This window comes from Bacillus rossius, assembly GCF_032445375.1.
Source record: "Bacillus rossius redtenbacheri isolate Brsri chromosome 4 unlocalized genomic scaffold, Brsri_v3 Brsri_v3_scf4_2, whole genome shotgun sequence".
Classification (NCBI taxonomy): domain Eukaryota; kingdom Metazoa; phylum Arthropoda; class Insecta; order Phasmatodea; family Bacillidae; genus Bacillus; species Bacillus rossius.
The window spans coordinates 10383786-10436181 of record NW_026962011.1 but is presented as its reverse complement, the minus strand read 5'-3'; the positions used below and the strand labels follow the sequence as shown (position 1 = coordinate 10436181).

The 52396-nt window shown below is 35.6% G+C and overlaps 3 protein-coding genes across 3 annotated transcripts in view; 2 read left to right on the top strand and 1 right to left on the bottom strand.

The window, feature by feature from the left end:
* The window catches only part of LOC134541909 (trafficking protein particle complex subunit 5), a 12932-nt gene extending 12253 nt beyond the window's left edge, over window positions 1–679 (top strand). Inside the window, exon 4 of the mRNA XM_063385652.1 lies at window positions 361–679. Coding sequence (XP_063241722.1) covers window positions 361–459 — 99 coding nt within the window. The 3' untranslated portion in view covers window positions 460–679. The remainder of the gene's footprint in view (window positions 1–360) is intronic.
* A 5685-nt stretch (window positions 680–6364) lies between these two features.
* On the bottom strand, window positions 6365–30703 carry LOC134541908 (cathepsin L-like). The gene is made up of 7 exons (XM_063385651.1): window positions 30416–30703; window positions 29902–30025; window positions 23456–23608; window positions 20359–20577; window positions 13163–13354; window positions 10814–10979; window positions 6365–8480 (listed from the first exon to the last, which is right to left on the bottom strand). The coding sequence occupies exons 2-7, from the start codon at window positions 29995–29997 to the stop codon at window positions 8272–8274; spliced, it is 1035 nt and encodes a 344-aa protein (XP_063241721.1). The 5' UTR covers window positions 29998–30025; window positions 30416–30703; the 3' UTR covers window positions 6365–8271.
* LOC134541910 (uncharacterized) lies at window positions 30588–51847 on the top strand. The gene is made up of 3 exons (XM_063385653.1): window positions 30588–31090; window positions 47417–47557; window positions 51678–51847. Exons 1-3 carry the CDS (start codon window positions 30947–30949, stop codon window positions 51744–51746), a joined length of 354 nt encoding a protein of 117 aa, XP_063241723.1. The 5' UTR covers window positions 30588–30946; the 3' UTR covers window positions 51747–51847.
* The last annotated feature ends 549 nt before the right edge of the window (window positions 51848–52396 follow it).

The window sequence follows — 52396 nt, the reverse complement described above, 5'->3', positions numbered from 1 at the left end:
ACCTTGAATGTATGTCTAATAAAAATTTAGTTTTGCATGTATTTGGGTTAAAATTTTTATCGTTATTTTATACTTAATAACATTTGCTGCCAAACACCATCTTACAGATGTATTTACTTTACAACTTAGCATTTACTTTACAACTTAGCATTTAGCGATTGTATTGGCGGTAATACGGCACCTGAAAAGTCCTGAATGTGCTGGACATCATTGTAAATTTGGCTATACCTACATTAGTTTTAATCTGGGTGCATGTGGCCTGTGTATTCTTTCAGTTTTTACATGATGTTTACGGATGCAGTTCTTCAGTTATAATGGATTTGTCCTATTAAAAAAACAAAGATTTTTTTTTTGTTGCAGTCAGCGAAGGTTACAGCACATTGGCATAAAGGAACAACATACATGGTCAAGTTTGAAGATTCTGTTATCGCAAGAGACAAGCAATTGGAAGATAGATAATCATGGTAAACTACTTACTAATTTTGGGGACAGTATTTTCATTGTAAATGTATGATCTCTGTACATACCTACAGTCTTCATTTATGTGCTTAATGTTTTTCTTGTTAAAGTTCCCTGATTATTTTGGCTAGATGTTGAGTTAAAAAAAAAGCCACTGTTGAAGGGAAAAGAAAAAAGTGTTGTATGTATATGTTTGAGATTAAATTCATTTGACATTAAATTTTTAGGTTCAATTCCATAAAATCTGCATATCCATACATGTACCAATACTACTTATAAAGTATCTCTGTAATGGTCCAATAGAAATGGAATAGCTTTAGTTAAAGATATAAGTACATAATGACCTGAATGGCAGATTGCTGCATAACATACGAGAAGTTCAAAACTTGGTAGGGAAAGGGATTCAGCTAGAAGGCTGGTAACTGTGAAATGTTGCTCTTCTCTAGAACTTCCTTCCTTGGGGAATGGGGCTACAAGGGGTCGAGATGCTCATCGGGGCCCAGTGACTGCCTTGATACAAGGCAGTCGATTTGCAGGAGGCAAGGCCAAGTCACGAGAAGCATGGTCGAGTCACGTGTGTCTTGACCTAGTCTCTTCCAGGGGTATTAACATGATGGGCTGCCAGCCAGAGCATGCACAAGGCTTCAGTTGATAAATGACTCGTTGAGACAATTGCCAGTGCAAGGCTGTTTATTGTGCTCATGTTCAACACTAATGACTGGATCTGGCCTCTGTGACACACAGATAGCTGCCCGTATAGTGCACGATTCTGACAGGAGGCGGAACTGCCTGTGACAATCTGTAGTCTTACTGCCACAGCCGCCACCCAATGCAGCAGAGGGGATGGACATGTCCGAAAACGGATGGTTGGCAGCAGTTACTTTTTCAATGACAGGCGTGACATATCCGCCTAAGGCAGGCACCCGTAATCGGACAAATGTGTGACAGACAAGTCTCGTAGTTAAAGGTCACAAACTTCTAAGGTTCTGACATGTTGAGGAAAGATTAGCAGAGGCATCAGTTTAGAGGCAATAAGGTGCGTCGGTGGTTAAGCGACAACTGATGAACACATTTTTTTCCCCCCTAATCCAATTAAAATTGGGATGGACATTTTTGTGGGTCAAGCTGAAGCCTATATGCCTAATCCAGCTGGGATTAGCCATGCAGGGAAGGGTCACATGCATTGTGTGTTACTTGTTTACTGTACGATGTTCACCACTGCCTTTGCAATATGCCTAATACTACCATGGAAATAAAAAGTTTTCCATCTTTAAAGAAATAGTACACCAATCCCTCACTTAGCACGTCTTCAAATGGTGCAAATTCATTAACCACAATGTTGTATTTACTGCCCCAGTTGTGAATAGCATGTCTGTAACTTTATTTCGCACGAAATCGCCATAGGCAAAAAAAATAAGTCGGGCATTATGCCATGAAGTCTGCTTCAACTCCGTAAACAATATATGTACCTTGGCATACAGTTAGCTATACGAGGGGGGAAGAGATGCACGCACAGGTCTGACTATGCTATCGGTTGTTGTACAAACATCAGCTATGGCAAGTTCAGTTGCAGCTATTGAGTGTAAAGGACTAAATGTTTTTACTTCTGCGTGCATGCCGTCAGGTCGCACTCTTATCACCCGGCCACAGACTCGGCCGTGCTGAACTTCAGTCTAGCAAGTGACAGGGTACTCGAACACACTAACACAAAACAACCTCTGCCAATTTGTATGTCAGCAACTGTATGAGCGCAAGCACTTGCAGTTGTAATCATACTGGAATCTTTGCTTCCAAGTGAGAGCGTAATGCATCATGTTCAAGTATTTGAGACAAAAACAGAAGTATTACAGCATGCAGAAAGTCATGAAGTCCACCCTATTAAAATGTAAATATCAGGACAGTAATATCTGTTTCACTGCCAGTAAAGGATGATTTGGAATGTTCATGGAAAGGAACACAGTGTGAGTTGATGGTTATGCCTGGACAGGCAAGCCAACCAGCCAACTGACGATAAGTACATAAACTATCTCCCGTTACATGGTGTCATATTTTTCATAAAAAGGATTCAATGGTAGGGTTATAAAGATAATGGTGTGACATATTTATCATCTAGTGTTATTCTACAGTTATATTTCCCTGCACATTTTGTAACACATTAAGTAATTAGCCTTGCTATTTATGGAGACTTAGTGCTTCAGAATACGTTTTGAATAATACAAACATTTTTAGAAACACATTAGTCATGCTAAGTGAAGGGTTGGTGTATTGGTACTCCTTATGACAAATTTTTAAAAGTAAATGAGTTAGAAAAGCATACCATAGTTTGCAATCTACATTCACATTCCTGTAAAAAGAAAAGTTTTTCCTGAAAATTTTCTTGAACCAAAAATACACTACTTACTACATCAAAAGCCCTACAAATTTTTCTGAAACACAAAACAGCCTGACAGTAAGTATGGAAATTGTTAAAAAATAACACAAAGTAAAAAAAAAAAAAATCTTAAGCATATGTACTCACATACTGGTGTTCACTTTTAGAAAGATCCACTCAGAAAAACAACAGTCGTGTGTGGCTACAAGACACTAAATTTTGCAGCTGTATTAAAATCATCCAATCAGCACTATGTCTTCTCAAATTCAGTAATTTTTTTTTTTTTACTGAGATTAGTTATCCAATGGCCTGTTTTCTTGGTAGTAAAAATAATGTACCTGTTTATAAAACTTGGAAATAAAAACTTCCATTTCTCATGAGAATGAAGAATTGAAAGGGGTCCATAAAATTTATTGGGTAGAAGGGTGTTTTTTTTTGGGGTAGGAGGAAGTTTAGGTTTTAGAAAATGAAAAATTAATTTTGGTACAAATTAGACAAGTGAAGCATAAGTGAATACAAGTTAATGAACAACCAAAATTTAATGGAAAAAAAATTCCAATGAGTAATAAAATAGTACTGAATAAAAAAGACTAAGTAATAAAAAGGTGTAAAGAATAAGCAATGAAATAAGGTTTGAATTTATGAAATCACTTGAAAATATATTACAAAAAAAAAGTGTATTGTTGCGGACACATAAAGCTTTTATCAATTTGCTGACAGTTTTAATATATTTTTACTCTCCTCAATAAAATGAAGCAGATAACGTGATTGTTGACAAGTACAAGCAGCATCCGAGATCGGCCGCAGCGCACGGTACGGGGAGAGGGTGAGCAAGGGTGAGCGAGCGGCCGACTACCATGTTCACACGCTGCGGCCGGACGGTTTTTGCTGCGTTGTATCAATAGTAATTAATATTTAATGATATTTTATTAAGTCATAATACACAAAATCGGGAGGAAAAAACCTGAATAAGTCATCAAATATAGTTCACAAATTCAAGCCAGAAAATATACCAAATTGGACTTCAAAAACTAAGCAAACATTGTCAACCAATAGTAATCAAAATCAAGAGAAATCCAGCAGGTAGCTTTGCCTTAACTGCGTACCACACTAGACACTAAAAATCTAAACGTAAACACTTTGCCACAAAAACCTTTATCTGCACCCTGCCGGCAAAGGGACGTGGAATGCACTGGTCGACAGGAAGTGGTATCTATTTATAGACATGCGCTGCCTACGGCAGTACCGCACTCGGCAAGAGAAACGCAGTAATACGCTACTCGCCACAAGAAACCTATTTTTCGGCAATTTTTTCACGGTTCCTCGAAATCGGGCTGTATTAGAGAGGTGGTCGCAATAAATGGGGTCGCAACAAAAAGTTTTTACTGTAGTCAAAAAACACACAATTACACCTCACACCAAAATAAACAATTTTTCAGAGATTGAGTAACCTTAAACCAAATTTGAAAATTAAGATAAAAAAGATTAAAAAAAATCACAATAAATAGACACTTAACTCTTTACCCATATTCCAATACAATGGGCAGTCTTAAAATAATTTGATGAACTATCACAATTTTTTTTTTACTACATTTTCTGCTGCATAGGTCACACATAGTATCCCCCCCCTCCAATTATAGCTTTATTTTATATTTTATTTAGAATGGTTTTTCAATAATGGTAGGGTTATTCAGGATTACAAAAACTTAAATGTTTATTGGGTGTTGTATACTTATACATTTAACCGAAAAAAAAAAATCTGACTGTTGAAGAAATTGTGAACAACTGGTTTTCAAGATAATTTAAAAACAAATGTGCACAATTGTAATGTGTTCACATTTTAAATGTACTATATAAGTCAAACTTGCTATTATGTAAGTAATGTTTGGTTTTAAAATGTTTGATTGATAATTGTTTACTACATTGTTCTTATTCACTGTATCAAGTTGTATTTATAATTTTTTTTTTAAATTTAAGTTTTTATTACATGTCTACCAAGTCGTGGGACTTTAGTGGTCCATGTATAGCAAATTGTTCAATTTATCTTAAGACTTAGAATTGAATTGAATTGAAAAAAAAAATGGTCGTCACACACCCCTACAGCATTAAAGATTGACTTCCTCGGCATTAACATACAGTAGAATCTCGTTATAGCGAGCACGGTAATAGCGAGAACACGGCTATAACGAGGTATTTTTAAGGAATTTACGGCGTGGTCGCTTGAAGCGCGCTTTTGTTATTTGTCTGCTTTATCTCCACCCCTCTCGCTCGCCACTAGACATCTTGCCGTTGACGCCTGTCACATTCTTCAGCCGTGCAGTCGCCACCTAAGTGCGTGGCTTTAAAAATAGAATCCCATCCTTTCTTTCTTTTATCAAACTTCCGTTAGTTATCTGTGCCGTGTGTAGACAAAGTTTGAGATTGGAACAGAAACAACGTAAGAAAGTATTATTTACAAATTAGAAATATGTATGTTTTTGTTTTTATAATCGCGTATTTTCACGTTTTTTTGGTTATTTTAAAAGAGATAATATTACAAAGCCGCTCTAATGAGATTTAATTGTTTCTTGGTTAACAAAAACTATTAATTATCAAATATTGTTAATTGTTTATATTCTATTTATTATTATTTACGCGACGTCATACTGTACGTGTACGCAATACGACTGATTCGTTGCTGCAACATAACATAGCATGTTATGCGGTATCAGAAGTAACGAGTAACGTAACGATACTAACGAGTACTAATTGTTATAGTAACGAATACATACGGGTACACATTTTTTCGTTACTTTTACACCTCTAGTAGGCACTACCGTATTTATTTCCGAATCGCTAGGGCAGTTTTCTTGTAACTTTTGTTTCGGTCAGTTGTTGTGGTATCTGTCCGGGAAAGGGGTGGTGATGGTTTGAGTTTAATCCCAAATTTATTTTCTAAAAAAGTTGACAGGTTTCTTTAAATGAAAAAAGTATAGTTTTCCAGCAACTATTACGTTTGAGGCGTACGTGCGTTGCCGCAGCCGCACTCCTGCTTTTTTGTAAGGAATTAAATCGTCGCGCTACACTAGCACCACCTGTTTACAACATCCCGAACCAACATGGCCGCTAGCAGACAGCCCGCGTCAATAGATAGCAGGACAATGCTGTGTCGGCCGCGGGCCAAGATGCTATACTTACGTGGCGTGGCAGGGTGTTCTGGTTATTTTGACGCAATCGGTGATCGCATCCGTACTTATGGGGTATCGTTTTAAAGAGAATTCACACATCTGCTCACAGAAAATAATATTTCGTTAATATTACCTGTTATTTTCCAATTATACAGGTTTAAACACAATTTTTATGCTATTTTCGGTTAATTTTTATTTTTTGGGGGCCAAAATTTGTCCAATTCGGTTATAGCGAGGACACGGTTATAGCGAGGATCAAACCCGGAACCGTGACACCTCGCTATAACGGGACTCTAGTGTATTTTCTGACACTTTTTTTGGTTTTTCCTGACCACTTTAAAAAAATACCAAACTAAAACATCAACAGTAAATTTTAAAATATTTATTCACAAATACAAAAACAAGTATTGGATATTTTATACTCTCACACAAGACACCTTTTATGTAACAATAATATTAATGGTATACTCTTCAAAAATAATATGCAATATATTTATTAACACCTAATACAAAAGACTCCAGATTATTCAGCCGCGGGTTATCCAGATTTGTGGGTTAATCGTACCATATTTCACTTCCAAAAACCATAACCACAAAAATTACTTTTTACTATCTATTGATATGCCAAGAGCATTTTATGCTGTGACTCGAGATAAAAAATGCTGCCAAATGTAGTGTATACATAGTTTAACTTTGAAACTGCAGCTGTATGTGCTTGTGTTCCACGTTTCCTTGTGGAACGCACTCGGGTTGGCACCGGCACGTGAGCGATAACTGGCCTGCTAGTTTCAAGGCAGAAGTTTTACTCTTTAGGCAGTTAAGGTCTAATAATAAAAGAAAACTAGTAGTACTTGACATTCAACAAAAATTTTAAATCATGAATAATTATCAACAGTAAAATACTACAACATAAAAAACAGCAATTTTTAGTGATGTGTACTGCAACTTTTTTTGTAAATTACATCTAATAATTTAGTACATATTACGTACAACATTATACGATGTGCCAAGATAGCCTGGTTAAAATTAACTAAACATTTTTTTTTACATTACTTGCAACTTTTTTTTGTTATCCGTGGACCTCTTGCAGTTGTTACCCCAGATAATCAGGAGTCTACTGTAGTTATGATAGACATTAGCAGTGTGGGAATCATTTTGTGTACACAACATACCATAAATCAAATATGTTATCACAGTTATTCACATTCTTAGGAATACTAAGTATTTCAATAGTTACAACAATGTGATGCATCAATCACAGTCAGGACAAGTATGAATAATATATCAAAAGGACATAAACAACTAATAACATGAAAAAAAAAACACAAAAAAAGGTTGCTCTTTAAGGACTTAATGTGCTACATCAACACTTTCTTTGAAATTAAACATCACTATGCTGATAATTCACAATACTTAGCTTAACAGCTCTGTTTTCACACTTATTACCAAGTATGTCGGCATAGAAAGCTGAACATTAGTGTAAGCATTTCACGATTGGCAAGTTTAATGATTTCAAAACATAATTCTATGTATATATATGCTTTTTTATAAATTACTTTCACTGATTCTCAATGTTGACTTCTGAGTAAATTTAAAATAATTCATAAGAAATGTAAGCTTGGACGTATGTTTATTTATCAGAGTTAAAATAGTTTTTTTTATTATATGCTAATGCCTAGGCCTGTGCGAATGCTAGATTTTTTTAAACCGAAGTGAACATCAAATCAAATTGCTAACATTGTTCTCGGCTACCTGTATTACATTTATCTTGTAAAATAAAAGGTTAAAGTTTAATTTTTTTTTTTTTTTTAATGTTTGAACTGATTAAGTAGTTAAACAATTAGGCCCTATAAAATAAAAGCTAACTGACTGCCACCTTTTATTTTTTTAAGTAACCAACTTTATTCAAGCAAAACATACAAAAAAACAAAAAAAAATTAATTGACTTACAGTATTTCAATGTTTTAAAGCTTTGCAACAAATGCGAAGCTTCACATCAGACGTGAAGCTTTGCATCACAACTAAAGCTTCAAATGAAATGAATAGCGAATTTTCTGAGAAAGTCAAATTGAATATTAAAAAGAGCTTCAATTGACTCAGTCTAAGCTTCGCACAGGCCTACTAATGTCAACCATGCCTCAATAAATAAATTTAACATGAGTTAGAATTTGTTTGCAGGACAAGAAACAAATATCAATATTAACAGAGCCCCTTACAAAGTTTGGAACGATGATGCGACTTGGGAAACTTTCATCGCCTGCAGATATTCCCTCATCACACCAGAGGGTAACTGGCAGATGTGGCCACTCCGCAGCTGTTGTTGCGGTTGCGGGCCATGTAGATGTAGCCTTGGTCGCCCCAGGTCGGACCCCACGAGTTCTTCACGATCCAGTAGTCCTGGCCTTCCTCGTCCGTCCCGTAACCGACGACCAGCACCCCGTGGTCCAACTCCTCGCTGCTGCACTCCGGGTCGTAGTACACGCCTGCGCACACAGGTGCGACCCTAACTTTAGCATACACTCATCAGTTTAGAAAGTCGCTTTGGTACTCAACATCACAACTAACCCTGTCCAATTTGGAGTTGTGCGGTCAAAGATTCATCCAAATGAATTGTTATTTCCATGCATGCAAATGGCAACGGCACAATCCAATGAATTAATAATACCAAGAATAAAAAAATGATAGCTTACCCTTTCCCAATCCCAGTCCAATTAACGCAAAACACATCAACATAGTTCAGTAGTTTACTCTTAAGACTTACGCCATCTTGCAAGGTGGCAGCAGTTCCGGAAAGAAAGGTCAGAAGCTGTCAGGGCTAGTTTACCTCACGCCTATTAGTATGTGCTAGTCGCCAGTCATGTGGTTAAGGATTCATGACAGATATTGCAATGACCCAGGTTACAGGCCTCCGCACTTGTTAAACAGCTTGATTAACAATTTATTATGTTGTCTGATCATACAAAATACTTAGTTAGGTTTTCTGGTATGATTTTAGTATCAACTGTTCATTATTTTTCTTTTGAGAGGTATTAGTGTATTTGAAGCAATTTTTTATGATCATAACTTACATTGTTTCCTATTTTTCCTATGATTTTTTGCTTTATGGTGCATAAGCCACTTAAAAGTTATTTTTACCTGTTTACTTATAGTTACATTTTTATGTGCTTTCACGTATTATTAATTTTTAAATATTGCTTGTTTTAATCATAAATGCATCTTCATGTAATTATGTTTTGTATTTTTGCCAGTCATGTAAAAATTAGAGAGAGACAGAGTTCTGTAAGCATAAAACACTGGATTTAGTCTAAGTGCTGTTACCATACGACATGATTGGCTTATAGTTTTCTGCGATTTTTTTGCCATTAGTCGGAGATTACATCACATCAACGCTCTTTTTTTCTTTAGGAGTAAAATAGGTGGCCATGGCATCAGTCAGTGTCTTATGAGGTATCAATACTTGAATAATGAGATTATACATCAAATATATTTCTAAGTTCAAAGATCAAAGCTAGTCTGTGTGAAACAGTGAGGATAACAGGTTGTTTACTTTAATTTGATAGAATAATTTCAATAAATGGTTAGTTTCACTTCAAATTTCACTGTCTCTCTCACTCAAGTCAAATGCCCTCACTGTCAGTATCACAAACTAATTGAATTCAAGCTTTGAATAGTTTTCATTGTATTAATTATCACAATACAAAAAATTATTTTGAAATTTTTGCAATCTAGCTTTTAAGATAATATATTGTAATACAACTGTTCCTCACTACCAGAAAAACTGCTATTGTGTATCCTTCTCTCTTTCTCTCTCTACCCTCCCCTCCCCAACCCTATGCCACTAAAACAAAGAAAAACTTTGCACTACAACGATATTACTAAGGGTTTGTTAAAATTAGGCTGTGATTGCACTATATACTTATACTTATTGCATTAAATGTTAAAACTGTTTATAGTCATTTGAACTGTACATACATAGAGAGAGCAATATTCTGCATACAAAATTTTAAGAATAGTATTGTTTATTGGGTGCTGTATACAATACATTTGTAAGAAAATAAGCAAAATTCCTAACAGTGTTTTGGAATCCACACAATATAAATTTTTCAAGATATTGTAAAAGGGCTTAGTTATATGCAAAAATCAATGTGTTCATGTTTCAAATGTACTTTAATAATTAAGCTTACAATTTTAATAGTAATTTTTCTTACAATTTTTTTCTGTTTATTTACAAGCTATGGCAGTTGGTAAACTTGCAAAATTATTCAGTGTATAGTATGCAGGATGTGCTGAATAAACACCTAGTTTAAGCACCAAAGTATCTATGGAATTTTCTTAATATAGCAAAATATTTAAATTTTAGTCTTTGGATCAGATCTGATTTAAAATTTGCTCTTTGTACACCCCTAACAAACAATAAAAATAAATGTACACTAAAATTTTTATGTAACTTTTTAAATCAATGTTAGTAAAAGCCAAGTTTTTTTTATTATTATCATATTGACATACATTGTTTGATTTGCAGCTTAATAAAATGGTATAAGTTAAATATGTAACACCAAATTTTTTTGATGAAGACAAGTAGTGGTTATTCACTACTTTAGAAAATAATAAAATGTACATTTTTTCCCGGGGAAAATACTAAATACAAAAAATTCATACCAATTGTCATTATCAATTGTAAAATGTTCACAGAATGGAAGGAAATTACATAATGCTACCTACTCAAGGGAAAAAGTTAACTGTTTTGTTGTGTTTGCACACCTGTCCAGTATCTCAAAATTACAATGAATGACAAGAAGTACGTAATTGTGCATACCTGTCCTGTAGAGCTGGAAAGTGTCGCGACTAGCATCAATGGCGATTGAGATGGGACCAACTGTCGCTACTGCTTCCTTCAACTTGTCTTCATCACCTGTTGGAATGTCTACATAACCAACATCCTCGGCACCAATTGCCCTGGGGTTGAAATGGCACTTGTCATCCTGAAACACACAACCTGTTCATAGTCCTTGCCAGTGGTGACAAACTCACAAATTAATTGGTTTCACTTTATTGTTTTTCAACTGCTATCTACAACTTTTTTAAGCTCAACTGCATGTGTGGCATAAAAAGCAGAACACTCACAAATAAAATAAATAATAATCATTGTGAAACATGAAAGTTATTAGAAACAAATTGCTCTACTGATATTTTTATGTTACAGGCTTACTCAACAAGTATGTATCTTTTTGTTGGTGTTGATGATCTGTAAGCAATTTACACCAGGACTAAGCAGCTTGAAAAAATATAAAGTTACATCCTTTTTGTTCTAAGTATATTTTTTTAAATTTAATACATGTCATCAGAAAACAAAATTTAGGTGTAATACTGGCAGCTGCAATCATGAGTGCATACCATCTTTCGGTTGAGTTAGAGAGGGATGGGTGGTGTTCAATGCTATGTAAGGAATGCATTTGAGTACAAAGTAAACAATACAGCAGTGTTCCACCTGTTTAAAATTGTTCAACATTTCTAAATGTTTAATTAATTAATTTAATGTCTATTTGTCATCAAGTACTTCAGACTAGTGGTATTCAGCCCTTTTTTGAATCAAAAGTCAATTGTTTCTCAGCTATGGTGTTGCGGGTCTCATCATAAACAATACTTTCCTATGGTGCAATTTAGGATGTACCACTAAGGCAAACTCAAGAGTGCAGGTAAATCTAACGTGTGTAATGCAGGTCGCAGCTTTGAGCGGTTTTCGAACCACTCTGGTGTGCATGCAAAACTGCATGTATTGACTGTCAGGACTGCCTAGGAACCCATTAGCCTAATGTGCCTGGCTTGGAGGTGAAAAATAATTTGCTCGGAAAACATTTCCCCCGCCAATAAAAAATAATTGATTAATTCACTTTTTGGTCTTCTGTGTTTCTGAAACACCTCCCAAACACCATTAATATAACAGAGCAGCACTGATAACATTGATAAAAAAAGTTACTTCCAATGCAAGTACTGAAAACAATCTTCTAAATGATGGGAAAAGAGACGCAAACCAATCCATGTTTTGAAATAGGTCCAAGCCAGTTTAACCACTCAAGTTTTGAGACACACAACGGAGACTCACGTCTAGTCTACAAATATTTAAAAAAAAAAAAAAAAACTCAAGACAACATTAATTAAAATTACAAGTTTTTCAAATACCAGTGTGTAAAGTACATAAGACACAAAAACACGTGTGCACAGGCCAACTTTCAACTTTTTGCATTTCAGCTTGCGTTTCTGCCTTCTAATTTGAGGTAAAATGTTACCAAAACTTTGAAATATGCAGACATAATATGTACAAAAAAGTAATAGGTACAAAAAGTAATATTACATTTTCATGTGTTCACCTTTTTCACAGTAAAATTTAATAAATGAAAAATTTCAAATCAAATAAATATTTCATAATGAAAATCAATTATCAAAAGAAGCCAGGGAAAGAAATTTATTGTCTAACATTTTTTTTAGCATCGTCTTGCTACTTTCGTGCTTTATAACAACTGCATATCTGCCCACTTTGGCAAGTCCAAAAGACAAAGGAATTTTTACCAGGAGAGTAAATACTTTAATGCCAACAATAAATTTTGGTTTCAGCTCTGATGCAACCAACAAAGTTAGCTAAATTATATATATTTTTATGAACATAGTAACATTCTGTAAATTTCTTTTAGAAAACCTTAAATATTCTGGTAAAAACCCGGAATTTGGTTTTGCCAATAGAGGGGTCATCCTGTTAGGCTCATTCATACTTTTTAGGTAATTATTATAAAAAAGGAACCAATAGTTTTCTCTGTGAAATCATTCCCGAAAAATGCAAATAAATAGAATTTTTAATAAAAATGGGCATGAGTTTGCTTAAAAAATTCTTTATCACTGTTTTGTACACGTTCTATGAAATCTTCGACAAGATAATTAACAGAAATCAGAAGAAATAAAATTTATTTCATAACCATCTCTCACACTTAAATAAACGTTTAAATCTGCTGCCACAAAAAAATTACAAGTTGATAATATTTTGCATAATATGTTATCAATGCTTTAAAATATATGTATTATGGCTTAAGATTATCATAAAAAGTGCAAAAATATTCAATGCTAACATTAGTGCCTAATTGTGCAATAATTAGAAGTTCACATGATGACTTACATGGGCCTTGTAGGGGTAGTACCTCTCGGTATCAATGCCACGGTTGTCACGAATGTACTGGAAGGCAAAATCCATCATGCCTCCGTTGCAGCCCTCGTTGCCATACTTGGTAGAACAGTCTATGAGATTCTGCTCGCTGAGCGACACCAAGTATCCTTCTTGTCTGAAGTGCTGGCCTTCAAGTGAACCAGTCTGTCAAACGTAATTGCATACATGAGCGTGAGTACAAATATTAACAAATAGTAAATTCCACAAAATATTTTTTTTTAACAGTAAAGCTTTATAAAATTTATAGACCCTAAAAATTATGTATTTTTTCCTATGACTTCATACAATTAGTTATTAGAAGTTTCAGTTTTACAATGAAAAATAAAAATTACACATCCCTAAAAACACCTAATATGTCTCAACATGGGTTCTTCCAAAACAAACCAACAAGGTGTTGTAACATTCCAGACCTCCCCCTGACTAGCTATAATCTGGATTGCACAAGCATAACACTTGAAATTTTGATTGAATATTGAAATACTGTATGTCCATAAACAAATGTCCCAGTTATAAATTTTAATAATATATACTGTAAGGATTGTAGTGCGTTGGTTTCTTGGTCACAAAGAGGAACTCAAACAGTTTTAGAGAAGCACACGCATGAGTACTGCTTTGTTTTCTCACCACCTACACAAAATGGCAACTCCGAGTGTAATTTTTCCAATTCGTAGAGGGTGAACTTGTAAACTTAATTGGCAACAGAATAGTGCCCCTCCCCATTGGAATCTCTATGTATGAGAGAGGTTAAACGTCCAAGTCCCTGACCATTAGTTTGGTTTTAAGGGCGCAGTTGCCCGAATACCGCTAGGTAGCAGAGGCTGGCGATTGTGGTTACCGTATCTCAGCATATGGCCTACCACAGTTAAAATCAACAAATTGTAGGGTAATTTTTTTTTTCCACGTATATTCCTAAACTTATATACGTACATAGAACTGATAATGTATTTTGTGTTCCGTTGTTTTGTATGCTGTTAGTATAAATTAAATTGGAAATCTAAAATCGACTATATAGAAAACAACGATTTAGGTAGTGGATTTTTAAAATAATCACTAATACAAACATAGTGTTCAATCCAAATTATATTCTAAATACATGATGTCGCTTAGATGTCACTCTCATGCGACATGGGTCGTGAATTCTATCCCAAACCTATTTTTGACTCAATTTATGAGCACTGAGTTGTTACAATAACACTTATGTACAATCAATTCAAACGCGTGATTTTAAGTGATATCGCAAACTGTTCTTTTTGAGATTATACATTATCTAAATTGCACTCGTAACAGTTTACTTACTAAATAAGAAATGGAGCATGGCTTGAACGTTGTATCTTGTTACCTTTAGTACGAAATGCATGCTAATTTTTAATGTATCTTTAACATTAAAATACTTTGTGAAAGAGAACACACAGTTAATTATCATATGTATGCTGTTCAAAACGCATATAAAAAATAAGCATATCTTCGAATAAAAAAATTCCATCAAGAAATATGCTGTTGATCAACAACTTGTTTAGAATCCCAGTTTTGCTGTGGAATTTCCAAACATTTGTTTATTTTTTAATAGACATTTTTAGTGTTTATTTACCTTGCCTATTGCTACAAAGTAGTTATATCATATGTATTTTTTTTGTGGAAATTGCCAAACATATCTAAATGCAAATCTGAATTATTTCAATTAGGCCATCATACATTCTTATAATATACATATGTCAACTGGCATTTTGGTATTGAATCCCTAATATTGATAATACAGTATATGGATGTCTTCAAACAGATTTTAATTTTTTTATACTGTATATTTTGCCAGATGCTTTTGTTCAGAAATCCCTGACATTATCTCAATTGAAAATTTATTACAAATGGCGATCACCAACAGCAAGGCTCATCCTCAATTAAATATAAATGTAACAAGGAATTTGTAAAACTGTTTGTCCACTCCTGCACATAAAGTATTGGGAGATATTAATTTTTTTTTAGGTATAAATTTTAAACAGCCACTATACTAAGAGGCACAATGTAAATTACCAAATCTGGTCAACTGTTTGATTATTTTTTTAAGATTTTTATGCACAACAGAAAACACACAGTATAATATATCATTTTAAACAACTATTTAGGCAAATACCATTAGAATACTTTAACTGTAAGTTTCTTTGTACCATTTAAACTTTAACCCACCCTATGATGAACACCGTCTGTCCTTTGCTTTGGATAGTACTGGGTAAACACGAGACTAGTTGCGAGGTCAGATGCAATAAAAAATTTGTATTTTAAACGGCCTTTCATGTAATTTGGCTGCTATGGCTTGGTTTTACATACGTTTGTTATTCTATCTCAATATTTGTCTTGCTTATATTTTAATTATCGACTATACCGTGCCCTTAGCAGATAAAATTTCCTGGGACTGGCGTTTATGCTTCAGGCCCCAGAACTCTTAAATATTGAACTGTGCTGGAACCCTTCGAAGCTCGGACACGTTAATCTGCCTGCGAGGCTAGATCAAGACTACCGTTTTTCTCTCTTTGCATATTGTTCGGTGCCCCCCGGAGCTCTCGCGGTCCACCAACCAGCGCTCCTCAAACCCAGCAGCCAAATTACGTGTTTGTGGCCAGAGTTTTATTGCGCTATGTTTGAATTTTTGTATAATTTATATTGGTGCGCTGTAACATATTTTATCTGATCCGATTAAAAATTGGTCAATTATTCAGAAAAAGTTTTAAAATTAATATTAGTTTGGCCTCGAATACTGGTGAAGATTGTAAATAGACACCGTTAGCCAACATGACGCAAACGCACTTGAGTTGAGAGTAATAATTTTCCGCGTGCGTGTTTTATAACGTAATTTAAAAGCCAGGAAAAAATTTATTGTTTTCTGACTAAATAAGTGTACCGCAGCACCCAAAACTTTAAAATCTTTATGTAGTGCAGCATGTCTTAAGAAAAAAGAATATTGTTTCGTGTATTGGCATGATTGCATCAAACAACATTATTTTTGTAAACATAAAAAAAATGCATTTTACAGCATCCATGACGTATTTACTTTGCTTCGACATAAAATGAGTTATATTTTCATTACATTTTAAAACTTTTACGTTCGTTAAGTTTCTGTGGATTTTTTTTTATGCGTTGCTGTCTTAGGAAAAGGTTAGCGACATTGTGTAACAAACCAAAAAATGCCTAAAAATAAACCAACAGTGGCTGCATGTGCAGCAGAATTTTCAATAGAAGGGTTTTATGTGAGTGGTAGCAAAATATTGATGTGTAAATTTTGTGACTGTCGTTTAGAGTTTGAAAGGAATGATACGTTAAACACAGTCAGAGACACAAAAATGGGAAGCAAAGGCAACAAACTTCAAAACGGCAGCTTTCAATTGATGAGGCAGGGCCAGTGCTAAAACGAGCCAAGGAACAAAAATATGAATTTGTACTGAAACAGTTGAAACATTTATTGCAGCTGGAATTCCTGTTGAGAAACTGGACAACTGCAAACTTGGGGAATGGCTAGCAAAATATGTCAGTGGTTCTGGTGATATACCTAGTGCAGACTGGGTAAGAAAAAAATATATTCCTCTTTTAAGGGAAAAGAAAGAGGCAAAGATCAGAGTAAAAGTGGCAGACCAGAAAGTCGTAATTATGGCAGATGAAACCACAGATAAAGCTAATAACTGTGTGTTCAATATTCTTTTCCAGATATTGCAACCAGGGACAGAACATAGCATTTTACTTGGAGCATCATGTGTACTTGAAGCTGCTAATGCTGTGCTCGAAAGCTGTGAATGACATATGCACCAAGTATGAAATCAAAGAAGAAAACGTAGTTGCATATATGTAACTGACAGTGCTAGATATATGACCCGATCTGCAAGCACTTTGAAAGGTATATTTGGTGAACATGTGTACCACGTGCAGTGCTGGGAACATAAAATCAATCTGGTAGGGCAGATCTGGCATAACAGTTTGGACGATTGAAACCTCTTTGTGATCAAGGTAAAAAATGCTTTTTTGAACACATGAACTTTTTGAGGGACAAGAATGGAAAAGATAACGTGAAGATGTTTCCAATGCCCATTGTGACACGATGAAACACGTGGTTTCATGCTGTTTTCTACCTGGCTTATCACCTGCATAACATTGTTAGCTTCTTCGAACAATTGAGTGAAGAAAATAATGCTGGTGTGAAATTCATAGAGGGACAGCAAAATACTGAGATACAAACCCTCGAAGCTCAGTGTGTTTGTCACTGAAAATTGTGCCTGCTTTGTTGACTTTTTGGAGGGATCCTCGTACCCAACTGCCCACCTCCTCTATTCAAAGCTTCAGAATCTTCAAATTTCATTGGAAGTTCTAACAAAAGGAATTTTTCCAGAGGCTGTTGAAGTTACTGAGAAAAATGAAAATGTTCAGTCTGCAGCCTTGAAAGAACAGTTCAAACAGACATCACAGCTTAGCTAACTAAAGCTACATGAGTTTGTCTCAAGTGATCCTTCTCATGTACTTTTTCGTGATACTGATGCCCTGCTGAATCCCAAAAATATTGGGAATGTCAGCATAGAAGACAAAAAGTTCTCAAAAATGGTTGATACTCTACCTTTCCTACAAAATGTGCCAAGAACTGCAAGAGCAGCAGGTTATATGGCCCTTCAAAAGCTTGTAAACAGTGAACTACAAAAACCACACACAGCCAGTGTAGACATGGTGAATCTCTTGTGTCAACTGAAATATGACTTTCCTGAGTTTGCTGCAGCTGCACTCAAATTAATGTGGATACCAACATCAAATGTTGACACTGAAAGGTCATTTTCAAAGTATTCTGTAATTGTCAGTGACCGGAGAAGATCTCTATTGTCTGAGAATGCTGAACTTCTAACTATGGTTGCTTTCTCATGAATCATGAATAATGTTCACCAAAATAAAATACTGGCACCTGTATATAAATGCACCTTCACCAAATATGGGAAGAATAATGTCAAATTATGAGGTCTTAAGTTATGTTCATAATGTTTTTATACTTTCCTCTAATACACACTACGCTGTTAATATTTATTTACTTTGAACAATGTTTTAATTTACTTTGAGCAAAAATTGTAAATATTAATAAAAGGGGTTACAATTACATTTACTATTATTGATCTTAAACCTCCTAAATAAATCATAAAGGCGATACCAAAAAAATCTGAATTTTTATGACGATAAAAGACGAAATCTCAAAATCTATAGGACGAAATTTCCCAAAAAATAAAACCGTAAAATCTTGGCTTTACGTATAACTAAAGGTGCACATATTGAACATCTGTAATACAAACTAGGTTAGTTTACCTTCAGTTTGAAGTATGATTTGTTGTAAATAGTCAAGCTTAAACTGTCATAATATAATATTGAAAATGGGACATTATTTTATGGACACCATGAGTTTTTTGTAGCAGGGAAGTAATATTGAGAATATTTAATTATTTTATCAGACATTTAGTTGGTAGTTGAAAAGAGAATTGTTTGGGGAATCAGTAAAGTTTTGTGATGTTATTGTGAGAGGTCAGGAAGATTGCAGCCAGTGGGACTTGTGAATTTTTCATGAATGATGATAAAAAGCAGTAAAAACCTGAAATCGTTATCCAAAAGACTATTTCTGTCATCAATAATCAACAGCAAAATTTTTTTTCCTTGAGCTTAAAACTTAACCAACCAACAAAATAAGTAATAACTTTTACCAAATTTTTAAGTTTAAATGAAGTAAATTAACACCTGCCTCTCAAGGTAATGCTCTAATTCATTCCAGGAAAATAGAGCACTAATCAAAACAGAGATAATCAAATATGTTTTCCTAAGAGTGTATGTTAATCAAAATAATTTGTTTTCTAATCAAGTAATTGTGCCTTCTGACTTTCTGACTACCCTTTTAATCAAGACTCTGCTCCCATTAAACTTAATTATTTATAGTATAAATATATGTCTAAATACACTTGAAGTATATTTAAATAAATGTTGAATAACATCTTGACATTAAACTACATCATTCCTGAGTTACAAAATAATAATGTTATTAGTATAGGAGATATATTTCAGTCCTAATATGATTTTAAAACACATAAAATTAATGTTTTCTAGTATAAGAAAGATTATTCAACCAATTAACCTAATTCCTGGCACTGTTGTTTACTAAATGCACGTCTGCCATGATTTGCCACGAGTGTGTTCTAGAAGCCGCAAGGTAAACTATCTCTGAAAGCTTCTAGCTTTACTCTCTTTACTCTCCAGTGCTGCTGCTATGCGGGATAAACGTTGGTGTCGTCAAAGATAAATACGCAAATGAAGGAAGTGAATGAAAAGAAAAGGAAAGAAAAAATATTGTTTGTTGATTCGTTACATTGTGAATTCATCGCATAGTATTTAATGCTAGACAAGTGCCATTGCCATTGTCCACGGATGGAAATAAAAAATTCACACAAGAGAAAAAAAGAGGTTCTTCGAATCTATAACCATGCAACTTCAAATCATGCCGTAATATATAAAATATAAACCGTGCTAATTGAACAGCATTACTTTGATAGGTGGGTGTACTTCAAAACATGAACAAATGAGAAATATGAGCGTAACACATTGCTAACATGCTACTACCTCTTATAATCAGCAATTATTTACATTGAACAAGAAAACCTAATGAAATACTGAGGAAAAAAAATTTAAAATATTAGGTAATGCTAATGTATACATGCTGAGAGGGTAAGGAGGACTGCAATGCTACAGTGTAATTCAGGCCTTCACATGATGAGAAAAGTAATGAAGTACAAGGCCACTGTCCCTTTTTGCAAGCATTTGCATATATAAATTTACCTAAGAGATAAAATATTTGAAGAGGCAGTAGAGTTCATAGTAAGTTACTTTTCTAGATGATACCTACAGAGAATGTTTAGTCTGTACCTGCTTCTAACATAAACAATGAAAAAAAAAAAAAAATGTTAATACTAATATAAGTTTTTCAAAGTTTACATATTTGTTGAGGGGAGGGGGGGAAAAAACATGCTAACTTTTTCGGGTACAGCTGCACTGAACAGCCATCACCAGTAGTCGGAATGATCAAGTACCGATTCTTCCAGTACAACCCACATGTGGGAGGTTAAGATTGATACTCTACTCTAGAAAGTACTCACGGTACTGAACGACCAGCACGAGCCGCAGTGGCCCTGGTCCTTGACGGGCGTCACTGCCCCCTGCTCCCGCCAGTCGACGCTGTCCGCCAGCTTCACGTTGGCGGGACTGACGAACTTTGCACCGCGAGGACGCACGGCCCCCAAGCCCACGGCGCCGGATGGGGATGTTCTAGCAGTTCGGTTGAAGCCATTCAGAGTGGCCACAAACTCATGTGGCAGCTGTAACAAACACACATCTCTTGGACAAATTCATACACCACATTGTTAGAAGCAACTGTCTATTTGAATTATAATTCTACAAGTGGTAAATTTTACAATTTTGCAAACTATACAGAGAATGAATATTTTAAGATCCCAAATATTTAAGCTGTGATTGTAGTTTTTTTTTGTTAAAAATAATTTGGGGTCTATTCATGCAACAAGTTTAAAACTACAAAATATTTCATTTACTTTTAAATAGTCAGCATTTTATAAGAAAAACAGCTGTTTCTTACAAAAAAAACTACTTTTTAGTCAGGTCTTTATGGTTAACTACACTTGTTTTCTAATCCAATAATGTTTACTTTATAAAGCTTTTCCTTAATAAATTTACATGAAAGTGATGCCCATATAAAAAAATATGATATCACTACAAACTGAAACTCAAGAATTATAACAGACAAAACAAAATTATTCAGAAATAACACATTTGAAGTTTTTTTTTTAACATAGTTACAGTTAAGTAAAGAAACTATAACAATGAGAAATTTTTAAGTCTGATCAACATAGGTAATATATGTTATATAAAATTATTTTAGTTTCAGTGTTGTTTTTGTAAGTTAAAGTTTGATTTCTTTTCCTGTGGTTAAGTTTAAGACATGATAGTCAGCACCATAAACATCACATGTTTCAATATGATAAATAAAAATGTATATTTATTTATCCACATTAGAAAGTAAAGTTATTTGATATTATTAAATAAAGTACAGTGTAAACTCTATAGGTATAACGACACTTAACGAACTGAGCAATTTTTCGGCGTTATAGAGAGTGGTCGTTAAATGGAGAGAAATAAAAGATATTATTTTACTATTCTATAATATGTATTTAATAATATAGTACACATTTCATACCAATAACACTTATTGCGTACAGTCTGTTATTTTTTCTTTGTTTTTCCATATTGTAGACACGGTAGAGCGACTAAATCCAAAGTGTCTTCCAACATCACTGATCTTTTCTCCCTCCTCTATTGAGCGTATTAATAAAACTTTTTCGTCAATACACAAAGATTTTCGTTTACTCGCCATGTTTACAGTTCGAAAGTCTGTAAGCAACTGCGATAATGATAACGTGTAACAATTTGACAAAAGTCTAGTGACCAAGGTAAACATGTGCACGTTCATCATACAAAAACAAAAGACAAAATTTCTTAGAATCCCGGTACATCAGTTCAAGTAAACACGTGCTACTAATATAACAAACCAGAAAACAAAAGAACGTACACAGCTGCAGTTTTTATCAACTTCGGCAACTTAGAACGTACTGCTTAATGATTTATAATGCAGTATTGTTGATGTTAAATAGAGTGAGTGTGATGCTATATAGAGTGTATTATTGTATAGAAAACACGGTAAACCAACCAAAGTCAAGCAATCTCGACGTTTTAAGGAGTTTGTCGTTAAATCGAGTGACGTTATAAAGAGTTTACACTGTATGTAGTAAACAGCATTCATCATATTAAAGGAAAACAAATGAAGTGTTAAATATCATTGTTACCATGAATTACAATTTTCTAAGTTAATACTATTATAAGTAAACCTGAAAAAGACCAAATTAAACATTAAACATTTATTATGTTATCTGATCATGTTCAATACTATGGTTAGGGTTTCTGGTAAGTAATAAATAACAGCTATTTATTGTTTTTGAGAAGTATTTGTGTGTTTGCAACGTGTTTTATGATCATAATTTATACTGTTCCATGCTTTTCTGATGATCTGTTTGCCTTAGTGTTCATAAGCCACTGAAGTTATTTTTACCTGCTTATTTGTGTAGTTATTTTTATATTGCTTATTGTATTTTTTTATTAGTAAATTCATGTTTACGTAATTTTTTCTAATACATTTTTTTGGGAATTTTTTTTTTTGTTTTGTTTGAAAACTGGCAGATGAATGTGATATTTTTGTGTGAATGTTTGTCATTGATCAGAGATTACATCACATACCTTTTTCTCTTGGAGGACAAAGGGTGGCCATGATATCAGTTAGCATTTGTACGAGGTACTGATAAGTTGCGTGTCTGGGCTCGGATTAACACAATGTAGAGGCAGAGAATTTTGCAGCTGTGGTCCAGGCTATGCCAAACTTAAAACCTTTTTGAACTTGTTAGTTAGAATTTGTTAGACCAAATCTTAATTAATAGCCCAAAACAAAGATCAAGTAACTTTGTCATTGTTCAGAGGAACGAATCCTTCAGCTTGTACCGTGAAATGCAAGCAACCACAGGATTTACTTGTGAACAGTATTTAATATTCATTTTTCAGTACCTACAAACAGAAAATATATGTTTTTTAGTGAGTGAAGATTTTATGTGCGACCTGTATTTGTTCTCGTGGTCAGAATATGGCGGCCATGGTGACTGAATTTTGTTAAAGTATTAATAAAAACCCAGTAATATCAGTTTGTGTCCAGGAGACATTTCAGTTATCAATCATCTACATTTTTTGTTATTTTGGAACTGAAATATTTCTTTTTCAGCACACAACTAATTTCTTCAGGTATTCATGAATGTGCACTCTAAAACAAATGCTGAGCAATCTGGAAGGTCTGGAGTGTTACAATATGAGCACATGTTTTCCAATCAACTATTTTCCATTGTTTGAAAATAAACCATGTGCTGTGTTGTATATCTTGCATTTGAGCACACTGGGAAAACATGCACGTGCAATGGACTGTTTGTTCTGTGCACACATTTCATTGCATACTAATATTTTTCCCTCAACTTGCATGAAGACATTAACGTAAATATATGGAAATACAACAAAACTATTATAGGTCATAACAAAGGCATTATTGCAGCGAGTTTCAAATACCAATAAACTGCCAGAATTTCTTACCAGATCCGAGTATTTATTCATCCCCAATTTGTATTTAACTTCACCCTTTTCAAAGTGGCTATTGTGTTTGGCAATTTTCTTCCTATTTTCCATAAAAATCTTCATGCGAAACTTTTCTTCTACAGCATTCTCATACTCTTTTTGATGTTCCAGCTAACAAAAAAAAAAAGCCAAAAGGATTAGAAAATTTTTTTCAAGTCATCAATAAATATTAACATTTTACTCAACTGATAAAATACAGTATCATTCAGTGACACACATCCAATCTACACTGGAATGAATAAATATTACAAATAATAATAATACACAAGGTATTTGAGCACATGCAGCAAGTCATACACTAAAGTAAATTTAAGAGGGAAAAGTTATTTTTAAAGTTTCTTGAACTGAGTAGTGAAATTTATTAATCTGTACTTATCACGCTGAGATAAAATAATACCTGAAAATTGGCATAATGCAACTGGGATTACAATTACTTAAAAGCTATATACTATACATATTTCTCATTAAAATTATAGAAATAAATTATATCACATGTAGTAGTATTGATACCACAACTTCTTGCCTTTTATTAACCCAATTCAACCCCCCCCCCCCCCCCAAATGAACCTCTACGGATGATACGGGGGGAGGGGGGGGAGATGTATGCAGGGTCTGGTTCCCTTCCTTCCAGGATTTAAAAGATAAAAAAAGTAAATACAACATTTGAAAATTACAAAATTAGCTACACAAAGCTACTTAGATTTTGGAAGGATTATTGTAATCCTTAGTGGACAACAAATTTTTATTTCCTTCCCATTATAGCCACACATGCCTCACAGATGCGGCAGAAATACTATTCCCAGTCATATTTAACGCTGGTTTGACAGATGTCACTCACTATAAGCACGTTTTTCATACAAACTTGATAGGTATGTGTTTCATGAATTTAATAACATAAAGCTACATCAATTTATGAATTGTTTTCAAAAAATCATGAAACAGTTTCGGACTTAAGAATACAGCATTAAAAAAATTTATAGAAAAATTAAAAAAATATTCAATTTTATTTCTTCCAGCAAAATCATTACTTAAATTTGTACGTGTAAACGTTGGAGTTCTAAAAGTATATTATTCCCTGATATTTTAACTGTGAAAACCAATTTTCTTTTAAAATTAATTTATAAAGAAAATTTACCCATTAGAAAAAATTATATAACTGTCATACTGGACCTTCTCCTTCACAAAATCCTGGCTATGCGCCCCCCCCCCCCCCCAAGAATACACCACTGGCTGTTGCTTTGCAATGGACAGTGAGAAATAGAGAGTACTCCTTGACACAGGATTAAAGTCCAATTGCGAGTGTAACGTAAAATCAATAAAATCAATTCTATGAGTTTGCAAGACATATATATCACTTACTTATAACAATTATGAAGTTAAAGTAACGCTCACAGCTCATTTAAAAATTGCCATCTCAATTGTCTTAACTTATACATCTTCGTTAGAACCAATCATAAATTAGTAAAAGAACTAATCTCTAACAAGTGTTTGACAAGTTTTCAGGTATTTGATAGCAAATGTGGCTACTAAATAGTGCATCAAAACAATTACATTTTTGTTAAGTATTTTATTCTCGTCCTTACTCAGCCCTCATTGACTAGTTTTACTTGTAGATATAGGTCACAAGTGTTCGTAAGAGTTAGATTTCATTCAAGTCCTACAACTAGCATTCTATCAAAATGTTAAATTAGGAATCCTGCAAATACCTATGACTTCTTTTGCAGCTGTTAGTGTAGACTGAGTTTAAATGTCTTAACCTATGACACCACATACATAAAAGGAAACAAAATGTTCTGAATATTCAAATGTATTTTACGATTCAGTGTTAAATGATGGCTTCTTTTTATAAAGTTATACTTCTTTAGGAATGTTATGAAAAAATGATGAGTGGATTTTTGTGTGACTGAAAAATTTACACAAAAATGTAATTTCTGTCCAAACTATGGGTTTTATGCACTTTTCACGACATATTTCACCAGAGAATCACCATGTAACAAAATATTCAAAGGATGGAAAAGAAAAAAAAGCTACATACAAATAAATTATATATGTGCTTTTGAATTTTATACTTTAGTGATTGACATTAAATACTAGTCCATATCATTAAAAACATTTATTTATTGTGAATAATTAGTGATAGAAATTGTGTTTATAAACTTTATCAAATGTATTTATATACGTGTGGTTATGCTCCTATGTCTTAACAATGTCAGGTTGCTCGTAAGTATCCACTGCCACTGGCAGGGAGTGTCTGTGGAAGGTTTAGTAGTTTCCTGGCCATTTTCATGGGAGTGTTTGTGAGGTTATGTTTCAGTATGTATCAATGCATTATAAATTAAAATTTATCTAGATTATTTTACTAAGTCCAATAACTAATTTTATACATGTGTTTATATTAATATTGAATACTGATTTATTTAAATAATTTAATATCATTTAATAAATTCGTTACCTATTAGATTTATAATATCACTAGTCCTTTTTATTATTTTATTTATATTAATTATTTGTATGCAAAATTAGGTAGGTTTTTGCCAAGTAAGTATTACTTCTAATGCACATAAGAGTAGTGGATCCAGGATTTTGGTTTGGGAGGGGCTTGACCCAGCTGGGGGCAATCTTATAGTAATTTAAAAATTGAAAACATATACCTACTTCATATGAAAATTTTACTGGTAGGTAGTGTTGTACTGAGAAAGTAGGATAATATCAATTTAATTAGAGATTTGTCAGGGGTGAACCCAGATACATTAGAGAATTGGGGGGGGGGGGGGGGGGGGGAGAGGGGTTGTTTGAGCCCCTTATCCTCCCCCCCCCCCCCCTGGATTCGTTAATGCACTCATACCTAAGTACTCGTACACACACATATATTAGATATTTCCATTGATAATTAGAAATAAAAAAAATAAGAACCTACTTCATTTATGATCTTATTTTGTATACTTAACATAGTTGAAAATTGCATACATTAAAAAAAATATATAGCCAACTAGGTGCAACTGGTAGATTAAATGTATTAAGAGCTTAATAGTTTTTCAACACCAAGGTCATTAGAGACAATGAGGGGTGTTGAATTGTGAATGAAGCATTAACAGAATGAATAGGTACAGGAAATGGTAGTACTGTCCGCGCCAGGAAAGGTGGCACTTCTCTCCGCGGGGGTGAGGGGTCATGTTGGAGAGAGGGGAAGTGACTCCCCGCGTATACCTGCGTCTGTAGCCTGCAACCTACAAACATTGTTCCCTCACAGCAGTTGAACAGTGGTAGTCGGTTACGATGGATGCGTCTGGGGGCCCTCCCCCGGAAAAAAAAACTATTTCAAGGATCAAAATGGTGATATAGTTGTATTGGGTGCCTGGCTATTTATATTGTAAACACCAAATATAATTAAATATTAAATATGACGTTTGTTTTAGTGAAGATGTGAAAAATAAATAAACTATATTTTAATTAATCCAAAAATCCTCTCCACCTATTTGAACGGGGTTTTTCGGCATATAAAGGCCGCCTACTTAAGCCCAATATATACGTTCATTAAACACAAAGAACCGATGGAAAATCAGGTTTATGTTCGTATGTGTCCGAATTGTAGTTTGTGCTGAAATTGATTCGTGAAAACTGTCCAGTTTCTATTTAAGTATGTTTGTTTTATTAAGGGGGTAGTTTCCTAGATTTAATAACTTTATAATTATTACTCAGTAATTAATATTTATTGCTTAATCTTGAAATTTGGTGGTAATCATGACACAGTAAAGTACTTATCAGACCTTTTGAAGTTGAAATGAGTTGCCTGTCATCCATATTATTTGTTGAGGAACTGAAATTATTGACTTATTAGAATATACCTAATTAGGATCATTCAGGTCATAAAATGATTTAATATTAACAAAATAGTACTTAAAATTACTGTTAAAACGTGATTTATGTAATACTTAACCTATTTTGAAAATATCGGATATAAAAATATAGTAATGGAGAAATCTCAACAAATTCATGAAAGTAACGAAACTACCCCCTTATAGCTAACTTGTTGATTCTAATTTAAATTAACATGTTTTTGCAGGCAAAGAAAGACTGTAAAAATTGACGTTGACAGTTTTGATAGAAGAGTTATTCGAGATACAATTCACGAATTCTGTATTGTGAAAAAGGTTGTGCCAACAGTCAACAAGCTATTACCAATTCTTAAAGAAAAGATCGGCTGGATTTGGAACAAAACGTCATTGCGCCGACTTCTGCAGGAAATGGGTTTCGTATGGAGGAAAACCCAAGACAAACGTGTACGAGCTTGGACGAGCTGATATCGTCCGTTGGCGGTCAAAATACCTTACTGTAATGAAGCAAATCAGAAAAGATGGAAAAGAAATATTTTTCCTTAATGAAACTTGGGTTGACACAAATTTAACATTCATGAAATGTTGGCAGAAAAAGGACGATGTAAACGGTGTTATGAGTACAGGAAACGCAGCTCACAGACTAATAGTTTTGAATATTGGTTCGAGAAATGGTTTCCTTCCAAGAGCATGTGTTGTTTACAAAGCTAGTGCTACAGTGAGGGATTACTACGGAAAAATGAACTCTGTAAATTTCGAAAAATGGCTTTAAGAAAAGGTACTGCCAAATCTGCCACCTGCATCGATCGTAGTTATGGACAACGCACCATACCACTCCAAACAAGTGGACAAGCCACCATCAGAATACGATGTTAAACGAGAAATAGTGGGATAGCTTAATAGAAATGGGGTCGAATGTAATGTGACTATGAGTAAAACAGAGCTACTAGATCTGCTGGACAGACATCCACCACAAACAAAAAGGTTTAGAGTTGATCACCTATTAGCAACTCATGGTCATCGGGCTATCAGATTGCCACCCTACATGTGTGAATTGAATTTTATAGAGCTCGCTTGGGCAAAACTTAAACGTCTAGTGCGAGAAAATAACACCACCGGTGAATTGTCTCTCCAATCATTGCAAATTCAAACCACACACGCTATGAATTATATTACCTGCAGTGACTGGGAGGGCTACTGCCAACACGTACAGAACACGGAAGACAACTATTGCAAGAAAGACCACTTAATGGACGATATTCAAGACGAATTTTTCATCATCATTGGGAAAGACAGTGAATATAGTGATACCGGTGAGGGTAGTGAAAACAGTGCCGAAAACAGTGATGGTTACTGTTCTACATCCTGTGAAAGTAACTACAGTGTTTTGGTAAGTCCATTGTGAGTTTCCTGACATGTGCAACACATTTTGTACGTTTGAAACAGCATTATATTTGAAATATATCTCTATCAGCGTAACTGAATCGTATTTAATTCGTTGGTATTGTTTATTTATAGCATTTGTAATGCTACACTTTCAGCCTTATTATTATTATTATTATTATTATTTTACCATTCATGTTATTACATTTTTAATTGCACTACCATATTTTCGATAACAATTAAATTGGGTTTTAAGAACATTATTATATAGTATTGACAAAATGTTAGTGCGTTGTAATATATGTTATTAGGATATTTGATTGTTAACAGCATATATATATATATATATATATATATATATATATATATATATATATATATATATATATATAATTTGAAGCATAAGAGACAGCAATGCCTAAGACACTTTGTATTGCATAGCTATACAAAGACTGTAGGAACATTTCAGCTGCGCAGTAATGCAGTACCGTGATGGATGTTTTGTTTACATTTCGATGTGACATAAATGTTTAGTATTTTAAATTATGTTTAATTTTCGATGTGTTGTTTTTTTTACTGAAACAAATTAGTACCTTGTCTTGAAAGTTGTTGGAAAGTCAATGATTATGGTCACATGGTACAGGTGTATATCAACATTTACTGTGAAACATTTATAAATATATTCATGTAACGGAATATATGACCACGCCGTTACTACTATCGTCCTCGCTACAGATGATCGTACCCTCTGATCCGAGGACTAGAGTGACCGAGTGCCACCATTCCTGGCGCGGACAAATGTTTTCATGTAAGAGAATATACGGCCACGCCGCTACTGCTGTCGCCCGTCGCTGCGGGTGGTCGTGCCCTCCCATTAGCCCGAGGACTAGGGAGCTCGAGTGCCACAATTCCTGGCGCGGACAGTAAGCTACATTTTCCACTTGCGAAAAATTCCAGGACTGATCCCACAAGGAACTGAATCCAGATCACCTTGACCCAAGGAAGCAACTCGAGTATCTGTTTAGCCAATGGCATTCTGTTGATAGATCCCTTGAACACTGATAGCTATCACATTTAATAAATTGTCTAGGTTTACACAAAGTAAAACCATGTTAGTTTAATTTATCCTTTACCCCATTGAAGAAAGGTTACCAAAATAAAACCGATTATTAAATTATCATATCATACCTTGAAAGTATTCCATTCTTCCATGATGAGGTCCATAAAGGAAACTGCCTCACAAGCAATCGCAAGGCATGACAAAATTAATATAAATATTTTCATACTGAAGATTCTTGGATATTTTCAGCTCCTGCACACGTACCAACACAACATGCAAAGTAATTGAAGAGATTATGAAATTACCGTAATTATAAAAAGATATAACCTACTACGCAGTAAGCTGACGCAAGAGTTTAGGGTAGTTTCAAAGTCAAGTCCGAACAACTACACGTTATTGAACCTAAAAACAATACATTGCAATAGTGTTTGAAGTTATATTATGTCTATTTGTAACAGTCTTTGTACAAAGACACAGTGATGTTATTAATTACTGACACAAATAAATGATCTAAATGTAGTCACTTTCTATACAAAAAATATATAATTCACCCCTATAAAAAACTATAAAGCGTTTTATTTCTATCAGTATTTATGGGAATAATACAACAATACACCAACTACGTTAAGAAGCCCAACTTACACTGTCCTTGGTCAAGCACAACGTGATGAATAGAGCACAACTGACACAAAGGAAATAAAAACCAAACCTGCTGTTGCGCTACTATCCGGTCGTTTGATAAGGTCGTATATTAGGAGGAGGGGGGGGGGAGGTTGGAAGGGTGGGGGATCCCGGAAACATTAGTCACTTGTACAGTCATGAGATGATAAGAAAATTTACGACACACCTATTGTCAAATGAAGAATGCGTGCATATAATAGTAGTGTAGTATGAAAAATAAGTTCGAAGCATATTTTTCAAGCTCAATGTAAACATAGTTTTCAAAAAGCAGTTTAAGTGTAATTACTAAACTTATAGTTTCTAATACTTCACTTCAATAAAAAAAAACATAGGATATTTTACTAAATTAACGCATGGTTGCGGCCGTACTTATTCACATATGCCTCTTATTCATAGTTCGGAATTAGAGAATTCGTAAAGAGACTGTTGGTAACATTGATGTATGAGTATCGTTCTGCCTGTGGTTCTGCTTTGTTTTGCTGAGGAGGAAAAATGGCAGATGAGCAATTTGGTATTTCTAGAAATGAAAGGCGCGTAATAGAAGCAGCTGCTCAACGTAGAGCTGCGTTGCGTCAAGAATATTGGAAATTAATTTCCGATCCTCACAGGCATGCTACGGGACAAGGTGGCACTGTGGTAAGAAACTATCTTTAAATTGCGGTACTCGGTTACCTTCCCATGTTTTAATTTTTTTTTTTTTTTACCTTTTAATCTATGGGATCAGCTGATAAACAGTATGGGACGTTTAATACATATGTGATGCTATTTTATTACAGTTAAAATGAAATACGATACAGTAAACATTTGACACAAATAATACACATAAAAATTTGTTATTGGGCTTGAGCCTGGTCGGAAGGATGTTTCATTACAAACTTCATGTAATCTCTTACAGAATTGTCCTTTCATCTGCCTCCAAGCTTTCACGCCCTTTTAATAAAGATTTTTCGTATTAGTGTAGTTGACCCAACCTACCTAACTTTTCAGCAATTTTTGACTACACATTTACCCCTTCCGCTCATTAAGAAATGTTTTCTAAACCCTTTAAAGCTTCTACTGATGGTCTTTCCTCCACTTGCAAATTCCTCATCTACAGCTTGCCCTCATCCTCTCCTGATCCTGACGAAACTGAACATACCAAACTATCTGCCTCTTCTGCAGTGTACACCAACCAATGTCTGCATCATAACAGATAGTTTGTGCATACCTTTTCTTTACCCAACCCTCTCATCCACTTTACCCTTCATTAATGTTGCTTCCGAACAAAATTATTTAAGCTGGGAATAACAGTATTTCACAACTGCAAAGCACCATTTTTGAAAAAAGCAGCCCAGATACTGGTTTAAAAGTTAGAAGTTATAACTAAACGTGGTAATTCTTGAACCGAGAGGCTTTCCTGTAAAAAAAATTAACAAACTTTTTTAATACTTTTAATGTGTGTGATTGTCTTGCAAAAATATTTTTGTGGATTATCAGATGATTCTGAAATAATATACCTATATTGAGAGGGCGATGAAGTCCAAGAAATTTTGGGATAAAAAACAAAGAAAAATGATAAAATATTGAAATGAAAATTAATAAAATTTCTGTAAGTTTTAATATTGATTTAAATACTCTACTCAGTTTTTAGTTTGCTAAACCTCACAATTGTCCTTAACTAGATAATGAGTTTTACAGAATCCAGATGGAATAAAAATGCACAAATTTAGTGTAATATTATGGGGGTAAAAAGGCAGACAAGTGATGATGATTCAGAGTACTTATGGGTTTATATTACATTAAGTACATATCTGTTAAAATATTTGTGGCAGAACAACAAATGCAAGATAGGTATCTAGTTAAAATTTTAGAAATAGCCTTTAAGGCTTTTGCAGTCATCAGGGAAATTATTTATCCTGTGAATATTATTAAGGTTGTAAAATTTGCCCATTATACAGGATAATTATAAAGTCAGTGAAACATTTAAAAAAATTGGTACCGTGAAATGGCTAAGAATTATGTAACAAATTATATACCACATGAAAGAAAAACTCTCAAAGTTTTTTTTTCTACTTGTTATAAATGTTCTATGTGTCCACCTTGCATCACACGACACATCTAATCGATAGTCCAATTCTGCCCATACCTGACCCAGAATATTAGGAGTGATGGTAAGAGCAGCTGCTACGATGCTGTCTCTCAATTCGTCAAGGTTCTGTGATAGAGATGGAACATAAACACTATCCTTGATGTATCCCCACAAGAAAAAATCGCAAGGTTTCAAGTCCGGTGATCGTGGTGGCCACGGGAGTAGCACACGGTCAGCGGCTGCCCCACGGCCCATCCAGCGATGTGGCAACGTCTCATTCAGATAATCTCGTACCACATTGTGGTAATGAGGTGGAGCACCATCTTGTTGGAAGATGAAGTCCCTGCTATCAGCTTCAAGTTGTGGCATAAGCCACAATTGCAGCATGTCGAGGTAGGTGATACCAGTGACAGTTCTCTTAGCAAAGAAGAAGGGGCCATAAACTGTCTTGTTTGACATGGCACAGAACACGTTAACTTTTGGCGAATCTCGGACTTGTTCTAGAGTTGCATGTGAATTCTCTGTCCCCCATATGCGTGTGTTGTGTCGGTTGACTCTTCCTGATAGATGAAACGTGGCTTTGTCACTGAAGATTAATTTGCCTGCAAAGTCATCGTCTTCAAGACGGTTCTGCATGGCAATGCAGAACTGCAGTCAGAGCAGTTTGTCATCGTGGCTGATGGCTTGCAGAAGCTGCAATTTGTACGGCTTCACTCTTAATCGCTTACGAAGAATTTTCCACACTGTTGGTTGAGGGATGTTCAATTTTTCACTAGCTCGATAAGTTGACTTCTTGGGACTCCGCACCATCATGTCCCGAACACAATCCACTGTCTGTTGTGACACGCCTGGCCGACCCTACCGTTTTGCGTCGCACAAACAGACGTCTTCCTTGAATTTCTTGTACCACTTCATTATGCTATTGTAAACTGGTGGTGTTTTGTTAAACTCTCTGCCTGGTTCGCAGCCATTTTCAGCAACTACATGCACTAGCGCCCCTGTCAGTTGTTTTTTAAAATAGCTTTTTGGTGCTACATTCAAAAAAACTTTGAGAGTTGTTCTTTCACGTGATATATAATTTGTTACGTTATTCTTTTCCATTTAGCTGTACCGATTTTATGAAATGTTTCACGGACTTTATAATTAACCTGTATTTTAAAGAAAACTCTCAGTTTTGTAAATATTGTGATAAAAATGTGCTCAAAAATGATTACTTCCTTAAATTTAATTAAATATTAACAAAAAACTAAAGTTAGATTATTTATAAAAACTGTAGGTACACTGATTTTATTTTGCACACATCATATATTTGGTATCTTAAACAATACTCTGGACATAAATGTTTAAATCAGGGGCGTAACAACTAAATTTCCAAAGGGGAGCAATATACCTTTTTATAAAGAATCATCGATCCCCCCTATTGAAGCGGGGGGTCCGGGGGTCCTCCCCCACGACAATTTGTATTTCAAGGTGGAAAATGGTGGTATTTAAGCATCTAAAAATTGATTACACAGCACTTTCTTTGCCCCCGTTTGCCCCCACTTCAAGGTTTCAGAGGGGAGGCAAAATACCCTTGCCCCCCTCCCCCTCCCTTATGTTGTGCCCCTGGTTTGAATAACGTACAGGGTTCTAAATGATTAAAGCAGTTGCTGCATAATTGTAAATTTTTAATTTTGTCACAATTCTTCATGCATGATTCAAACTTTACACAGTTAGCTCTGAAAACCTGTCTGTAGCAAAGCATGAAACCAAGTTGTCCATGATAGTTCTTAGATATTATGTGATGTAAAATGGCTCCAAAATATGCCTTGAAAAAGTAAATGGTCCAGGGCCCTGCAAAGTCTACAGCCATCATTGGCTCTAAGTGCAAGACTCTGAACTAGTGCTATGGGGATAGCCAGAATTTGTGGAAGAGGTGGGCCAAAGGAAGTTATAAGAATATATTTTTGATAAGTCTTTTTTGGTGTGGAAAGGGGATAAGTGGGGGAAGGGGTTCTTCCCCCCGAAAAGATTTTAAAAGTATGATTCTTTAAAACAATAACTAAGTACTTTTTCAAAAACACATACACACACACACATACATATATATACAGTGTTGTTAAGTAACGAATTACAAGTAATCGGATTACTTGTAACAATTACTTTTCAAGTAATTTATACTTGTAACGAATTACATTTAAAAAATGTAATTCGTACTTGTAATCGGAATACATAACATTAATTGTAATCGATACATTAAGGTAATCGATACTTTATATTTACTTGCCGTTACTTTTATTCTAGGAACATTTAATGAATACAATTAAGAACAAGAAGATCATACACTTTTGTATTAGTAAAGTTTATAATTTTACGCTTGTAGTGCTACGATCGTATGCACAACATCTATGATCAAAAATGAAGAGCCAAAGTGACTTGCAGTGTCTCCAACATTACCCTATCCTGAAATCTGCATTTTTAAAATTCAACACATCGCTGCCGTCAAGTGCTCCCGTTGAGCGTCTTTTTAGTGTTGGTAAAGATGTTTTTGCCATCAAGAGATGGAATATATCTGATGAGAACTTTAAAATGCAATTGTTTTGTAAGGTAAATTCCAAAATTTAAAGAGTGTTACTTTTATTACAGGTACTTAGCTACTTGTATGAAGTCTTTTGATGTTATTCAAGCAAGTTTGTCCTCAAATAATTATTATTCATTTAATTAAAGATAATAAATTTAATCATTACATGAAATCATTTTTTTTAAAAAGCATATATGTATGTACGTGTGTTTATTAATGTAACAAAGTGTAAAAAAATTGAATCGTAGGTCAGTTTTAAAATGGTAGCGGAAAGTAATTGTAATTGTAATTGTAATTTTACTGATTACTTCTATGTAAAGTAATTTTTACTTGTAATTAGTTACATTATCACCACAGTAATTGTAATTGAGCCCAATTACTTTTTCAGAGTACTGTATATATACCCTTCTAGTTAAAATACCATTCTTTACCTAATACAGTACATCTCTAAATGATATGTTTCCTTCAATATTTCTTAAGTAAGCTCTGTTGTGTCTTTTCGTTGATGGTCCAGTTTTCTGCTCCTACAAGTCTACCTGTCTGCTGTGACCATGCATGTGTGCAGTTTGCAAGGAGTCATTAATTTCAACATTGTACTTACCATATGCGTACCCAGGGGGGGTGTTTTGGGGGTTCAACCCCCCCCCCCTACCGAAATAAGGCAAGAAAATTATGAACACTCATGGCATTCGAGCTCAATTTCTAAACACAGAGCAACGAGAGAAATAACGTCACCAAGCAGCCCAATTGGTAAGTAAACGTAAACAAATTTGAATATCAGTGGTTGGTTCATGATAGGTCAGTCTAAATTCTCAAATCGTGGTGATTGTTCTATGGAATAATCAGTTCAACTCTACTTTGATTATGTTTTAGATTTGCTTAGTAGAATTGGGCATTGAGTAACAGTAGTGATTGCGACCTAATTTCATACAAAACTCTATAAAACTATTAAAACGTGGGTGGATGGGGGGGGGGGTGGATGGGACGTTTTTTGGTCGTTTTGTCAAGTCAGGTACTTTCATTTAAATACTGTACATCTGTACGTATAACACGAAGAAGAAAGTTTGATTATAGCAAGGTGTGTAATTTTAAACGACTGTTACAAACATTGAAAAGCTGAAATGTAAATTTCTCGCCTCAAATGAAAGGGACCTTGTTGAGTGCAACGTGATGTGAAGTTGTGTTTGAGTAAGTAGCTTAATGGCCTCAACTCAATGTGTAGGTGTTTTTAGCGAATATTGTAATAAAACAATATAATTTAATATATATTATACTAGCTGCCCGACCCAACTTCGCACTGCTATACTAATGGGGAAAAAATGAGATTAAATAACACATTTACAGTACCTAATGATAAATGAAATAAAATTCAATTAATTTCGACAAAAATTTATTACAAATCTTTGTAATGTACCGGAGAGAAAACTAGTAGCACCGATGGTTTCCCGATTCTCGAGCACGCAACGTACAACTGATGTACCCGTACTTCGCTACGGCAGTCTACAGGCAGAACACTTGCGCCGCTCATTATACATGCCCCTCCTTGTGGGTACGCCACTGCCGCACCTCGAATGGAAAAAAAAAATCAAAGCAATGCTTGTTGCCATGGAGACGCAGAAGGCATAAACAATGCAAGATCCCGCTGTCCCACTGTTGCCTGGGCTTAACCACCCTTGGGAGTTTATTTTCGGAAAACGTCATCTTGCATAACATGAGGAACATTACTGTCAAGTTCATGTTTAGGATATAAAATTGAAAAAAAAGGGCAATTTTTGATTTATAGTCCCCGTAAAATTTCAACGGTGATGAGGACTGCACTAACAGTGAATTAGTTGTTGCCATAGAGACGAATAAAGCATCAACAAAGCAACAGCCGTTGCCATGGTGATTTTCTACCAAAAACAGGAATATTTTTATATTTTACACCCCCAAAACTCCCTTCGGAAAATCATATCTTAGTGAGCGTCTACATACAACTATGCTAAGTTTCAATCAGATGAAAGATTTCAAGTCAATCGTAATGAGTCAGTAAAATATATTTTTAAATTTAAATAATTTTACATAAAATAACAATTAAATCTATACAGAAATATGCCTCGAATTGAAAAAAGAAATCGATCTAAGCGATGCCCGTTGCCATGAAGACACAGAAGGCATAAACAATGCAAAATCCAGTTGTCATGGAGATGGAGTACCCACTGTTGCCAGGTCTTAACCACCCTTCGTGCGAAATTTCATTAAAATCAATGCAGTAGTATCGGAAATTATCCCGGACAAACATCGTGACACGAGATTTTTATATATAAAGATTTAATTCTGTTTTGCTACACTTGAATTGTAAAGCATGAATTACAACAGCCCGTCGCATCCGTCCGTCATCCGTTCGTCCGTCAGCCGCCAAGCGATATACAACTTCACTTCACTGCTTGGATTTTGGCCTTGAGCGGTATCCGTTTAGCCAGAAATATCAATTTCATTATTCTTTTTCATCATCTTTTATCGCAAGTGTATATTTTGAATAAGTCTCAATTTTACTCCTATGCCTTACCCGGGACTCGAACCCAGAACCTCTCCCACCATCAGCCGGTGTGCATCCGACTACGCTACGGAGGTCGGCTGGCGATTTACAACACTCCGCTCGTCCGTCATAATATTTCTCCATGTCAATGCTGACAACTGTTGAGAAAACTTAACAATTTGGGGGGGGGGGAAATTATCATATATAATTATATTACTTAAACAATTATGTAAAGTAAGTACTTGAAACTCGTTAAACTCAGAGTTTTTTTTTTCGGTATGTTTTTTCACATTTCCAGAGTTACCATACGTAATTATAATACTTCCGTGACTTAGACCATTTTTGTTTCAAAATAGAGCTTTCGAAATGTGTCTAACGTAAGCTAAGAAATGATTTTGGAATCAGCTAAACAATTAAACAAACTTTAATACAATTTAATATAATATTTTATTTTATACGCAAACACCTAGAAGACATTAGGAGGTTATAGTTTCATCCGTTCACCCGTCAAAAGTATAAAGTTACCAAGCTTTAGACGGACGAGTGGATGACATTTTTCAGTCCATCTTATTGGGTGCAGGTCACTTAATTGACAGACGGATGACGGCCTTAGTTGCTAACACCCTTACAATCAAATTATACAGCAATTATTCTGTCGTCATGCCGTAAACTTATTAGGAATAAGTTTGTAAAGTGCGTACGTAAATTCGTTAAGTTAACTAATTATTTATTTATATATATATATATATATATATATATATATATATCTGTTTGGGGGGTTTTGTAGGTATTTTAATATTGTAATGTGAACTTACTTAAGTTTATTGAAAGAAAAATTACGTACAAATTACATATCAACAATAGTCCAGGTTAAAAAATGAAATTTGAGACTATCCTATTTATTTACTCAAGAAATAATTAATTTTTGGTGTTTATGCAGTTTTTCTAAAAATCTGGAAGAACACCCCCGAAAAAAATTCTTGGGTACGCCTATGGTACTTGCCTTTCATAACATTAAATTTTCGTGATTTTCATGCCCAAGAGTGGTATCAGAGTTTCTTTGTATTAACGTGTGAGACGAGTCTTGCTCCTTCGTGATTGTGGATAAATTAGTAAAGAGGAAGGAGAAACCGTCTTCATTTCTGTTGTCAATTTAAACCAGGTTTAATCAATGTGTGCAGCAGTGCACAGACGCATTAGTCGTTCTCGGAGCACTAACAAGTGTCATGAGAATTCCGATTATCATATTATCTTCGTATGATGATACTGCTTTCCCATACCAGAAGTAATTTTCCGTTTCACCCATAATAAGTAGCCAAAATAATATGCATCTTCTAAGTAGATGTAATTTTTAGTCTACAAAGTGCCTGAAAGCCCACTACAGTGTATGGGTAGTATTTTACAGTTATAACAGCAATCGTCGACGAGAAATACCGCCCTTTGTACAAGCAAAGTAAGGTGCAAATATTATTGGTAAAATAGGATATATTCATTAGTTTATTCGAAATAGTCATTTAATGTAGCATATTTCAGCATAGAATAGGACATCTGGTAACCTTTATGTTTTACAGTCGCGTATGAAATAGTTAAGTTTTCTTTCCAGAGTCGATGGCTGATATAGAAATTGTTTTTGTGTTGGTAAGTATTTATTTTGTGGAGCGAGGTGGCGCAGTGGACTCGCATTCTGGAGGTCATTGGTTGGAATCCCTGTCCGCCTTCCTGGTTTCCCGTAATCACTCCAGGGATCTGAACTGTGTTTTTGCGTTTATACGTTTGTTGTTACCTCGTTTTTGACATGACAAGCCCAAGTTCAAGAAGAAGCAGAAGAATTAAAAATCACTCCAAGCAAATTCTGGGACGGTTCCTTTCAAAACATGGTCGATTCTTTGTTCCGTTGTGTTTTCGTCTTTAATGGCTTCGCTGTCGACGATACTTAAAAAAAAAAAAAAAAAAAAAAGATGCCATATGAGTAGTATGATGTTGAATCACCGGCGACATGGATGAATGAGTATGTCTGTGACAGATGCGTCGGCGCCTCTGTTGACTCAGGCGTGCGGGAGTGCAGACTGGTCAACCGTGAGTAATGAACTTTGCCTCCGCAGGAAGACTGGACTCTCTGTCATCAGTGATGATAACGGTCTATTGGCCCGGTCGGGGGGGGGGGGGGGGAATTCCAGCGCAAGCAACAGCAGAAGATAAGCGCGGGCTATCTCGGCCGCACCAGATCACGTGCGCGCGACATTGCTTGCCTATTCACCTTTAGACTCTTTATCGGGAATACTGCGTGTCTGCTCTGCGAGCGTTACGCATTGCTTCTCTCCTGATAACGCATAGTTTCTTGCCCGGCGACAGCCCTTTTTATACTAATTTACCTTGGTTGATCGTGCTTTCTGTAAACAACATGGACGTTAATGGGAAAATGAATAATTAAATGGTCATTAGCATTTAATTTAAAGTGCTGGTTATTATCTTTCAGTTTTTATTCAGTTTTAATGATTTCATTTTATAAAAATGTTATTACTTTACATAATGGCGATTTCACCGAAATTTTATCGTCAGTATTTATGAATCTAACTCGGGTGTTATAACGACAACAAAACGTTGCTAAACGTTGCTATTGGACAAAAGTTGAAATAACAAACCATGCTCTACGGTAAATACAATTAAAAAATGTATCGTGTAAAACAATTCCTGTTCAATTAATATATTAATTAAAATCACAGTAAAATATACTTAATTTAATGTATCTATTTTTAAATACAGTGTAAACTCTATATAACGACACTTAACGGAATGAACATTTTTCGGCGTTATAGAGAGTGGTCGTTAAATTGAGAGAAATAAAATACATCATTTTACTATTCTGTAATAATATGTATTTACTAATATAGTACACATTTTCACACGAACATTAATATTTATACAAATAACACTTATTGCGTATAGTCTGTTATCTTCGTCTGATGTTTTTTGCTGCTCCAATATTTTAATTGTATTTTCTTATGTTTCTTATTTTAATTTTTTTTTCTTTCAATATTGTTGACACGGTAGAGCGGCTAAATCCAAAGCGTCTTCCAGCATCACTGATCTTTTCTCCCGCCTCTATTGAGCGTATTAATAAAACTTTTTCGTCATTACACAAATATTTTCGTTTACTCGCCATGTTTCCAGTTCGAAAGTCTGTAAGCATCTGTGATAATGATAATGTGTAACAACTTGACAAAAGTCTAGTGACCGAGGTAAACATGTGCAAGTTAATCATAGAAAAACAAAAGACAAAATTTCTTAGAATCTCCGGTAAGTCAATCGTAGTAAACACGTGCTAGATAATACAACAAAAAAAAACAGCAAACAGAATAATGTATACAGCTGCAGTTCTTATCAACTTCTGCAACTTAGAAAGTACTACTTAATGATTTATAATGCTGTATTGTTGTCGTGACGTTGTTGAGCGTGACGCTATATAGAGTGTATTATTGTATAGAAAACAAGGTAAGCCAACCAAAGTCCAGCAATTTCGACGTTTTAAGAAGTTTGTCGTTAAATCGAGTGACATTATAAAGAATTTACACTGTATTTATAGTTAACTGTTAAAATATATTGTTACGATTTACCGCGGGTTCGTAAAGGATAGCCCAATTAAAAATTTTTATTACACAGTTTTATTGATGGCCACTACTTATATCACTTACAATTAATCTTATAAAATTGCCAAATAATCAATTGCACTTAAAAATGTTGATTCACCAGTCACTCGTTTCTTACAATCCACACACCTCGCTGGGCCGCACCTCTGGCGCAACTCTCGCCGCAGCACCCTTCGTGGGTCTCCGCCGCGGGACTCTGTCGCCGCACTCCGCCGCCGCCGACGCACTTGCCTTCACCGAGATCCCACTCGACGCCTCGCTTGGAACTTCGCTTGGAACTCCGCCGCGCCCGCGACACTATAATCCGGAACTGAACTGTTCGCCCTGGAACCTTCGTCCAAGGACTTCGCCACTCTGCCGCACCCGCGGCACTATCGCCCCGGAAGCTCCGCCGCGGTAAGGCTCCCGCCTGAACTCTCTCTCTCTGAACCCCTCTCACTCACTGCCGGCGTCCTCGGGCATATATATAGGCCCCGGCGCAATTCCAGAACACACGAGAGCTGCGGGGGCCAGTCGCGTCATTCCGCGCCGTCCCGACGGCAGAAATCTCTCGAAAACATGTGTCGGCGGCTCGCGTAACTTCGCAGCTATCCGGTGTCAGTTGTGTGTCAAAGGCAGGGCGCCGCGCGGGGAGTGGCGGGAAGGAGGGGCTAAAGCGACAAACCTTGTTATCTTCCAGGCGCGCGCGGTGCATCTCATGTTGCGGCAGTCGCCAGCCAGCTCTGCACCTGCACGTGTCCCGGCCTTCTTTACGTTCGTAACAATATTTAAATTCGGCGAGAGTGTCATAATTGACGGACATCGTGCGACAAAGGCTCAGCTCCATACAATTTATGCGTGCGTTTGTGTGCAAAACTTAAGCATGTTTGCGCAAATTTAGGTAATAATGATTAGAGAACAGCGTGCGATGTAAAAATAGGTTTTTATAACACCCGGCCCTACCATCTTATTATTTTTTTTTTTTCAAATAATATTAAGCCAAAGCATGTAATAAACTTCCGTATTGCATTTTACGGCTTGACTTGACACATGACCTAGCTTTTAGAACTTTTTTATTGTCAACATTCCTAGTTTGGGATAAGTGATTGACAGTTGTTTCCTCTCACGTAAGGAAACTGTTATTTTCTTTGGGCTGTTCAGACTATAAACCGCGTAGTAAATAGTAGGATGAAACAAAGTATACAAGCCTGAGAAGATTTTATTTATGCCATTTAATGCCATATATTTATATTATAGAGAAATTAAGAAAAAAGTTCAAGATAACGGGGTTTGATTTTCCTTATAGGGTGTAGGGTGTTGTTTTTTTTTTTAGGGGTTGTCGCATTTCTTAAACATGTTTTTGGATTTGGCCCCTATCCATGGTTTTCGTTAAATAATGTTAATTTAACGTGGTATACATATCAATTAACTCACTTGCTTGATTCCATACGTTCGCTGAAGTAGGCTCTACCTCGTCTTCGTTTGCATCCCATACTATTGCTTACTTTCATATTGTGTTTTAAAAAATTTGGTAAAATAAGTGCTATAGTTGAATTTCCGCGTAATATACAAATACAGTATTCTCTATAACTACTGTTTGCAGCAAGGAATAGGTACTAAATTACATTTGTTATACCCTGAAACACTTTTTTTTCCCCACTGTCTCTTGAGTGCTCACAGCACCATTCATCAAACGTGTAATTTTGTGAAGTGGCTTATTTCTTGTGTGTGTGTGTGTGTGTGTGTGTGTGTGTGTGTGTATGTGTATATATAATGTCTTGCATTTATCAGCTCAGTAAATCATTTCGTCGAACTTGTGTTATTCGCTGGGAACTTACGGGCATAAAAAGTATTCTGCACGTTCACTCTCTCGGGTCGTGTGTCGGGCCTAGTAAATGCTTTATTTCGGGAATGCCAACTGATAAAGCAGTATTCGATCTTTGTTCAGTCGTGCAGCTGTGGCCTCAAGGTGCCTGGACCGGAGCCGATGTGTTGTCGGACAGGTTTATTCTAGCGCCACGACTTGTGGCGTCGGTGTTTCCGCCTGCCTTTCGCCTTCACGCACTTGTATTTCAAGACCGCCCGAGTGAGCGCATACAACTCAGTGAATTTACATATTAGCATTGGTGTATGGTTCCTTATTTAAATGCAACTTTTTTCTTCATTAAACTTATAATGAACATCAGTGGCGGATACAGGAATTAGGAATTTGTATTTTAAAATAACTTTCAAGACCGCCCGAGTGAGCGCATACAACTCAGTGAATTTACATATTAGCATTGGTGTATTATTCCTTATTTAAATGCAACTTTTTTCTTCATTAAACTTATAATGAACATCAGTGGCGGATACAGGAATTAGGAATTTGTATTTTAAAATAACTTGTCGACAACGAGGGCGTGAACTATTATAATATAATTCTCAACATGCATCACTTCCCGTTTAGTTTGTAGTACCAGTTGTTGCATCACTCAAAATAACATACCGCCTTCACCGAAATCTCGCCAATTTCTTCAGAAGGGGATATATCGTCCCTCACCCCACCCCTCTTTTTTTAAATCATTTTGCCATTGGTCCACATACAAATGAATCAGTATCTTCAAAATTATTTACAAGCATACTAAAATAAATTTTCCTGTGTAATTTTTGCCTCGTATTAAAAGTGATACCGTCTGCATTTCTTTCTTCTTCCAACTGTGAAGTTCTGTACCTTCTTTTTTCCTCTTGTTATTGTGTATATTGCATAGAACGAGCTGCCCTTTCGCTTCAACTTCCGCCACTTGGTTTTACGTTGCACCAAACCTTTTCGATCTGCCGCAACAAAAATTCACGTTCGCTTGTTCATTTCATACCGTATTGTCAAATTTTCACTGCATGTATCGGTCCAAAATGCTTGGTGAACATGGAAACTTTAGATAATCTCGGACTGATGAAAATATTAGGGAATTATTGACTCTTGAAAAAAGAACAGCTAAGGGGAAGACCTGAATAAATTGTGTTTTATTGCTATTTTCAACTGCTCAAAAACCTTAGTAGGCATTGCATTTTATTTTGGTTATTGTAACTTATAGCTAAAGATAGATATTGAAATTTTATTCCACATAGTAAAAGTATGTATGTACAAAAACTGTCTGAAAATACAATTTAAGTTTTTTTAATAATTTTAAATTGTCTGAACTTCTTTAATTTTTGGTTTTAGTTTTGACATGCCTTGGAGACGCCATATTAAGTAGGTAGAACATTCAGCCTGGAAACTACGATACAGGCCGGAATGTGAAAGCACGATAGTTAGAATGTTAGCTGGTTGTGTCGTCGTTCGCTTTTTTTTTCTATTTTTTTTTTTAATAGAATAAATCTTAATTCGCAAATGGGAAACGATTTGGTAGTCGCCGCGCTCGAACATCGTCGCCCTCGTCATTGCAACAGAAAGACAACGGCGACATCTGGCGAGGGGCGTATCCGCGGGCTGGCTGGGCTGGCTGTAGGCGGGAGTCGGCCCGGAGCGATCGCGTTGCGTGTTATCAGCACTGGCTTCCAAACATGTTGGTTAGCCTTTGTTCCGCGTGACCGTGCTATCTCTTCCGCCCAGGAAAACAGAATGACGAATTTATACATTGTAAAAAGAAAGATCTAGGACATATAAATAAGAAATATTTTTTTTTTTTTTAAGAAATGTATCGTGAAAATATTCAAGCAACAGATCACAGTAATAATAATCACAGAACTGAAACATAAGTTGCTCCCCTCTAGTTCACTGAATGAAAACCAAGTAGATTTAAGATAAATTATATTCAAGAATTACAAAAATGAAGATAAAGAACTGGCAATTAAAAAAATCTAGAATGCCCTCAACATGGTCCATATGTAGGAGGTGACAATTCAAGGAATTCTAACTGGATTGGAATAATCTGTTTCTCTTCCGCCCAGCTGCAAAACGTCGTGGACAAGTGGTGATAGAATAGAAAGTGACCCGAACTGCTAAAAGCTGGTGTATTTCAAGTTAAAAACTGGTATACTTATATAAAAGCTTGAATAATATAAAATGTGTTTTCGATATATATACGTAGTGCAAGGGCTTGGGGGGGGGGGTGACCAGAAGTATGAAATACCCACCTTAGTCTAGTTATGAGATCCATACTAAGTTATTGTTACATATCAGTCTGATAAATAATTAAAATAATCCAAATTTTGATTAAGAAATCATTGTATCCAGTACATTTTTGGGGGTAGAGTGGAGAGCAGTGCCCCTCTGGATCTGCCTCTGACTTAGTATGATGTTATGCTGAAGAAAACAACAGCCAAAGATGCGGTTTCAATTGGTGTTTACTCGCCTCCAATAAAATCAGTGACTGTAGTCGATGAGTTGATAACCTCGCTCGAAGAGTAGAGGCCGCTCGCTCTTGGTGAACCACCAATATACAGAACGTCACTACACAGACCAGCTGGCAACCATCCCCTCGGCTACCTTGGTCGTTACTCGCCTCTGTAGTTTGGCAGCAACAGTAGACTCGCGGCCTCTCATTACTCGTAAGCCGCGACTGAGTTAACCATCACTCAAAAAACTCGCAGGTATCTGTCACCTCACTCTGTCAATAATGAACCAACTCCAAATGCCCATGCACTATTCTCCATAAAATATAGTTACTAGTCTTTGGCTCCTATAGCAGTTCTTTCATTATATGTCAATCCCAGGGTCAATGTTGCCCTCACCGTCACCCCAACCATGTCATCACACACCGTTAACGCCAAAACTTGCTCTTGACACCAAAAACCAACTCCTAACTCTATGTGAGTTTACTCGCCTACACACTCCAGGAGTATAACTTGCTACACAACGCTAATCTCATCGAAACATCACTCACTACTAATGATTCATTTTAAGTCCCAATTTCAGCATAAAATTTCGCAGGGCTTACAAATTTCCAAGTCGAGACCCCTCTAGCACAGTGGCAACGGTGTGATGACGTCGTGACGATGGCGTAAGGCAGCGACACAATGAGATGGCGGCAGGTTGGAGCATGACAGCGGTCTCCGACGGCATCTGCTGCTGGTAGCTGGCTGGCTCTGGGCTGAATCTGTAGACTATTTGCGAACGGCCTTGGCAATACTTGGCTTCCACTTTTGCCAACATGGCGGTCAAATTGTCGAGAACGTTCGAAGCCCTGCTGGATAGAACTGAGCAGGAACATTTATTTACATACCAGACTGTATATAATCATAAAAAAATAATAAATCTTTAATAAACTTACTTAGAAAGTGGGGAGTACAGTTGTCTGGATTGCTACAAACATTTTGATCATGAGTTTATGAAAAATACTTTATGGAGTGGAAATCACAATCCAAACACACAAAAATCAAAACTTGTTTAAATTAGAAAATGTATATGATATTTCCTAGTAGATATTTTCTAGTGCTACTTTCATTAATAGGATGAATTACATGTTTTTTTGTAACGGCAAGTTTCAATTAGAAAAAAAAATGTGTTACAGTTGTATTTCAAAACCCATGGGTCAGAAAAGCAAAGAATGCTGCGTTATATAATATAAAATGGTTGACTTGAGAGTTTCTAAGGGGTGAGGGGGTGCCTTGGCTAGCAGCCACAGTGAAAAGAGAAGCAGATGAAAGTGGAAGGAACCCAGCAACAAACTCAACTTCAACTCTCTCCCTTTCACCACCTTAACATTCAGAAGTGTTATCCTATCTTATGTATTGTGCACAGGCATGCTGACAAACATCCACCCCCCCCCCTCCCATTTAAAATGTTCAGGAAGCCATAAAACAAACAAGAAGAGCTGACTTAAAGGGCATAAGTGACACATTTTAGAGGCAAATGGGCAGATCGTATAGTTTTTCAACTAAGAGGAGCTTCAGGAGGCAGTAATTAACAGCGGTCTAAAGTTGTTTAAGTGATGCAGTTGTGATGCAGAACATGTAGTTTTTCAGTTAAGCTGTTCCTATCGCTGTTAATACAAGTATGTGATTATAATGCAACCCCAACTTTTAGTTTTTGCAGTTTTGGTAAAAATCATTATGTTAAATATGGTAATAATTCTGTTCATACACCTTATGAGTATTTTACAGAACTAGTAACATGTGTGTAATTCGTGATACATTTCATGTCATATGTGTCTGCCTAGCATTAGTGTTTGTGTATGCATGTAGTTATATCTTTCCAATCTTTTGATTTCAGTTTGACACAGGACTCCAGAGGTTCACAGCCCTGCGTGCCACACAGTACGATCACTTCAAACCAACTCCCAAGTCAGCTTTCATGGGCATGCTTATTGTGGTTCCCATCATTTTGTATGCATGGATATTAAAGTCACACAGAGTAAGTACAGTATATGAGTACTACTAAAACTTATCATTGTGCATTTAGAAAGTGTACTTACTATGTTTGTCAATGCTGTCGTGGTGTTTAGGATATCGTTGGGTTATTCTGTTTTGTTGTTTTGTTCAAGGTCATTTTTGTCTTTATTTACTGTCCTTGTTGCTACTGTCTTGTCATTGTTAGCCCACTGTCTGTGCTGTTATAATTTTTGGACATTGCCTGGTTCTGGCTTGTTTTCTGTGTGTTTGCAAATTTATTTATCTTTCTTGTCTGTTATAGAGGTTTCTTATGACATGCAGTGTAATCAACAATGGTGTGTATGCAAAACTACATCTTGAACATCTTTATTTTTTTTACTGTACCAACTTTTTTTTATTAACTAAAAACATGCATAGCTACATTTTTTTAAGAGCAAAAATTTCTGTTTAAAAATGACTAAAGCACTCAAAATATCTGCTGGTTATTTGTCTGCCAAATAAATTTAATACAAATTGCCACTAATTAAATAGAAGTTCTTTATAAATTCAGTACAGTACATCAACTCAATCTGTGTAAGATACAAGTAAAATTTTGTTGGTAATCTAAAATTATCAATTTTATTGTATTATATGGTATTTCAACTATGCTGGTGCATTGATGTCGCATCTTGTGCGACAAATTCAGGGTGTCAAAAAACCAAAGGACTGGTCATGATAAGGTTACGAAATTAACAGCAAGGGGGCTGGAAGTCACTAAACTTTAATTTCCAGCAGCCTTTTACTAACTTGAATTTTTTTTTTATGCCTCACTTCAGTTTATAGTCGCACATTAAATATAAATAGTGACAGACCGTCCACTTAAATCATGTAAAAGTTACCTGTGAAAACATTTTAGCTTTCTAACATGAAAATCAGCACTTTTATGCAAATTGTAGATCTGTTTGTATTATGTTTAAGTAGCTAATGCCTGGCATATGTTGCAATGGTTCAATCGAATGTTTTGTTATTTGTTTGAAGTAGGTACACACATACAAAGCATCTCTCTATCGCTCTCTGATTTTATCTTTCTCTCTATGTATATTTCTATATATCTCTCTAAACTGCTATCTACACATATATACACCTCTCTATCATCTTTATATTTCTTTATATATATATATATATGTGTGTGTGTGTGTGTGTGTGTGTAAATCAATGTGTGTATGTATGTTTCCTGTGGACACAAAACGGCTGGACCAATTTTGATGAAATTTTCAGGGAATATTCAGATTAGCCCAGCGGGTGATCCTGTGACTTTTGTAGTGATCAGATCAACAGATTTTTTTTTTGGCAATTTTGTGTAATATTTTCAATACAAATTAATACATAATTAGTTTGTTTTTTTAGATTTTTAACATTCACAATTAAAAGTGATATCGGGGTTTGATAATTTTGTTTTATTTAAATTAAAATTAAAAATTAAGTTATTTCCAGAAGAGAATGGAATGTGATATCAATGCTTACAACAAAGTCATGCATCGTGTAACAAACGGAAATGGCAGACTTTATTCCTCAATGCACCAGGAGGAATAGGCAAAACATTCCTTATCAGTTTGATATTGGCATCAGTTCGAATGCAGAATTGGATTGCACTCGCAGTGGCATCATTGGGAATTGCATCAATGCTATTGGACAGCAGATGCACTGCACACTTAGCACTCAGCTTCCATTAAATTAGAACCAGACAGAAACACCAACTTTCAATGTCAGCAAAAACTCGGGTATGGCCACAATCCTTAAAAATTGCAAAATTATTATTTGGTTTGAATGCACAATGGCCCATAAGGAATCATTCGAATTGCTTGACTGGACTCTGCCTGATTTTCAAGGAAACAACCAACCAATTGGAGGTGTTCTTATTCTTCTTGCTGGTGATTTCCGCCAAACTTTGCCTGTTATTTCGCGATCAATTTCTGCAGATGAGCTGAACGCGTGCTTGAAATCATCATATCTTTGGAACAGAGTCGAGACAATCACGCTATCAACGAACATGCGTGTGCATTTTCTGCAAGACCCGTCTTCCCGAAATACCTCAAAACAACTATTGAACATCGGAAATGGCAAAATTCCAATTGATCACGCCACAAATGAGATTTTGTTCCCACCGAACTTCTGTAAAATGCTACTGAATATTCAAACAGTAGTCTACAAGGTATTCCTAAGTCTATCTACAAAAATCTGGTTTGGCTGTGTGATCGTGCAATTTTGGCACCAAAAATTGATGAGGTCAACAAGCAAATTCAATTGGAACTGCCCGGCTAAACAGTAAAAAACAAATCGATCGACTCAGTAATGGATGCAGAACAAGCCGCCAATTATCCGACTGAATTTTTGAATTCATTGGAACCACCCATAATGCCACCGCACGTATTAGCATTGAAGGTTGGATCACCGGTGATGCTTATTCGCAACTTAAACGCACCAAAGTTTTATAATGGAACCAGATTGACCATCAAAAAATTGTCACCAAATTTAATCTAGTTAACAATCATTGGTGGCAAATTCAAAGGCCAAGATGTACTGATTCCACGCATACTGATGATTTCCAACGATTTACATTTCAAATTCAAGCGGCTCCAGTTCCCTTTGCAACTTTCCTTTGCTGTTACCATCAACAAAGCACAAGGCCAGTCGTTGACTATTGCTGGCTTAAATTTTGGAAAGTTCATGTTTTTGACACTGCCAAAATTGTATGTGGCTTGCTCCCGAGTTGGCACACCAAAAATTTAAATGTTTTTGCTCCAAATAAAAAAAATAATTTATATCCGCTGGCCTTAAGATGAATTAATTAAAGATTAATAAAAGAAATATAATTTTCCATTTCCTTAAATACATTGTTAATTTTTTTCCCCTAGGGTGTAGCAAGGCACTGTACCTATAGATAAAAACTAAAACTTCATCACATGACCGCCCCCAGCCATCCACCAGAAGTCATCTGGTTATAGATAATTAGTGCTACCCGTGTGAAGCCGGGGCGGACGCTAGTATGTATGTATGTATGGACGGAGGGGCGGACGGAGGGACGGAGGGAGGGAGGGAAGGACGGAGGGAAGGATGGAGGGACGGAGGGAGGGAGGGAAGGATGGAGAGATGCATGCATGCATGCATGCCTGCGTGTGTGTGGTTTTTTATGTATGTGTGTATGTGTATGTGTGTGTGTGTGTGTGTGTATATATATATATATATATATATATATATATATATATATATATATATATATTATGTCGTCCTGCCGATGTTGATGCGTGGTTGGGTGGTGTCTGAGGGCGCCAACTAACCTTTAACAGGGGTGGTTGCTGTGCGCTAGTACACAGCACGAGACTCCGTCTCTCGGTGGTCGTGACGTCGCCACGTGGCAGGCAGGAGTGGTTGGACCACACACACGACTAACTTGTCACGTTCTCGGTACGCACACGAACACCGATCGCCGAACTCCGCGAGTCGCACACGACTGCTCGCGCCGAGGGGTGAAGGCCAACTGGCGCGTACTGGCAGGTCCCGTTAGGGCTCGAGTCGATCTCCGCGACAATCGACCTCCACCCGTTCGAGACACTACCACCGACCACACACGCCGACCGGTGAGGCACCGAGGTGGCATAACGACCTGTGCGAGCCACGGGAGCACCTGGGACGACGTCAATAAATATATATATAAATTAAGATATTAAAAATATATTATTTTTTTTCCTCTCTATATTATCTTACTTTTTACCAGTTACGGGTGTGACATAGGTGTATAAAACCATTTGCGCATTTGAATGCATTGTTATGTCAAAATTTCAAGCAGTCTGTGGAGAACTTTCTGAGATTTAAGTTTTTGAACGAAAAAACATTTACATTTTTATTTTCATATAGATTTTACTTATTGTACTTAAAATGACCATGTGATACAAAAAATGTTATAAGACAGTTTTATTAGGTCCAAGGCTGCCTATGATATTTGGGAGTAATAATTGTATTTAGTTGTTTTAATGTTTTAAGTATGGATATTGTGATATGATTGTATGTAAATATTTCCTCCATCTATTTGTGTTTCTCATTTTAATAGTTTGTGAACTGTTGCATATATTTTTTTTATTAGAAGTATTTTTTTATTGTTTCAGGACAGCTGGGAAAAGAAGTACCGCACAGGGGAAGTGGCTTACAAGGACAGGCGCTTCAAGTTTGTGTGATGTTAAGATTGTAAATTGGTTGAATTTTCTTTGCATACCATGTACAGTAGTTGAATTGACATTGTAAAGGCAGTATATTATTAAAAACTGTTATTGTGGAAGTCTGTGGTTCAATGTAGTGTTTATTTATTGATACTGGATGAAGTAAAGAAAAATTTGCTACTCACAAATATTTTATCAGTTTGAATATGTGAATATTGTTACATTTGTTAAAAAAAAGTTTTTTTTTTTTTTTTTTTTTCGTGGTGCTGCAAATTTGTGTGCAGTGTAGTGTTATGAATGGATGAGATATGTGAGGTCTTTGGCAGAGGTACATTAAAAATTAAATTACATGGTTAATTCTTAAAATGTTTCAATTGAATACCCTGGTACAATTATGTGAGAGAAAAAAGAAAAATTTAATTTAACATCTTTATTTTAGATAGATTTCAAAGATTTATTTTTGGGGACACAATAACTTTTGCAATTTTTCTTAAATCACTTTGAAACTGATACATAAAATCCAGAAGTGGAAAATCTCGGTCCAGTTCGTTAATGGGCAATATCTGACAAAAGGGGTAGAAATGGGGAAGGTTTTTTGAAAAACAGAAAAATAGTTGTAACTCCCATAATACGAAAAATATCACATCCGTTTGAACGTATTATAACTC

Bases quoted from the DNA above. Each gene is read 5' to 3' on its own strand.
- LOC134541908 (XM_063385651.1), bottom strand. From the start codon at position 29,997: ATGAAAATATTTATATTAATTTTGTCATGCCTTGCGATTGCTTGTGAG. The intron at 20,578-23,455 runs GTAAGAAATTCT...TGTTTGTTACAG, and splicing joins TGAATAAATACTCGGATCTG to CTGCCACATGAGTTTGTGGC. The intron at 13,355-20,358 runs GTGAGTACTTTC...TACGTTTGACAG, and splicing joins CGTGCTGGTCGTTCAGTACC to ACTGGTTCACTTGAAGGCCA.
- LOC134541910 (XM_063385653.1), top strand. From the start codon at position 30,947: ATGGCAGATGAGCAATTTGGTATTTCTAGAAATGAAAGGCGCGTAATA. The intron at 31,091-47,416 runs GTAAGAAACTAT...TTTTGATTTCAG, and splicing joins CGGGACAAGGTGGCACTGTG to TTTGACACAGGACTCCAGAG. The intron at 47,558-51,677 runs GTAAGTACAGTA...TTATTGTTTCAG, and splicing joins GGATATTAAAGTCACACAGA to GACAGCTGGGAAAAGAAGTA.